Source organism: Aedes aegypti, chromosome 3, assembly GCF_002204515.2.
Source record: "Aedes aegypti strain LVP_AGWG chromosome 3, AaegL5.0 Primary Assembly, whole genome shotgun sequence".
Taxonomy (NCBI): Eukaryota; Metazoa; Arthropoda; class Insecta; order Diptera; family Culicidae; genus Aedes; species Aedes aegypti.
The window spans coordinates 103,532,374-103,587,743 of NC_035109.1; the positions used below are offsets into that span (position 1 = coordinate 103,532,374).

General features: G+C 37.4%; 1 protein-coding gene across 1 annotated transcript; it reads right to left on the bottom strand.

Annotated features, from left to right (window-relative positions):
• Nucleotides 1-9,925: 9,925 nt before the first annotated feature.
• Nucleotides 9,926-27,153, bottom strand: LOC5563637 (protein toll). The gene is made up of 3 exons (XM_021853296.1): nucleotides 26,071-27,153; nucleotides 10,474-11,920; nucleotides 9,926-10,418 (listed from the first exon to the last, which is right to left on the bottom strand). Exons 1-3 carry the CDS (start codon nucleotides 27,141-27,143, stop codon nucleotides 10,074-10,076), a joined length of 2,865 nt encoding a protein of 954 aa, XP_021708988.1. The 5' UTR covers nucleotides 27,144-27,153; the 3' UTR covers nucleotides 9,926-10,073.
• Nucleotides 27,154-55,370: the final 28,217 nt, after the last annotated feature.

Here is a 55,370-nt window from a genome sequence, read left to right on the forward strand (position 1 = left end):
ACATAAAGTATACATCGAAAACTTATTCAAACAGCGGTAAATCAGAAGAGTTAACAATCTTAGTTTGTTGGTCATACGCGTATCGCAGGCAAAATTCCTCACGTTTCGCGTTGTTTCCTTTTTTTTTAAATTGATGAACCCATCGTTTTGCGCTGAACAGTTTGCAAAATAGACTACTTTTTGATAAATCGTAGGTATTTCTTCGCGTGATATGTCTAATATTTCCCTTAAAACACATAGCATTCCTAATATCATCGTATAGAGGATAGAGGATTCGTTTGAAGCTAAAATTTTGACGGCCATTTCAAATTGGACCGCCATTTTTAATTTTGTCAGAAAGTTTTGAAATCCGAGATCACCATCAGAAAGCTGATAAAAACTGAGTAATATAAGTTACGAAAACTAGGTGAGCAATTGTGTTCACCCTATGAAATAAACGATTTTCTAAGTCATGTTATACGATTTTGACATATATGGTGAGTGCAATCAATGCAAACATAAATTTTTGTACAACAAAAAATCTTGTGTTTTCTTCGAGTCGAGCGAAGAATATAAGTGAAACAATCTGGCGGCAACCTGGGTTTTTAACGCTATCTTGATTTTATGTAGCATAATGAGTTTTTTTTACGAATGGGTATCAAAAGACCATTGGTAACGCTTGTAGATCTGAAGCTCTAAACTCAAAGCAATTTTTTTATAACTTTTAAACTACATAATTTATTATGTAGCTTACGATTCTTACAGTTAATTTTTTACACATAAAACTTAATCATGTTCAAGTGTTTTCAATTGTAAGACTAGAAATTGTTCCTTTATGCTTTCATAATCTTATCATCTTAATCTTGCAATTGTAAAAGAATAAGTTATTGATACAAAACCAATGCCAAGTACGCATTGAAGCATTCTCCCCTAGCCATCCACCGCCACCAAGTCTGAAAACATAAAAACCATGCTCGTGCCAAAGTTATACAGCAACATGCGCGACGCCACATAGTCAGTGGGGAAATTGGCCGGACAATGCGAACTATTGTGGACACATTACATCAATTAGCTTTCGTTTTTATGCTGCAAGTCTTACTGCGAATGAATAGACAAAAGTGTTTTTGCAATTTCTCATCGTAATAGGCTGTTTTTCATCACGCCAATCTGTCATGAAACGGCCTACTTTCCTGCACTGAAGTATGGAGTGCGGGAATAGTCATTACCTAACTGAAACCAGTGCTGTAATGATTCATTACGCAACGCTTTCTCATTACGCAACTGTTTTGAGTTGCGTAATGAATCATTACCCAACATTTTTTCAGAAATTGTAAAATAAAGGTGAATGCATTCTGATATAGATTCTGATACCCTCAAGTGGTCTTCTACGAAATTGCAAAAAATGTTGTACGTAACTCGTTGCAGAACTCGATTTTTGCAGCACTTGTCGTAATTATCCTACTCGGCAAGCCTCGTAGGATAAATTTACGACTCGTGCTGTAAAAATCATCGTTCTGCAACTTGTTCCGTAAACTACTATTGAAACATTGCTGCGAACGAAAGAAATGTGAAAAAAGAGTGTCTCGTGACAACGGGTGTTTTCTTTTTCTTTCGTTTCCATCGTGTAAGTTACACGATGCGTTACACCGATTGAACAATTGTGGCAACAGCAGAGAAATGGATCGCACCAAATTGTGCGAACGAACCATGGTTGTCGTTTGTGATTCGTAATTATGTAATTTGCAAATCTTGGAATAAATGGCTTTAATTAGGAATGACACACCGTTTAACGTGAACGGATTGTACTGCTTGCAAAAGTTATAAAGATTCATTCACTTCAGTTTACTTGTAGCAATCAGATCGCATGGTAGCTTCTATTTTTGGCTCCAAACAGCCATAGTAGTAAAAGCACCGTTATGCAGCCAGACCATGCTGAGGGAGACGGGTTCGAATCCCACCGGTCGATGACCTTTTCGGGTTGGAAATTATACCAATGACAAGGTATAGAGTACCTTCGTGCTTGCAACCTGATATGTATTCAAAAATGATGAGTTGGCAATGGGAGCTTGGAGTACCTTGTACCTTTTAATACCGCCCTAATTGCTTATCTTTGACAAATACGCGTCAAAGCCTTCGTAGCCTATTGTAGCCTTCTTCAGTGTCAGTTACTCTCTGGAGTGGATACGAGTACTTGCACTGAAAAATGCTACAAGTGATAGTCGAAATACGCGTTTCTGTCAAAGTCAGAGATAAGCAATTATCAGCTGAATCAACTGAGCGGAGATGATCTAGCATACCACATATGTTATATTCGTCGACAGACCCGTGCACAAGAAATGGTAATCATCAATCAAAGTTTTTCGCGACTACATTTGGTATTGGTCCACGTTGTTAGAAAACAATTATTGGCAACTAGTGATCCCGGCAAACTTCGTCTTACTATCAAGTAGGTTCTTGTAAAATATCATATAATTCCCCATACAAAATCACACGTTAGTATTCTCTTTTTTCCCCGATTATTCCGGAGACATTCCCAAACTTTTTCTTCACACGATCAAGTAGTATCCCTTGTTGAGTACCACAGTGAAAAACTTACGTCAATTCGTTCATTCACCACAAACACCAGAATTTTGTCTTTTTTTAATTATTGGCTGTTCTTTCGAGCTTCACAGCAAAAGTGGTTTGTTGAAATGATAACTACAATTACAGTCATTAGAGATTTATCTTTCTTTTAAGTATTGGATATTCTATAGAGCTATTTACCGGTTTAGTGAGTGCTAACATTTATATGATATGAAAGATTTTCATACAAGCTTTGGTTGTTCATTCTAGTAATGTTGTTTTTATGTCTAATGTTAAGCTTCAAAGTTGCTCATATTTTATGCGAATTTATTCCATTTATTGCTGTTCATTCAATTTGTATTGTAACAGTGAATATTGGCACGGGAATTTACTTCTTGCACCCTAAATTTGGCGTCAGTTCCTCAATTTAGCATTCTCCCCGGAACTGCAATCTGACGGTCATTGTAAAAAATGTATAATATGTTGATCGAAGGAAGATTTCGGCCTAACGAATCATTCGGCCTATCGTACTTCGGTCTAACGAACTTCGACATAATGATCCAGCACCTTGAAGAAGATGCCCAGCTGAAAGTAATCATAAACTAATGACCTTTTAAGTTTAAGTTTAAGACTAAAATAGTCTTCAGAACGAAAGGACCCTTAGACATAGACGTATGATTGGCTTAATAGGGTTCATCATAATCCCTGAAATATTTCCTTAATTCCTTAAATCCTTAAATCTATTCTCAAAGATCCTGACAAGAGCTCTTGTGTAGGTTTCCTGGGAATTCTCACAGAACTTTATCGAGGAAGACAATCAAGAACTCCATCAATAATTGCTCCTGTTTTTTCAGGTATTCTTTGACAGATCTCTTTAGTAATTCCACCAACAATGTCTCGTGTTATATGGCAGGGCTCAGGGCTTACATATCGCTCAATACAATCATACCTCGATATACCGTGACCGCGATATAACGTAACCTTTTTATAACGTAACTCGATACTACAGAACTTTTTTTTTTGGCTCCAGTTTATTCTTCCAATTTTTATTAAAAACATGAATTATACAATTTACTATCGCTGAATACAGTCATGAGTCGATATCGAGTGGGATATGAGCAATGAGACTATATACTGAGATGAGGAAGACAACATTTAGTGTGAGTGACATCCGTGTACGGTGCAAAATGTATTACAACAACAAGCGAGCGAGCTCCAATAAAAAGACGTGTAAAATAGTGACGTATCAAATTTTTGTTTACGTTTTTTCTTGTTACTAATACATAGCCTTTGTTTCTTCTTTCACACCTTAGTATATATTCTCATTGGGATATGAACTCAATATTAAAATTAACATTTTGTCCATGCTGTACATTTGTATACATCACTCTTTTTTATTTTTGTTGCATTTGGAGCGTAAGCCTGTTCACTTCAATTTTCTATGAAAACTTTGATAATTTTTAATTTAGACTTTGTATTTAAAAACTACTAAATCAAACTCATCAAACTTAGATCAAATACTAGATCAAACTTTTTTTTTTCTAAAAATACTTGAGAAAATATTTAGCTATTGCTTCATGAATTCCTGCAGATATTCTTTAAATGATTTCTCAAAGAATTTAATATTTCTCCTCGAATTTCGTCACGGATTTTAACTAGAATCATTTCGAGCATTCCTCCAATAATTCCTCCATGGCCTCATCTTAAACCCTCCAGATATTCATGTATAAAACTTAAAACATATTTTTTAATAATTCTGGCAGGGATCGCACAAAAAATTCACTAGTTAAGGTGAAGATGCATCGTAGCCAAATCTCGAATTTTCAAGAGCACAAATCTAGAGAACCTGACAACCGTTCGTGCTGAAAATCTAATCAATTGGTCACCACCAGCGAGTGACCAGTGAGTAGCATTTTCAGCACAAACGGTTGTCTGGTTCTCTAGATTTGTGCTTTTGAAATTTCGAAGTTTGGCTTCGATGCATCTTCACCTTAACCCTCCTGATATTAATGTATCAAGATTTTCTCCAGAAACGATTTCATCATATGTTTTTTTTTTCAAAGTGATTTCAGGGATTCCAAGAGTTTTTGAGAACATTTGATAAGTATTGACTTAACGGATTTCCGTCTTAAGGTTTCCTTGAGGAGTTTCATCAGAAAAATCTCATAGCATTCTACCAAGAAATGGTTCAAATATTCATCCAGGAATTTCTTCATAATTTATCCAAGAACTTTTTCCAAGGAATTGTGGGTTCTAGGAATTTTAATTCAAGGATTTTGAATTTCTCCAATAGTTAAAAAAAATATATTTATAAAATCTACTGTGCCTTTGATCAAGAATTTCACCAAGTATTCTCTTCAAGATATAAAGTGGATTCAACTATGAATTCTACAAACTATTTTGCCTACGATAATTCATTTTTTTCCGGGTCTAGAGATTTATAAATTTTTCCAGCATTTTTTCATGAATTCTTCCAGCGGCCCATATGAAAAGCAATTTATTAATAATTCCTGGAATGCTCTAGAAGTTACTCAAAAAAATCGTACAGATATTCGTAAAAAAAACTGACAACCAATTATCTCCTGCAATTTCACTATGAGTTTTTGCAGATTTCTCTCCAAATATTTTTGCAAGATCCATTCTATTACCGCTTAAGTTTCTTCAAACATTATATGTGGGACGAAATCCTTCATTGATTCCATCAGAAATTTCTTAAGAGAGTTCTCTATGATTTGTTGTAGTGGATTCTCCAAGTAGTTCTTAAAGCAGTGATCCTCAGCTTAACTGGTTATGCGGGCCACCAACTTGCTCTTGAAATACGTCGCGGGTCACGAATATCTATTTTATAAGTCTGATCAAAACAACTCGACTAGATTTATTGGATATTTTGCCCTTCAATAGATTCTATTGAATAGAGTCTAACCTAAATAATTTTGTCCACCATAATACCTGAGCCAAGTCCAACATCAAAAAGAAAGCAAGTTGAAAACATATTCTGTTTTCAGCATCAAGTCAATGATTATTTTTTCAAAGATTAGACAAGCTTTGACAAACTTCTAATATTTTCTACATTTTTACATAGGATAATTGAAACACTAGTATAATATCAACAATTAACCTGCATGTGAAATAATATTCTTCGCCACAGAAAAACTGAAAGTTCAGCATAAATTAGGAACTTAAATAGAAATACTTGAAAAAAAAAACATTTTTTTTTCTGTCTATAATCTGATATCAAGAGTTGAAGAAACTTTGGGTTAACTCTAGGAATAAGAAATTTTATCAATTTCCTTTAGTTTCTCAATAGCTATTCCACTGTTCAACACATGTGAAAGAAAAATATCTGAAGATTAACCCAGTGTGGCCCACTTTAAGAAAATCGTTTGCGAGATTTTACAGAAAATAAATTTTCAACGTTTGAAATTACAACTTGCGGGCCGCACTACTCCAATATTCAAAATTACTCCGCGGGCCGCACAAAATCGTGAGGGCCGCAGTTTGGTGACCACTGTCTTAAAGTATTTGTCTAGAGATTTTTTTACGGTTTTTTTATTACAAAAATATATTCAGGGATTCGTCTAAAAACTGACCCCAGATCACCCAGAAAGTTCTCCTAGTATACTGCCGATAATCCCACCACGTATTAGTTCAGAAACTTTTCCTTGGAAAATCCCTCAAAATAGTTCTGGTTTTGATGAAGTTTTCTAATGATTGCTTCATGTAATCTCTTATACATTTTTAAAACAATTCTTGGAAAGTTTATTCTAACATTCTGTCAAGAAATTTTAAAAGAATTTGTTTAAAAAATTTCATCACGAGTTCTTCATAATAACATTTTTGAAGTTTCATAATTGCTTGGTAGAAATGTTCATGTACTGCTTAACATTATCTTATTTAAAGAATTCAGAAAGATTTCATTTTTGAATTTCATTTAGAGTTACTAAGTGTTCAAGGATTCCTCCAAAGATTTTTCCGGAAAACATTTCTATAAGGATTATTGCAATCGAGACATAAACATAAAAAAATGAAAAGCATGATAAAAAGAAAAATACACACGGAGAAATATCGAAAAAATACGTAAGCAAGACTGAAAATACCTACTTGGTAAATAATATCAATTTTAGATCCATTTTCTCATCAAACAGTGCATGTTGAACGTTTTGGAAATTCGGAATAAAAAATATTTTGCTTCGATATAACGTAACGAAAACAAAACTCGAGCTACGTTATATCGAGGTATTATTGTAGTTTATTATTTACACTATATACCTGATTTGTGGAAATATAGGACTTCTTCTTTCTTCTGACATTTAAAAAAAATCATTACGTATGAATTCGTGAATGTTTCAAAAAGTCATAGATTTGCAAAAGAGATGGGCGTTGTTGTACAATGTACATCATTTCAAAAGATATACTTGAAAAGATTGTTTTGGCTTATTATAGTTTTTATTACACATGCGGTCATTGTCAACAAGTTCAGAGAAATTTATTTTAAAAGAGTGTGATAAAATAGAAGATTATTTTCATAATTTATCAGAAAAATCGTCGAAAATCAAGAATACAAATATATTCAATAGTAAATTATATATTGATATATTAATAGCAAATGTAACCCTCTTTCGCCTTGGTTGATGATCGCCTGCAGTCCAGGGCTGGCAGGAGGAGCCAGACGCGCGCAAAGTGTAAAGACACAAACACAATGAGGGCGCGCAGTAGGGAAGAGAGCGTAAGCGATTACACAAAGAATGACGGATTGTATGCAATTTGGCTCTTATTACCTTATAACATGGGTATTTTCAGAACGGGACCAACGAGTAGATGGCGGAAATCGATTCGATTTTCTTTTTCTTTTTGTTTTCCGCTCCAAATGCGGGCCGTGTTTACATTAAATGACATACGGACCAACATCCAGTGAAGCCGAATGTTCACCGAATGAACATAAAGTGGATGAATGTCTAGCGAAAACGTTCATTTTCTGTAAACATGGCCCGCAGTAAAGGTTTTCTTCCCGCTGGAAGTAGCAGCGTGACGTCATCGTAGATTAGTTCATAGAGCAATGTAGAGTAAGGTGTTGACATGAATGCACTAATGGTGTAAAGTGTCATCAATAAAAAAAATCAATAATGATGAATTAATTAACTCATTACGCGTGGTGGTAAAGATGGACAAATTATGGGTGAAATTATGAAAAAAATCCACGTGCTCGGCTGGGATTGGATTACCGAACAGCTCAATATAAGTGTCAATTTATATTATTAATGATGATAATGATGACATGATGGCAGAAGTAGCACACATTTATTTATTTATTTACATCAAGCCAATCGAGCATCCCAAATCTATGAATACGCGTGGTTATAGCTTGATTGGGCAGTAACATCACTATGGTTCGAAAAACCTAAAAAAATATCTTACGTTATAAATGCACAGCCCCTAAGTTGGCGACAATCGGACGGACATGTGAGTGAATGTCCTTTTGACAGAAATATGAATCTATCTCGATTTAGAAAATCGACCTCTTTGCAGAATGGTTATACTTAGAAGTGGTGCCAAGTTTGAATTCAATTGCTATGTCTATAGTTTTTGTATTTGCTGCCGAAAAAATTTCCATTTTTATCAAAATACTGCTATTACCTTCTCATCAAGATGTCCCTGTACGTCTTGGTTTGTGATACGCAACTTTTGCAGGAGTTGAGTGAAGCTAGGGTTTTCAAATTTCCCGGGATTTGATTTCCCGGGAAACGGGAAATAAATATGCCATTTCCCGGGAAATCCCGGGATCCCGGGAAATTTTCAAAGACGTGAAAATTAAGCAAATTTGATGATTTTTTTAATTATTCGTATTTTTGTTATATATTTTTTATACCAGTAAACTTGTATGGTACCTACATTCTCTTTTTTAAGTAATTTATTGATGTTTCTCAAAAAAATCTATCGATTTCGTTGTGTACGCTAGGTTTAAGAACAATACAAATTATGATATTGAGTCCATATGGAGATTATTCTTGACACATCGTATGAAGTTCAAATAATATGTACAGGACGGACTCGATTATCCGGAGTTTGTTCTTTGATATTCTCGTTTTTGAGATTTTATGCATACATTTAATTTGGTATTGCAATATACAATATGAATGGTTTTGCAGCTTTGAATGTAGGTAAAAAAAGGGGTTTGAAAAAGAGGTTATTTGTATGCCAGTCAAAATAATTTCTTCCCAAGACCCCTAATGTTCCTAAAAATAACTTCTGGCTACGCCACTGTATTATACAAACAAAACAACGAAAAAATATAATATTTAAGTTCTTTTAATGCAGATTTTTTTTCTTCTAGTGATTCGATTATCCGGAGTAAAAAGAAAATTGATACAACGGATAATCGAGTCCGACCTGTACCAAAATTAAATTAAACCTTCCAAACACTAGAATAAAAACCAACTAGAGTCTAACGATGGAAAATGTGACGATTAAATCCATGAAAACTTCATGAGCGTACTCAATGCATGGATGATCCCTCGAAAAATCCTGTATTTTGTATAGCATATAATCTATTTTGGAAAAAAAAAACATATCGTCAAAGAGCTATCAATTTTATCAACAACTATTTGATACAAAAATGAACAACCAAATCAATTTATCAAGTATAGCTAGTGATCTAGCAAGATAATTACATAAGACTGTAAGACTGATATGGAAAGTAAATTATACGATAGTTAAGGTTTGAAAATGGATGGTCAATCCAATGGTAGTTCTATTACCCGGAAATACAGAAATCCCGGGAAATACGGGAATCCCGGGAAACAGGAAATCATTTCCCCGGGAAACGGGAATCCCGGAAATCTCATTTCCGGGAAACGGGGAATCCCGGGAAAATCTCATTTCCCGGAAATGTTCCCGGATTGAAAATTCTAAGTGAAGCAAGATACTCCATTATCTTCGTATTTTTTTAAGTTCAAAAGGCATTGCAAACGTCAATGTTAAACTGTATACTGTGGCAGAAAAACTTATTGCCACAATTATCATGATTTATTCAGAAATTCATTTGTGTATATTGTTGATATTGGTTAACAAGTTCAAAAAACTTTTAAATGTGACAGGCAGTGTTGTTCAGACTCATTTCCCGAAAATAACATTTTCCGAACTACGAAGCCACGAAACTACTAATAACCATGCTCTATCCTCCTAAGATAGAAAAGCAGATGGTTAAGCTTGAGTACTGCACACAAAATCGATCAATTTTCGAATCATTTGATCAGAAGCACAATTCAGTTTCGGTGAAATAAATGAATCATTTCACCGAAACTTGAATTGCGGCCCACCGAGATCGAAACTGTCGGATCCCATGTGCAACACTCAAGCCCAACCACCTCCCCCTCCATCTCAGGAATACAACGCACAGTTATAACAGTTCATGGCTTCACAATTCGAATTTCGGGGAAATGAGTCTGGTCAACACTGGTGACCAGTATAACGACATATATTGTAAATATTTTCTATTTTGGCAGTTTGGATCTAACCACTCATGATCCACAGTATCAATTCACTTCCACGGTAGGTGCAATATCGACCCTATTCCTCTCTCTGTACCACCGAACTCCTTTCACTCGTGCAGGATGTGGCATGGCATATCGTAGCTTTTGCCAAAACCATGGATCCCCCCACTTAATGTAGGTATTCGTTTTAAGGTATGCCTTCATCTCCGAATCGATCCGATCTTCATCGCCCAGATCTCCGTAGATGATGATTATGACGCGCACTCGCTTCTCTGCCATGGAGCTTACGTGGGCCGTCCGGAACTCCAATTGGCCCCAACTGGATTCGAGGAAATCTCTGGACAGCACTACGATCGTTCGTCGGGAGTTTTCGATGGAATGCACGATCTGAAATATCAAATCCTGTTATTTCGATGGAACAAATTGAAAGTAAATTTGTTACCTGAGTAGTGATCACCTCCCCAGGATTCCAGTCCCGCATATGCCAGCAAACCTTCAAATTCATCGGAGCGGTTTCCAATCGAGGCACCAACGTTGAACTGACGAACTCTTCATCCTGATGGCAGTAGGATACAAATGCGTCGTAAAGTTTGTCCTTATCGATTTCCTCCTCGGTTACTAGTCGCAAGCATAGATTGTTGGTGAACAACCAAATCTTGATTTCAATCTGATATGCATACGCGACGAAAGTGATCAGTAATATCAGGATTATCACGAGACACATCGAAATGATGATCGTGGTGATTACATCCACGTGGCAAACGTCACTAACCGTGAGAAGATTCAGATCACGACCATCTGAGCATCGCATATACTTGCTGTCTTCAATGCGATCGGAGGTGGTTTGTATAACTCTTAAGTGGTCTATCGATGGGCAGTCACACTGCCATGGGTTTGACGAAAGCTTCACACTGCTCAGCTGACGACTATTGTTAAGCAGGTTGGTCAGTTCTATAAAACTGCTGAGATTATTGTTAGATATGTCAAGTATCTTCACTCCCAACAGCAGATCGGAAGACAAGTTTTGAAATTGATTGTAGCTTGCATCGAATTTCTTCACCTTCTCGTAGCCACAAGAAGTTGGCAAATCAAACGATTTTATACTGTTGTTTTTCAGATACAACTCCACGTCGTTGAAATTAAGACTAACGTTTGTCAGATTTGGCAGTTTTGTGAGATTCTTTTGTTCGCAGTTCACCAGCACGGATTCGTTACTTTTTCGCACAAAGCAACTACATCGTTCCGGGCAATGTTCATCTATTTTGCAGAGCAGATTTGCAACATTCACTTTAACCACATTGATACCCCGATTGAGATCTGGTTCAACGCATCGCAGATGATCAACAGTAAACCTCCATCTTCGATAGACGTGCCCGGTCATTTGTAGAAACTGAACAAACGAAGTTACCTGGCAGTCACAGTTCAGTGGATTGTGGTTCAGTTTGAACAGGTTAAATCCATCGCTGCCTTTTGTAGCGTCCATTGCCATCAGCGAAAGCATAGCTATTTGGTTGAACTCCAGATCGACGACCATTTCGTTGGACCTAAATTTGAAGTCATCATTGTCGAACTTGGACAGCTTGTTGTAGCTGAGATCCAGTTTTTTCAACTCTGGTGACTCGATCCAAGCGATGTCTACACGATCAATGCTGTTGTTTCGAAGGTTGAGTTCCCGAAGCTGCATTCTAATGGGCCAGAAGGGGGAAAATGAGCTCTCCTCCAGATCATGCTCGTTGCGGTACAGGGACCCAGCGAACCACAGATGGTTGTTTTGGAGGTACAGGAATATCACGTACGGGCTCTGCTCAAATATGTCCGGATCCAGCGAACTCAGTTGATTGTTGCTCAGGTCTAGCGAAATCAGCTTCTGCAACGTGTGAAATAGTTTACTGGAATGAATTGTGGGACGTTAATGGGGTTTATTTAACAAACGAATTATAAAGTAGTAGTATGACTAAGTAATCATTTAAGTTAGTAAGTTAACCATGAATGTTAACTTCTTTTCCTGATGAATGTAGATAGCTAAGTAGCTGTAGAGTTGGTAGCGATTGTTTCAATTGGCTTAGACCGTCTGTTTCGGTGATGAAAGCCCACCTCTCAGGTGTTTCATTATTCATGGCTTTTTTTTATTATCGTACGGTGGGACTCATGAGAAGCGTGCTTAAGCACTGAAAAAATTGGGGTGGGTAATGTCTGTTACATTACCGCGGGGTTGACGTAGAACTACTATGGACACAACTTCGATGAATTCTGGGTCAGACTCTTACAACAGTGCGGTGTAGCTTTTTGCAGGTGATAGGATGTTTGATGATAGATGATAGGTGCTGTGATTGTGAGTATTCAATAAGGGAGATCTGTCATTTGGTTTGGAAGCTTTTTCAGAGTTTCGGATTTCAAATTTCAAAGTGAATACTTTAAAAAGGATTTGATTTGATTATGATGTTTGAACAACAGTGAAGTTTGAGTATGAGTGTAATGAAAGATTATTAATAATTTGTCATGTGTATGAATTTGTAAGTATACTAGTTTTGTGTTGTTATTGATCGGAAGATGTTTTCAGAAATCTCTTTTTGAACTCATTTTGGTGGTCCTGAAAAGGACCATTTGTCGTTTCGAGAACCAGTGTTTGGTGTTCCAGGTATAATCCAGTTCCAGATGATTGAGTTTGTTTGTTTGGTCGTCGCTTTCTTGTGTTGTTTGGTTGTTTGACCGGTTTCAATTCTGGCTCCAGCTATAGTTCGCCAAACTCCTCCAGTAGATTAGATGTTTGATAGCTCGGGTGCTTTGATCGTGATAATCGGTCTATGGTACGAAAAGTATGAACAATATCGACTGCACTCTATACTTATATTTTTAATAAACATTAAAACGTACAAGAACCACCTAATGTAGCCGCTTCATTTGGACGATTTGCCAACTTCAAATTTATGAAATAGACAAATTTAATATTTTCTTGTTTGGAAACGTCAATATCAAAGTAACCGGTGACTACAATAGGAGTATCTTGTTTTACATAATTGAATAAATTACGGGTCATGAACATTTTCGTATTTTGCATAGTTTGTTGAAGGCCGTATCCTTCTGGCAAATCGCCACACCTCCAGCTCTCACGCTGGAGTGTTTGAACTGGTTATGCAGCTGGAGCCAGCAATGTCGACGGAGGAGATCGTCTAGCCAAATCTCACTCAGTGCAAGGAATTCTACACTGGTCAGAATTAGGTCTGTAGCAATATCCATTGCATGAGCATTTAGGCTCTGTACATTGATACTCATCAATGTGCAGGCAGGATCACTATGATCCAGTATGCCACGCAGTTCGTCTCCAAACATCCGTAATTGATGATTGCCCAAGCGCTGCAGCTCGTTCCTCAAGTCAACCATCTTGGGGACCGTCCATAAATGACGTTGCATTTTAAAGGGGAGGGGGAAGTCTACGATTTTGCTACGAACCTTGTATTAGGTATGGGGAAATAGGCTACGATGGGGGGTGTCAAAAATTGGCCAAAAACTGCAACGTCATTCATAGACGCTGCCTTGGGAGAATTGTTGCCTTTGACGTGATGGAACTTGAAAGAATTGGTAGAGTTTGTCAAAAATAGTCCATACAGTGAAGTAACCAGCGACAAACCAACATATGTCAATTGCTGATCCTTGCTTTTGTCATAGGCGTACACGACTTCGGGGAAATTTCCACCTTGGGACTTATGAACAATAAAAGCACAGGCACTAACCACCGGAAACTGAATGCGTTTGCATTTTGTAACGGGTGACTAGATTCGAACCCGAATCGGTTGGATTAACCCCTTCGCTTAAGCGCCAAGCAAGCTTCAAGTTCCACTTGCATGCGAAGAGGCGAGATTTGTGTACCCGGCGAGACTCTCAAGGCGAGTTCTTCAAAAAAAAAAAAAAAAAAATACAACCGAACCGACGATTCGCTCCACACCACTAGCTCCAAATCTTAAATTTAGACGGGATAATCAATTGGGAACCACTGTGAAATTTAATTTACGCAACGAACTCAAATTATCAAAATTTCTCTCCTCTTTCGACAGTCGTGAATTTTTTGCATAAATGTTTATTTCGGTATTAAAAGGGTCAAACTTGCACAACCTATTGTCGGTGTTCTGCTTTACCGACTCTCAGTGTCACTGAATTCTTCTACCGGTAGCTACCGTACTACTGTCCCTCTATTTAAACCATTCATTATTCTAGAATTGGATATTCCCGCTTGTTACACGGGTCGGGGTGGTGTACTAGTTATAATTTGTTAATTAGCCTAATGAGATATTCTGACCTGTTCGTTTTTCCGCTGCGATTGGCCGATGACTATCGACCTGTTGCTCATGTGCTGTCAGTGATTCGTGCCTCGGCTACGATGGCTTGCCGTCTAGAACCACACGTGTACATGGTTTTTGCTTGATGATGGCGGGCCCGCTGAATCCACTCGCGAGTGTCGCTTCGAGGCCAACAATGGAGTGGAACCGGCAATTGGCGACCGATTATCACCCCGGAAGTAGTGACAACTTCCGATGGCCCGTAGATGCGCTGGGGCTGGATCACTAACCCGCCACGAGACCAGCTACAAGCGGTCGGGTCTTCGGACCTGCCCAGAAGTCATGCGGCGTGCGTAACTTCCTACACCTACCCGGACGAAACACCTTCACTTGAAGGATAATTGGTCCTTCAAGTGAGAACAAATTAGCACAAATTAGGTCCTATTGGTTAACAAATTTTGTTCTGACTTCAATTACCTTGACCTCGAGCGATTTCCGCTTAAATATATTCCAAGAGGATATGGAATGAACGAGCTTGCTTTTTCAATCTAACAACGAACATGGAACAATTAGGGTACACAATGAGATTTTTACATTCACAACTCACTTGGTTTGCTTTAAAGACTTGACTCACTTGGGCCTACAATCACGATCTTACCCACTAGATATTCTCGATTTCTAAGGGAAATTACAATTAGCATTAAATTCTGGTTTCTAGACATTCACAGGTACAACTCACATTTTGACTAACGATTGGCTAACACTCAATACTCTAACTATTGACTTCCACTAACTTCGGGACTACGTCCGTTCACTATGCCGTTCGAATCGAGAAAGAACGATAATTTGACAAAATAAATTTTGGCCTTCCCGAACTCGCGGGGTTCCAAGGACACACATACAATCTAAAAATAACATACATCTAAAAATAGCAAATATTTTTTTCTCCAATCCATTGGCTATACTGCCTATTTTTAGGAACGGAGCGATGTGATCTGCTTCGCGATCCGTTAAAAATGGGTGTTTCCAATTCTCGCCACCCATGGCGTTGCGATCGGCTAAAAGTGCTCGAATACCAAATATCGTCTCTTATTGACTGTTTAACGAGAAACTTGCGATGATCGACGCGCCACCATATTTCATATAACGGCGGGTATTAGAACTAACTTGGAGGTGATGATTTCGCAATTTGGAGGTTAACATCACCTTCAAACACTAGCGATTTTGCGGTGGGATGTTGACGTTTGATCACGAATATACAATCTTTTTTTTTTTACTCTCAGCTCTTTCGTAGCCCGAGAAGTAGTCGATCCAACGCATTTAAAAATTTAATTCCTATACATATATTGGTATCTCTTGTAAAATTGTTACAATTTGATTATGCCGCTCAGTTTGATACTAAAATAATAATTCTCTATACAGGAGTGAAATTGGAATTTCGAAACCCAGAGCGTTACGTTGGCATGAAATATTTTGAACGCTTATAACTTTTTGCTGAATTAACGAAATTCCTTGCTTAGCACCTCAATCGAAGGACAAGACATCAAAGGTTCATGTCGTTCACTTACTGAATCCCACATACCTAAATTAATAAAGTATAATATCTGTTTTAATACAGCCCAGATAGCCGTAGCGGTAAACGCGCAGCTATTCAGCAAGACCAAGCTGAGGGTCGTGGGTTCGAATCCCACCGGTCGAGGATCTTTTCGGGTTGGAAATTTTCTCGACCTCCCAGGGCATAGAGTATCTTCGTACCTGCCACACGATATACGAATGCAAAAATGCTCATAAGAACACTAAGCTGAGAAGCAGGGGATGTAACGCCAGAAAGAAGAAGATCTGTTTTAAAAGAGAACGTTGATTTCAAGCAAATCTATAAATAGGGGTGCTTGAGAAAAGTTGACGTCATTTGCTTTTCACTCTCTGCTGATCGCATCTCAGCAGGCAAGAGATCGGCTTGCTCTACCAGGCGTGCTTCTCAGGCACAGGCATAGCAAAGGATCCCCCGTGTGTCACGCTTTGCTCAAATCAAACTGTCGTACGAGAGAGAGAAGATGCCGTCAGAAGCCAAAGCCATCACCGCTGCCGCAGCCAAGAAGAAGAAGAGGAAGCAATCCACAGGAGAATGAGATGGTTGTGGCCGCCATCGCAGTCCTAAACTGTGATTGTGGCTGACATCTGAGAAGAAGGAGGAGAAAAAGAAGGCAATTACTGAGCAAAACCGCTTCAAGTTTCAAACAAAGATCGCCGTGATGAAGAAGACCCCGAAAAAGTCGCCACCGCAAACCTCATCGGGCGAGGAGGATTTCAACCAGTGCGCCAATCAATATGTCCGTGTGACTCGAATTCAACAATTCAATCGGCCCTTTTCAGAGCCAACAAATGTGTTCTAAAGAGTTATTTGTGCAATATTTCCTAATATATTTACCAAAAGCTTGCTATAATCTCTTAATTCATCTCGTAGCATCATACAATATCTGATTTATTACGAATAATCGATAATACGATAATTTGAGGATGTTTCCGAGGACGCTGCTACAGTGCCGTCGGTATGCAATACCAGCATGATGCTATCTTGTAGATCCCTTGCCAAGACATGAATTTCATATAGCTTATTTCCTATTTAGGCGGCATCCATTTACAGGTATGTTCCGTTTTTATCACGTTCCGATTTTGTCACGTTCCGATTTCGTCAACAAATTATTCCGTTTTTATCACCACACAAAAATTGTTTTTTTTTTTTAATTTTCAAAATGTTTAGAATATAAACTAAATACTTATTTTGAAGCAACTGAAATGCTTTTTAATAGTATCAAAGTTGTATTTTCGACATTATGTTGATATTGAGCATCTACGATACATGGTAGGTGTCAAGTCATATACGATTCAATAAGGTTTGACTCCTTCATATGCACTAATCAATTGGAGTTTTCAAACTTAGCATGGTCTGATGGACAAGATTGGCCCATCCTTCAACAATCGAGAGTTGCTCTGGCCACGTCCTAGCAACAACTGGAATTCGTGATTAGTTGAATACGTACTTACGAGAGTTGCAGAGACCTCTCCTTTTTTATATAACATGACATAAAATAATTTTATATGTAAATTTGATAGACATATATACCCCTCTCCCCCTATGGTATGCTTTTTTTTTTGTATGAAAATAAAAAATAATTTATATGGCATAAGTGCCATTTGTATGGCATATCTTAAGAGATATCTCAAATCCCCCGCCTCCCCCATAACCGCTTACATGATTAATGGTCGATCCCATATATGTTCAGTTCTTTTTGATAAGGGATGCACTTGGGAATGAACTCAATAATGTTTGGGCAACGTCAAGAGACATGATCGAGTTTATTTTATTTTTGATAAGACTGTCGATCTTGTCATATTATCTTCTGTCTCTCAAACTCGAAAGCATTGCACAAATTATAGCAAACAGCAATTGATTAGATCCTATTCCAAGGGGTAGGACAAGAGGTCCAGCAAAACTAAGCAATCTGTAGAAAATTTTGTTGCCATCCCACATTAGCTGGAATCTTGATCTTTGAGCAGACATGAACCCCATCCCCACATGGAAACTTAAAGGTTAATTAGGAGTCTTAGGCGGCATCCACAAATTACGTAACGCTCTAGGGGGAGGGGGGAGTAGGCACTCGACACTGAAGAAGTCTGTAAGTCGCAGACGAAATAGGCCTATCTGTCAAGATAAGCAACACATATTAGAGATGAAAGGTATTTACTCGCCTTTTTAGTGTTTTTAGTATTTTGTTTTTTGAAAAAAAAAAAAAGAGAAGTGTTAAAGTTCGATGAGTAGTTTTAAACAAACTCTAATAATCCCTCCCCTAAATTTAATAAAAAAGTGTTGTTTAATCTTTCTTGAAAAAAAAAAGAATCAACTTGCCCCACTTCCTTGTAGTTATTTGAACAAATATGACGTACCTTATGATGCAAAGGACATTTATGTGATTATCGTTTTAATATTCTATATTACATTTATTGAAATTCTAATCAAGAGAACTATAACTATTAATGATTTATTACAAAATAGTATTGATTGATAGGAGTTTGCAATCAACTTTCATTACGAACCTATAAGAATTAACATTCTAAATGCTTATCACAGCTCCTAAATACTGTGCATTTATATGATGAAAATTTGTATTATCCTGACAAAACTACAATTTTGTCTTAAAAATGTAAAATATTTTGTCTAAAAAAATTATTCCGTTTTTTGTCACGGTTCCGTTTTTGTCAACTGAAAATCGCCGATCGTGTTGATAAAAACGGAACATACCTGTATTATGTAACGCTAAAATTGATAATTTTTGACCCCCTCTCTCCCCTCCGTAACGGTTTTTGTGTGAAAATTTTTAAATTTTTGTATGAGCCGCTTCCCCCACCCCCTTCCCTCAAGAGCGTTACGTAATTTGTGGACGGTACCTTAGTCTATTTCTTCAATTTCTGATCTGGGAAATAGACTATATGACAACAACAAAGATTAAGTCGAAATCTGGAAACGTAGCTCAGTCTTGAGCAATTGCACATACCCGAAGATTGGCAGCTTTTCAGATCAGCCGATCATGAGGCTTCTTGTAGTGGTGTCTAACGGGATTGTATCTTAACTGTACCGATGCTGCAACTTCCACGAGGAGCTCTTACTAGCTCGAAAGTTAAAATGAAATGAACCGAATCAGCCGAAAGTAGTATGATTTACACAATTTGAATGGCAGACGATGTTCCTCCCTTCCTTATCAAATCAGGGACGGATGTCAACCAAAGTAACGGCCAAAGTGTTGCCCCAAAACGGTTTTTTTTTTTGACTAGGTGGAAATCTGCAATCAGACTCCTGAGAAGGTAACTCAGGGAGTGAGGGGACTAAAAGCACTAAAAGCAGTTTATGCACTGTAGGTGAACAATTCTCGCTGAATTGTTCAAGAAGTGTACAGCATGTAGAGACATTACCCTTGGCCTCAGACCCTTATCTCCCCGGAACCACTTTATGGTATTTCTGTGGAATATGATGTACGATAGTGCGCTAACATTGACACTGCCGAATGGAGTCGAGAATGGCGGGTTCGCAGATGACGTCGTTCTTGCGATAACTGGCTATACTTTGGAAGAGGTGAAGATGCTGACAACGGAATCGTTAGACATCATTAAATCGTGTATGACCGAAGTCAAGCTGCAGTTGGCTCATCATAAAACAGAGGTGGCGCAGGTTTCAGTAATTGCAAGGCAGTCCAGCAGTTAGAGTTCAACGTCGGAGAACACGTAATCTCATCGAAGTGCTCTTTGAAGCACCTTGAGGTAATGGTCAACGACAGGCTATGGCAGCAAATGCAGCTAACACTATTATTAGAATCATGCCCAACATTGGAGGACCAAGAAGCAGTACGAGGCGTCTTTTGGAGACCGTATCATCGTCCGTATTGAGATACGGAGTTCCAGCGCGGGTTGCAGCGTTGAGAAACAAGCGCAATCGAGAGAAGCTAGCAGGTATCTTCCGGCTCATGGCTATACGGGTGGCGAGCGTCTACTACACTATATCGTCGCAATGATCTCCACCTGCATCAATGTGGCTTAGGACATAGCATGCTACTAGCGAAAGTATACAAGAAATTTGAGGAATATTATTAGATTGGATGCAATGGCTAAGTGGCAGCACAAGTGGAATACATAACACGGAGAAAGTGTTGACGATTAGAAAACCTTCTACCTGACACAGTTTGTGTCAGGCCATGGATGTTTCCAAAAATATCTGCGCAGATTCGGATACACAGAGCTTCCCCATTCTTCCAAATATCGAGGAGGAACTGGAGCATGTTATATTCATACAGAGTGATAACGCAGATTATGTCGTTGCTGCAAGCAAACGAGATTGTGTGAAGACCAGAGAGCTTTGGGCCGCTATCGGAGTAGGCTAGATCATCCATCGTGGACTAGACCGAGTCACGGTGTATTATATTGGAGAGGTGATATGTTGCGAAAACTGACAGCTACGGAATGGACCTATGCACGGGTTCACTATTTGACGTTTTAGCGGTGCCGTGTTATTTATGTGACCATGGAAACCAGTGAATTCGGCACCGCTCAAACGTCAAATTAGTGAACTCGTGCATAAGTCCATAGAGCAAGCGTAGCATAGTAGTAAGTCCGGGCGCCTGCAAACCGGAAGTCATCCTCCCACCGAAATTGCAGCACCTGGCACAAAACTACAGTATTGAGACCTTCCTACGCTACTTTTTCCGAGTTAATGCATAGCAAAACATAAATTGCAATATCATGTCGTTTTAGTTGTAAGGTACCGCGGGGCAAGTGGGTAAATGGGGTAAGTGAAAATAATTTGTATATCTTACTGAATATGTGAATTAACATTTTAAACTCATGCGTAAAACTTTGAGGCCATTAAGAACATCACGATAGGTAAGAGATTTCTGAGATTGTTCAACCATTATTGCATATTAGAGCGAAAGATTGTTAACCAATCAATTACTACTCCGTACCAAGTTGGCGGCGTGCAATCTTATTTTAATATTTTCATCGGAAAAAAATTGCGGTAAATAATTTTCTGTACCACTTCTAAGTTGTCCCTTCTGACAGTATTAAACTGCAATAAAAACAGTTTTAGAATTAATTCGACATAGACCAAAAAATAACTAAATTGAAACATCGTCAATTTTCTGCTCACGTGGGGCAAGTGAAAAGTTTCTCATTAGTGATTGAATTTGTGTTTTCTCTTTAGGTAGCTATAAGTATTCAAGGTTTGCAATTATCATAGAACAACAGAAAGTGCTGATAATTCAAGAAACACTATACTCAAAGCGTTAGAAACAATTTTCATCGCCAAATCATGAAACTTCTCTAAAAAAAGGTTGCCAAATATTACGATAAGGTACCGCGGGGCAAGTGGGTAAATTGGGTAAGTGAAAATAATTAAAAAAATAAATAATTACGATAGGTATCAGATTCCAGAGATTTTTCAACCATTATTGCATAATAGAGCGAAAGATTGTTAATCTGTCAAATATAACTCCGTAACAAGTTAGCGGCGTGCAATCTGCGGAAGTGTATAGATGTCATACGCGAATAAAAACGATGCGATCGCTGCTGGTGGTAGATTGACCTCCTACCACATATTTGAATCGACTGTTAAAAGATGGTCGATGGACAATGGCGAGAGTGTCTGACGTCTGTTTGTCTGTGCTCTTACTTCGTTTGTTTTAGAAAAAAAATCATAATAAGCGTAGTTCATACTTTTTGAAAAAATGTAATAGTTTAAAAATATAACAAATTTTATTTGTGTTTTAAATACGTGAATAATGATAAAAAATGCTAGGTCATTCTATCAAAAATAGATTTGTAGCCTTCTTTTATTGGATTTAGAATTAGATTTGGAAAATAAAACTAAACATCTTTCCTTGATTTCCAAGGAAATGTTTTCAACATCGGCAGATATATAATAGCCAACATAACGTGTATTTGTGGTGGGACTTGAACCCATGGAATCGATCCTAGAGGTATACGCGGGAAATTCCTGTCATATTTCAAGCTTAGTCCTTTGTAAATTTTGGCAAAATTCCTTGTAGGTTTTTTAGCAAAACTTTTTGCGAATTGAAAAAGTATGCAATTCAATTGGCGGAACTCTCTCGAATCAACCAGCAGGATTGTTTTATACGGTTTTCAACTGTTATCTGTAGTAGTGATGATTAACATTGTTCTCAAAGATTCTTCTGAGAAGATTCCTGGCAAAATTTTCATCACTTTTATTCTCCAACGAAACCGTAAATTGGATCCTTAATCTCAAATAGCAAGTTTCTCAAAATATTCAAAAGAGCTTTTAGAACTTGGTGCGCACAAACCGATCTTTGGAAAAAGTCTTGAAGAGACTCCTATATATATTTTTAGTGGACTTAGTGAACTGCAAAGAATCAAAGCAGAACTCCTACATTATCTGTGATGGATTACGGACCTGCCTTTTGAAAAGTATTAGAAAATTGAAGAAAAAAAAAACATTTACATTACGTTTCTTAAACAGTGTACTCTATGTTTTTTTGTCTTTGGCGTTCAGAATCCTTCAAAAATATGTAGTTGATAAGTTTAGGATAGCTTAGATCAATTATGCTTAAAAGAAGAAGAGCGACGACCAATTCTGGCAGTCACTCGGTTAGACACATCACTTCGCTTTAGAAGAATCAGGTTTTTAATTTCTAATCGTAATCAGAATTGGTGTGTTTCAGAAATATGTGAGTCATCCTCATCTGATCACAGTTACATCTTTTTTTTTGCAAATTTGAATATATTTTCGCAGATGGTCTACATGTTAAAATGGTTTATATTGAAACCTAGGTAATAGATACTCTCCGTTTATTGGATTTCCAAGGAACGATAATGCCGTTGATAGGTACTACAATTTTCTATTTTATGAAAGCTTCTGAAGTAACTTATCCTTGGCTTGCTAACTTGACTGTAAATACAAACGAAATGTTGAAAATTCTTGACCAGATTTTTATTACAGGTTGTAACTTCCATAACAAAAGGAAGATTGTCATTATTTCAACATCTTCGTAGAAGCATTCAGAGTGAAACCATTTGAAGAATAGATATGAATAACACATATGAATATGAATGGTACACAATGGAATATTATAGCGAACGCAATGATCATGCAGTATCATGTTTTAGAGCATTAAGCTTTCATGTCACAATATTAGGGTGACCAGAATTCAGAATAATCAATGCTGATACAATTAGACAAGGCAGGATTGGTGGTATAATGTCTACCACCTCATAAGCAGATGGTCATGAGTTAAATCCGAGACCCGTCCCTTTCCTCGTACTTTGATGTTGTATCTTTCACTTGCTTTTATCTTCCACTCTTAGACTTTTCATTCATAGCCATCGCTAGAACCAGGGACGGACAAGAAACCGTTTCGCTACGCTTCCATTCTTTCATCATAATAGCACGCCTCCCTTTACGCCTGTTACATAGACATTCTGCTAATCAGAAGCAATCCTCTCTGTCATTAAATTACCTTAACCCTATATGAAAAAGCGCAGATGCAGGGTTATATCCGGTCTGCAGGATTATATTGGTCTGCATTCTGATGTGTCAGACGCTATTGCTGCATAAAAATAGAAGATCACATGCACTTATACATTGAGGGTGTCTATTAATCCCAAACATTCATCCGATTTGTTCCTTGTGTAAGTGCAAGTGCAATGTTTAACATTAACCCCTCTACCAGCAGCTTCATTTTTTTCCGCAAAAAATATAAAAATTCGCTATATCTTTTTTGTTTCTCGATATTTTTGCGTCATTTATTCACAAGTATTTATAAAACTCTTCTAGTTTGAGAATCCATTGCGATATAAATGATTGGTGATCAACATTATCCATAAAAAAATGTATTTGGCGGCCATTTTGTTTTACGTCAGTTAATAAAAAAAAATATGTGCTATACAATGCCAGGTAATAAGTTTTCTTGATGAAATCTGAAAATCATAAGCGGACTTTGGGACAAGTGTGCCACCCCTGCTTTTTATAAAAACTACAATATATATGTTCTCTTTGAGCTCAACAATATGTTCCCTTATAGTTCACAATAAAATGATCAAAATATGATGAAAATTGCCCTATTTTTCACGTATTTACATCGACTTGTGCAAAGACAACCAAATTTGAGTGGATTTTCATAAGATTTCGGTGTTTCTAAATAGCATGGTGAAAGTTAAATTATTACTAAATTTTTCTAACGTACTGTACATCGTGAAACAGTAGTTTACATACGAAATCCAGTTTGGTTGAAATATATACTTATTGGGGCAAGTGTGCCCCTAATTGGTAAACAAAAATTGTTGGAGTGAAATTTATAAAACATAAATATCATCAACAAAATCATAATAATAAACCAAAATGATGCACCAGTAGTAGTTTGTAATATAGTAGGGGAATAACTGACATTTTGCCCCCAAAAGTGATTTTTTCTCAAAATATTTAACATTCAATATGTTTTTCGGCTTATTAAGTACCGTTTTACATATCTACATCAATATTTTACCGTTATTTAGTGCTGATCTAGTTTAATATTACACATATTCGCCGTAATATAAGGGTAATAGAAATATTGTATTGAATGGAGACAAAAATAACCATAGTAGTTATTCGAATTGAGTAATAGGGAGTTAAGCATGTTTTGAACCTTGTTATAAAGCATCCCCTTATTACGGTAAACTTAAAATTATTTTTTAAATTATCGATTAGGGTTGCTTTGTAAGTAGGTAATATTAATAGAAAATAAAGAAAATTTCATTACAAGTAGAATTACATGCGATGTTCATTCGGTGGCCGTATTTGAGAAGCTCCAAAACTAATACTTTTTGAAATTATTTTCTTTTGAAATGGCACAGTGGTTATGAAAAGATGTAAAACTAACATCATGAGGCTAAATTGGTTTTATAAACTTGATTTTTTCACAACATACTCTCATTAATGTGTTGTTCCAAATAGTGTTTATTTGAATAAGATAAAATTTCTGTAGCCCGAGATATTCACGTGGGTTATGACATGGGTTTAAAATTAATGCGAAAATTCTCCACAGTTCCAGTTCCAATTCCTTCAAGAATGCTTCGATTTTTTTTCCCTGAGAATCCTCTGGGGATTTAAATTGATATTTCATTTTAAAATTATTGCATGAATGTCTCATTTTTTTTCTTGGGATGTCTACAGAAAATAATCCAGGAACGCATTCAAGGATTCTTATAGTTATTTATTCTAAGTTTCCCTCCGGCATTCTTCATCCGTGCATTCGTATATTTTTTAAGAAATACGATTTAAAAAGCGACATACAATGTCAAACTTTAATTAACTATTAATTCATTCCAGAAAACAAGCGAAATAAGACATCCATAAATCAAAACTTCAAATATCATATGGCTTCGTTCCATAAATCAAGGAAAACTATAAAAAACCGTTGACCCTTTGGGAAGTCGCCACTGCCCTCAAGGGCCCGCGGACTACTGGTTGGGAAACACTGTACTAAACTGAAGCTGAGTCGCCTGAAAAGCATATACATTCAAATTAAGTAATATTAATAAGAATGAATTCTACTTAAAAAAAGGTTACATAAAATGAGGTTTGGTAACTTCACCAATTCTTCATGATACTCCTTTGAAAATTATTCCAAAGATTCTATCTGTGATTCCTCCAGAACTCCTCAAAAAATTACTCGAGAAAATCTCTAGGATTTCCATCTTTAGTTCCTCATTCTTTCCTAGGATACCAAAATAGTTATGTTATGGTTGCAGGCATGTCTCAAAAAATTCTCCGTGCATTCCTACAAGTATTTATCCTGGGCTTTTTGCAATAGGGATTCCTTCAGGTATTGTGAATATCGCAGGGCTTCTTGAGTGGTTCTCTTCAACGTTCCCACGGATATTTCTTAAAGTATTCATACAAAGATTGATGAGGAAATCCTCTAGGAATTTCTCTGTGTACTTTTTCAAGATTTTTTCAAGTTTTTCTACAAAAAATATTACAGGAATTTCTCACGATTTTTTTTAGATCAACGAAAATAATTTACTTGAGGTAGCTACCATTTAAGAACCTTGAAATTAACCCAAAACTACATGTTAAATTTGAAGCAAATTTGAACCCTTATCAAATGAACTGTAAATTTGATTAAACATTGTTATTACTATAAGAATCCACAAAACCGATTGCGGGATATTCTCCCATGAGTTTTAATACGTCGACTACTCACCTAGGCAGTGTTATCAAACTGTTGTGGCTGATGTTTACATACTGCAGTGCGGCATTGGTTTCGAACAGCATTTCTGGCAGTGTTTCGATGTCATTTTTGGACAAATCTGACCGGAACAGCTGGGTATGATTTCGAAGTAGATCCGGTGGGAGAAGTCGCAACTGGTTGGCGGAAAGGTCCAGATTAGCCAGCAGGGTTAATCCTTTTAGTAGTGTTGGTGGAACATGCGTAAGTTCATTGCTTTTCAAACTGAGGTATTTCAACTTCTGCATGTTGTGGAAGGCATTCGCATGTACGGATTGTATGGCGTTATGACTCATGTCTAGGTGTATCAGCGAAGTGAGGTTTGCGAATGTGATTTCAGCTATGGATTGCAATCGATTTGCGCTTAGATCCAAGTGGATTAGGTTGTTTTGATGACGAAAGAAATCGAAAGGAATTTCCTCGATGCGATTGTTTTTCAAAATAAGCTCTACGAGTTGATTTTGATTTATAAGTAGATCATTTGGAAGTTTTTTGAGCTGCGCTGTCAGTGTTAATCGTTCGAGCATCGTCAACTCTTTAAACAAACTTGTTGGTAAATTTTCTATTCCAAAATCCAGTCGAAGCGTTGTTAAATCTCGGAAACCTTGAAAATAATTGTCAGACAGATCCATAATCGTGTATTTGTCAAACTTAATGTCGATGCTTCTTTCATTGCTGGAGCCAAATATATCCAGCATCTGACGCAGAGACTTAGGTTTGGAGAAGTATTCACAATTTCGCAGTTGTACCGAGCTACGCATTCCTATATTCAACGTTCCATTCTCCATCGGCTTTCCGCTACATTCTATTGATGCTGACTTGTTTCTGGTGAATCGTCCTTCGAAAATTGAGTCCGATACATTACACTTTACGAACAACGAAGTAATCCCAATTGAACAATTGCACTTTTCGTAATCCATTACATCTGCACACGTCGAATTTTCATTTATCGTTAGCATTGCATTAGCACAGATAACAATTCTTAGGAGTAACGCATTCCATAGCAAGAGCAAACCAATATGATCAGACAGTTGAACATTTACGTTCATTCTTCACGAAGCAAACTTTCGACTGATAGCAGACAGCGAACATTTCAGAAATATTGCACACACAGATTGTTAATCTGGACAGCTGATTCCGAGCGTTGTCTGTCGGCGTCGGGTCTAAGAATATGTAGGTATTTGCTGCCGGCTTTCAATTAAAGTCGACGTTTACAGAACATGCTGTTTCTAATTGCATCCCTACTGGAACCATTCCTTAGTTGAGGTTCTTCGATACTATGATCGGTAGGGATGTGGGACATATCACATACGGACGTTTTGTATGATAAGAACTTAATGCCTATTTTAATATGCCACATTTAAGATGCTAACGTCCATTATGCTTAACGTCCGTAAGCGAAAAAGACTACCCTCGGTCATTAGTTCCATGAACACTTCATCAGATATTCAATGATAGCTTCTATCTTTGGTCATGACCAGGATTAGAACCCAACGTGGCATCACTTCATAGCTGCTGCTCGACCGCCTGCGCTAAAAAAGACCCCTTACTACTCAAGATCGTGTAATCTGATTGGTGATGCCTCGGCAGATTGTCGCTTCTAACGCATAGTGAACCGGTTTCCCATGCAGTAGGAATTCTATATGCAATTTGATGAGTCCATCTGGATAGAATAGCACACGTTTAAAACGGTCATCGGTCAGATGATTATCAATTGATAGAAAATTATCACACCGGTTTCTGCTGGGGGCTGGTCAACTTCCGTCGTCTATAAATATGTAGAAATTATCAACGAACGGCATAAATCGAATGTGGGGATAGAAATTTACAGCGGAATTCCAGAGATTGAGTTCTTCTTCTTGGCCTTTCGACCTCACGGAGACAGAGCCTGTTTCTGTGTTCGATGAGCACATCCATGTAAGGCTGATACAAATATTAAATTTCTTTTATGTCCGAGACCACTTGGAAGGCACGAAGGGGGGGTGGCATAAAATAAATAGGGAACAAAAAATAAAAATTTAATTTTTATTTTTAATGATAGTTGTTAAACTGTTTTTAATCGTCCTCTGGTTCATTATTTTACTTGTTTTTTACTTTGTAAATTGAAAAAACCTAACTGATGTCGAAAAATGATGAACCTTTTTTTTCTCCCCTTCAAAATTTTCGGATTTTCGAAGGGGGGGGGGGGGTGACATAAAAGAAAATTAATATTTGTATCCGCCTTTCTTTGCCTTTGTTGCCATTTTCGCATTATATCGTGTGGCTGGTACGATGATACTCTATGCCCAGGGAAGTCAAGGAAATTTCCATTACGAAAAGATCCTGGACCGACCGAGAATCGAATCCAGACATCTTCAGCATGGCTTTGGAAGGTCTCCTAGACTGAGTTCTCTTCATAAATTAAATTACACTATGCAATATGATGTACGATTAAAATTATCTGCAAGGTTATGTTTCCGATTACTGATAGAATATTAGCAACCGAAAACATACCCTTGCCATGTTATCAACCCAAGCCCGGTTGAACCGTGTTCTGAATAGATGCAGCCTCAATAAAACACGTTAGTTATATTGGGCCTTGTTGTTACGATCTACATTTAGGAGTTGACGGTCATCTTTTTAGTTGAGAACTTGGCCGGTAGGGGCGCCTTTACTGACATGCTCTATATGAACATTGAGTCTTATCCCTCATTATACAAACTCCTTATACAAACTTTGTAACATATACTATCTTTAAATCCTTGGTCTTGTAGTTGTTTAGTAGCTTAAGGACTGACATGCGGTGGTCATTTTGATACGGAATTACGCCACCAGGCGGCGCTAGTGAGCATGGAACTGTTGTTTTGTGCGGATAGCTTAGTAGTCTCACCACGTCTTTGCGTCTTCGGCAAAGTTGTTCAGTAGTTCAAAGGCTAACATTATAGGCCATATTTTAAAAGTCGAGTCGATCAAAAACGACTCGACTGGAGTCACTGTCGAGAAAACACGGTTCCAGACACGCTCCTAATTTGCCACTTTCCCCAGGGCACCTGGAACCTACTATACAGTGGTCCATGCTGCTGACGAAAGAATAATTTTGAAGTTGGATGCCCACTTGGATATAGCTCCGGATAATATTTACATGATTGGAAATACAAATATGACAGACCATATTTTCCGGAACCAATTTTACGGAAATGGTCACATATCTGAGGATCTGAAGATTGACGAATCTTAATGCATTCACCTTCCAATTATTTCTAGTGTCAAGAAAAATTGTTAACATCTATACAATTTCACACTGCACAAAAAATACAAGCGACAGAAAAAATGTCATTTGGACATAATCTCGGAATATTCCGAACATTTCCGGTGTCCGAAGGCCAATGAAGCTAGACCAAATTGCCGTCGACTGCTTCTAGATGCATCCAATTTCAACCATTTTTCATAAAGTTATAAGCATTTGAGTTTAGGCAAAATTTTGTCTATCCCCTGTATTACCGCATCTCTGAAGGTGTTTTTCAAAATAGCTAAAGCATTCGCAGCTTTCGAGAATTATTGGCCATTGCACACTGCTTCAATGCTTTTTCTTAAATCATTAGCGTTATATTTCAGCTTCATACTTTCATATTTATTGGCTAAAACGTGATGAAATATGTTAATATTTTGCACTGTACGGATTAAGATTCAATTTGGAATTATGAATCAAAATCCCAACAGCACAATAATCCTCCCAAACAGTTATTGTACTGTTCATAAATAGCATTTACTCCTTCGTAATTACAAATACTCACTATAAGAAGTCATCATAATCAACAGTTGGTTCAGAAAAGTGCGAATTTGACTATTAGGGTTTTGTTCTACTTCGTCGTAAGCGCTATTTTTCGTCGTATCAAACTTTAAATGTTCCACTACGGCGGATATTCAATCTTACCTGCAATATAGATTCATTATCCAAGTGTAATTTTGTGAAAGTTGTTATGGTTTGTACACTTGTACACCAAAAATGCAAAAAAAAACTACTGTATTTCGGTAAAAAACTTCAGTTCAACCACAGACAAACAGACGTAACACTTAGAACAAATCTCGATCAAAATCAAAGTCACAAGGACATGTGCGCCCAATGCTAAAATTATTGTATTTGGCCGACGGGCCAACAGATGACGGTAGTGTGCAAACGTCAAACGCGAACAAAAACGATGTGAGCGCTGCGGGTGGCGGATTGGCCACCTACCATATTTTTGAATCGACCGTTAAAAAGGTGGTCGATGAACAATGATGAGAGTGTGACGTCTGTTTGTCTGTGGTTCAACTATCCACTTTGCACAGTAGAAGCATTAACCTAAGAATGCTAATGTCGCTGCTGTTTGTGTTACCAACATCTAGTTTGCTACGCGCTGACAGCTTGAGTACCGGTCCTCAAAGTGTCAAATAAATTTTAAAATCATCCACTACAATATGGCATCGAACAAACAATGAAAAGATACAGTTAAAGGTAATAATAAACTAATTCATTTTTGTGAGAACAGCGCTATTAGCGTTCTACTACTAATATTTCTATTCTTTGCACCTTTTCACCGAAATCGCATGGACGAACACAATTTGAGAGAAATGCTTAGCGATCGACTGAGAGTGAGCCACACCACTATCCAACACAAGTTTCTTCCCGCCCTCGTGGGTGACTTACTTCGCCGGGCACTTATTTTCACTATGGAAAACCTTCGTACTTCTTCACTGAAGGATTTCATTCCAATCACAAGCCGTAAAACTTAACAAATCACCAAATTTTACGAAACTTCCTCAACCGCCGCATATAATTGAGAATGTAAACAAAGTTCAATCCGTCGTACTTAGAAAAAAGAAGCATGTGCGCATCAATGTGTGCGCGACGCTCGACGTATAAATACGGTTCCTTTGATTGTGTTGTTTTCGCTGTACTGTGAGCAAATGCCATAATTGGGTTGTTTAGTGATGGAAAATTTACAGTTTTTTTTGGCTTTATCGAAAGAACACATTTTTCTAAGTGTAACACGATTTTATTGCGCTTCAATATCTTAATTTTGATATAGTAAATGACTGAAACAGATTTCAATCCATTGACTCAATGACATTTCAATTTACATAATGACAGTTCGTCCCGAAGTAAAATTTGCCGAGGGGTGAATCAAACGCGATTTCCATACTAAATTCATGCGTGTTTTAACATAGTTCCAGGGTACGGAAAATGATGAAACTTTGGATTCTGGCTCAGTTTTTAAAGTAAAATCAGAATACACTACCCGTCATAAATACGGACTCACTAAAATAAGTATTGCAACACTCAGCTGAATATTGAATCACCCTGAAAAGTTTAGCATCACCTCAAAACAGGTAATTTCACATTGCTATATCTCGAGATCCATACGACTTGCAAAGAAGCGATCTTCAGCAAAGTTGCTCAGGGGTTCAAGGACATCCGGAAAGCGATCAGTTTAGTTCGCGATTTTGCCGCTAGGTGGCGCAAGTGAGCATGTAAAATTGAGCATTTTGAACTAGTTCTAGCTTGTGATCCATAAGAGATAGAAAGTTCAGGTCTTCGGCAAAGTTGCTCAGGGGTTCAAGGACATCCGGAAAGCGATCAGTTTAGTTCGCGATTTTGCCGCTAGGTGGCGCTAGTGAGCATGCAAAATTGAGCATTTTGAACTAGTTCTAGCTTGTGATCCATAAGAGATAGAAAGTTCAGGTCTTCGGCAAAGTTGCTCAGGGGTTCAAGGACATCCGAAAAGGGAACAGTTTAGTTCGCGATTTTGCCGCTAGTGAGCATGCATTCAGATATGAAGTGTCACATGACATGAATCATTTGGATATAAATCATATCTGAAAAAATTGAACAAGAATGTAATCGGTCCTGAATTACTTGTGCATGAAGTGAATATTACCTTAAACACTTGACTATGAAGTGAATCAGACATGAATCACATGAAGTGATTCTCACCTGAAACACTTGAATATGAAGTGAATTGGACATGAGTCTCTTGGATATGGAGCTAGTCAAATCTGAAACACTTGAATATAAAGTGAATGAGACCTGAATGCCTTAAATTTGCTTCAACAATCAAACATCAATCACTTGGATATTGAACTTATCAAATCTGAAAAACGTACAGAAAGCGATTCAAATCACTTCAACTTCCAAATGTCAAAGGATTTCTGAACAGCATTCTGGAAATTCCATCTTATCAAATTCATAATGTTTAGGTACAGTCATCCCTCCAGAGTTTCCTGGATGCCCCTGACTTTCCGAACAACTTTGCCGAAGACTTAAACTTTCTATCTCATCTGGCTCGAAATATAGTATTTGTTTCATATATTTAATTAAATATGCGTACTAGTGTAACCTAGTGACAAATTAGGAACCAAACAATTTGATATTTGGATGTCCTTTACTTTATTTCTGTTCTTTACTTACTGGAGACTCGAATTTCCTATCTCTTGTGGATCGCAAGCTAGAACTAGTTCAAAATGCTCAGTTTTACATGCTCATTAGCGCCGCCTAGCGACAAAATCTCGAACCAAACTATCTGTCTCCCGGATGTCCTTGACTTTCTGAACAACTTTGCCGAAGACTCGAACTTTCTATCTCATGTGGATCAAAAGTTAGAACTAGTTTAAAATGCTCAATTTTGCATGCTCACTAGCGCCACCTAGCGGCGAAATCTACAACCTAACTGTTTGTCTTCCGGATCTACTTGGCCTTCTTAACAACTTCGCCGAAGACTCGAACTTTCTATCTCTTATGGATCACAAGCTAGAACTAGTTTGAAATGCTCAATTTTGCATGCTCACTAGCGCCACCTAGCGGCAAAATCGCGAACTAATCTGATCGCTTTCCGGATTTCCTTGAACCCTTGAGCAACTTTGCCGAAGACCCGAACTTTCTACCTCTTATGGACACAAGCTAGAACTAGTTCAAAATGCTCAATTTCACATGCTCACTAGCGCCACCTAGCGGCAAAATCGCGAACTAAACTGATCGCTTTCCGGATGTCCTTGAACCCCTGCGCAACTTTTCCGAAGACCCGAACTTTCTATCTCTTATGGATCACAAGCTAGAACTAGTTCAAAATGCTCAATTTTACATGCTCACTAGCGCCACCTAGTGGCAAAATCGCGAACTAAACTGTTCGCTTTTCGGATGTCCTTGATCCCCTGAGCAACTTTGCCGAAGACCCGAACTTTCTATCTCCTATGGATCACAAGCTAGAACTAGTTTGAAATGCTCAATTTTGCATGCTCACTAGCGCCACCTAGCGGCAAAATCGCGAACTAATCTGATCGCTTTCCGGATTTCCTTGAACCCTTGAGCAACTTTGCCGAAGACCCGAACTTTCTACCTCTTATGGACACAAGCTAGAACTAGTTCAAAATGCTAAATTTTACATGCTTACTAGCGCCACCTAGCGACAAAATCGCGAACTAATCTGTTCGCTTTCCGGATGTCCTTGAAACCCTGAGCAACATTGCCGAAGATCCGAACTTTCTATCTCTTATGGATCACAAGCTAGAACTAGTTTGAAATGCTCAATTTTGCATGCTCACTAGCGCCACCTAGCGGCGAGTAGTGTGTGATCCTTTGACCGTGACGCTTTCTCCTGCGGGGGCGGGTGAAGCGGTCAGACAGGATAAAACTTGTTACGCGCGCAGTGCAGTGGTGGGGGGAGAAAAGTGGCGTGATCCGCGATCTAATTTAGTAGTGTGTGATCCTTTGACCGTGACGCTTGCTCCTGCGGGAGCGGGTGAAGCGATCATGTTATGCGCGTAGTGCAGTGAAAAAGTGTATAGTATTTTGCGGTGAGCTCGGTGTGGCGACGGAAAAAAACAGCCTTACATCCAGGTAAAATCGTTCTTTATTATTATTTACTTACCAATTACCACTTGCAACTAAATACGTGCCAGGATCGAAAATTTAATTTTCGATTCGGGAAGTGTAAAAACATTTCATATATCCATTTGATATCTGGGTGTTTTTATGCGGGGCTTACTGTAAATGAAAATGACCTCAGAATGTGTGTGTATTTACTGCCATTCTTGAAATGGGTCGTTGGAATTTCAGTAGAGCTATCACCTTTCATCTCCCGGGCTAAAATTGTCTGCAGATATAAAGATATCGAAGGGTATCAATAAATACATGCATACAATTTTCTTCCATAAAAGCACTGCCGGTCAGTGGGAGGTGGATTGTATACACACACACACACACACACACACACACACTCACTAGCGCCACCTAGCGGCAAAATCGCGAACTAAACTGTTCGCTTTCCGGATGTCCTTGAACCCCTGAGCAACTTTGCCGAAGACCCGAACTTTCTATCTTTTATGGATCAGAAGCTAGAACTAGTTTGAAATGCTCAATTTTGCATGCTCACTTGCGCCACCTAGCGGCAAAATCGCGAACTAAACTGTTCGCTTTGCGGATGTCCTTGAACCCCTGAGCAACTTTGCTGAAGATCGCTCCTTTGCAAGTCGTAAGGATCTCGAGATATAGCAATGTGAATTACCTGTTTTGAGGTGATGCTAAACTTTTTGGGGGTGATTCATTATTCAGCTGAGTGTTGCAATACTTATTTTAGTGAGTCCGTATTTATGACGGGTAGTGTATATGTGAAACAGAATACCCCTAAACTAGCCAATTGTACGGTCAAAAGGAATTGTGTCCATATGTTTGAGCTGAATTTTGATGACGAATAATTCATTTTGATTTTTTTTTCGGTTCAGTAGCCATGTTCGCCACTTTCCATTATTGCCAGCAATCTCATTTATAGTCGGGTGATTTGCTAGTATCCATCGTATTAAGCATTGATCAGTGAGAACTGCAATATTCCCAGTATTGCAGTGAATGCTGCTGATACAACCCGATGCCAAACAGTTCTTTCTAAAAACGGCTTTAGCATTGTACAATAACATTTTGATAAATCTTGATCCCTTTTTGGAAATAATGCAAAGAAAATGCATCTTACCGTATTCTCAATCCGTCGTACCGTTTCCAACTCCGTCGCAATCAGTTTCTAGATTCGTCTCACAACTTACGGATCACTGTGATGTATTGAGTGATTAAAACACAACATATCAACGCTATAATAAAATGTTTTTTTCTAGAATATATAGATCTACGAACATCTCCCTTTATTCCTTCAGCATGATGGGATATACTAATTTCCTTTAAAATTCTTTGATCGTCATCAAAATTCAGCCCAAACATATGAACACAATTCCTTTTGACCGTGCAATTATGGCATTTGCTCACAGTGCAGCAAAAACAACACAATCAAAGCAACCGTATGTTTATGTCGAGCATCGCGCACACATTGATGCGCACAAACTTTTTTTTTCTCAGTACGACGGATTGAACTTTGTTTACATTCTCAATTATACGCAGTCGTTGAGGAAATTTCATAAAATTTCGTGAATTATAGAACTTTTACGGTGTGTGATTGGAATAAAATCCTCCAGTGAAGAAGTACGACAGTTTTCCATAGGGAAAATAAGTGCCCGGCGAAGTAAGTCACACAAGGAGGCGGGAAGAAATTTATATCATAGAGTGGTGTGACTGGTGTCGATCGTTAAGCATTTCCCTCAAATCTTGTTCGTCCATGCGATTTCGGTGAAAAAGTGGAAAGTGGATAATTAAACTGAAGTTATTTAACGAAATACAGTAGTTTTTTTTTGCATTTTTGGTGTACAAGTGTACAAACCATGACAGCTTTCACAAAATTACACTTGGAAAATGAATCTATGTTGCAGGTAAGTTGGAATATCTGCCGTAGTGGAACATTTTAGGTTTGATACGACGAGTAATAGCGCTTACGACGAAGTAGAAGGAAACCCTACCTGTCTTCTAGTTTAACATCTCAGATAAATAAGTTTAAAGAAAATTTGTTACTAGCGTCATCTTGCGAATAAATGGTCCATTAGTTTTGTAATTTGGCGAGTAATCCTGCCAAATAATCCTTGATCTTCTAAACAATTTTGTCGAAAACCCGAACATACTAGTACATACTAAAATGTGTAATAAGCATACACAATGCAATGCCTAGCCGAGAGCGCATTATTTATTAGGTATTCTCACCGAGAAGACGTGTAACTTTTTGGTTAGTCGTAAAACTGATAAATGATAATCAAAAAGTATAACTTTCAGTCAATTGGGAAGTCATTCCGTTGGAACCTATTGGCTATGCAATAAATCTTTGTTTTTATTCAGTAATAATTGTTATTGTTTATCGCACTCAGTCAAATATTAAATCCACCCACGAGCACCCTTGACATTGAAATAACCCAACTTAATCATTTAATTCTTGCATTCTCTCACCACTATAGCTAACAAGCCAACCGGAATGAAACGGAACCACAAAGAGCCGACCCAACTTTTAAGTAAAACTTCTATAGTCGGACAGGTCAACAGTAATTTGGTGCTTTAAAATCCATTGTCTTGATCTGTTAATGTCCGCTTCGTCGCTGGGCATCTTCCCATAACATTGACATACCCGAAAACAAGTCATAGATCATTCACCAGGTGCTGTTGATCCCATGTTGCTTCCATTATCACGTCTTTTAGTGACCTTCACCCGACCATCCGGCGGTCCAAAACTGACGGAATAGAAATTATCAATTCTGTCCACACGCTCTGGGTGAGATATGAAAAATGTGACCCTATTGACCATGGCGTTAGAAATATTTTACTTTTATCGTTGCAGTCAGAATGGACAATTTGAACGTTACTCAGCTGGCGGTCATTATAACGTAGAAGTTCAGAAGTCAAGATCAGTGTGAATCATACCTTTGTTTGAAATTGTTACATTTTATTATAAGGTATGATGTTTTCTCATATAAATGTCCACAAAGGTACGAAAGATGATCCAAAACAATGGAATTTTTCTGTGGACATACATGTAAGTAAAGACGATTGATTGATCATCGATCGATCTTTTACGGGTACAAATATGACGCTGTACCATAAGCGAAATGGAAACCCTTAATTACTGTCCAATTAAGAAATGACCTCTCTTTCCGTTCGTTCGGTAATGGACGCGATGGTCAAGTGACGCTCTCCATCCAGGGTAAAGGCGGTTTCGTTTTCTGTTTGTTTTTCTAATTATTGGCACAATTGTACGGAAAATGTGTATTGAACTCACGTACGCATGGACAAATTTGGTAATTGAAAATTGTGAGACAAAATTGATGAGTTGTGTTGTGCGAATTTGTGGTCTCTTCAAAAGTTATGTACCAAAAATCTAAAATAACAATTTTAGCGCTAAAAACCTCTATTTGTGTTCTGTGCTAGGCAACACATTATCCTTTTTTGGTAAAACTAAATTAAGTTGTTATTAACATTTTGTTATCACTATATTAAATTTAATTTGCCGTGCAATTCAGAAATTAACAGGTGATTTGAGTTCACCTGCTCATAAGATAAACAAACTGATTTTATAATGAACTTAACCACACCTTACCTAAATGTAAAGCATGAATCGTAGCAAAATAAGATTGCAACGATTTTTGTCTTAAATTATTATTTTGTTCGACATTTGTTCCAATAAATTCAATTACGGTATCCGAAATCGATCCGTTTCCCGCGCGCGCAAACAGTTGGTGTCTTCAGCAAAGTTCTTCAATAATTTGGCGATTGATCTGATAAGCGATCAATCCGATAGATGGCACTACAGTCATCTCTCCATCACTTGAAATTTAGACTCTTATCTAGGTGGTTGGTGTCTTTGGGAACGTTGTTCAGGTGGACAATTTCTATCTGATAGTGATTACATTCAAACATTTGTGACATTTTAAAGAAATTACTCTAATTCAAAATCCTGGTTGTATGCTTTGACGGCTCTATGGTAATGCGGCTTGTGTCGTTAGACACTTAAGCGCAACGTGTCATGGTTTTATTCCTGCTTCAGCCTTCGAAGCTTTTCGTGAAGTATGTTTCTCGGATGTGCCTGCCCGTTGTCTAATGTTGCTAAACTGCTGAAGACAATGTCCGTGTCTTTTTTGTTGAAATAGATATAGTGTGACACCTATAGTCATACAATAGTGGTCGGTAAGTAAAGCATGCGTCATCGTCATCAGTAGATATGTGCATTGATAGTTTAAAAGGTGGGTATGATAGTTTAAAAGGTGACATATAGAATTCTGGAACAAATTGTCATTGAAGCAACTTAACAGATGAATTTTAATTTCAATTTATCCCTGAGGGATTCCACGGAGGCATGCAAGTCGATTCTGATCGACCATTTCAAAAATATCTGAAACTTTGCACAGTTTTTCAGTTCCATCTAAATCGTCATTTTCCGATATCAAATCTTCAAGTTGAGTCACGACTAACTTTTCAAAAGGGTGTATGTGAAAATGGTTCAAAAATATTCAAAAAGCTGCACAGCAAAAACGGTTCGTTCGATTGTTAGACAACTAAAGAAACAAAGTTAGACAACTAAATAAAGATTCCAAAAAAAAAATACACACAGTAAAAAAAAAATTTTTTGCATTAAAAAACATCATATTTGTCACAAAAACTCAAATATCTCAAAACCCTATCGGAATACCAACGTAATTTTTTGAGGGAAAACGGTCCATTATATTAGCTATCTACCATAAAAATTTGGTGATGGTAAACCAATAAACAAAAAAGTTATGACATTTGAAATATTTCACAAATTTGACACTTAGTGAAAAATTATTTTTTTTTTTCATTGTTATTTTTTTTTTAGGACCGCAGTTTGTTGCTGAATTTTTTGTCAAGGGTACCACATGAGGTTAACAAGTTGTTTTCATGATATTTTATTTAATTATTCATAACTATTATAGCATCTATTAGAAAGTTAGACGCGATCCAGTGTTGTGATCTAAAGTCTTGATAGTGTCATATTTTTTATTGTACGTAACTGAAGAAAAATTCTCTCAATAGTGTTGAAACCTTTTGATAAAAGAAACCTATAAGAAATCTAATATTGAAGACAAAAGCTACAAAAAAAGTTTTCTATACAGGTATACGACTAGTTTACCTGCAAAAAGTTTACCTCGTAGAGCAAGGCGGGTCTATACCCAGGTGATCTAGTATACGTAAAGCAGGTCGGTTTTCTCGGCGCTGGTTTTCTCCACAAAGTTAAAATCTGATTACACCTGGGTATAGACCCGCCTTGGTAGAGAATAGACCTTGTTGATCATATTTGGAAAGTAACTTTAAGTAACTTCAACAACATCAAAAACATGATAGGTACATACCATGAACATACTCACGAAAAAGCTAAAAATATACTACCACTATGGTTATAAAAGATTTAATTGTAAAATTTTTCTTCAGTCAAGCAAACGACACCAAACTAGTCAGTAAAAACTTAAAAGTGATTTTGTTTATTAAAATCTAACGAGCAACATGAGTAGTCGCTTTCTCAACTGTTGCAGGCCGTTTGCAGAAAAAAAGTGTTCGAAAGAGCTACGAAATCTCTCCGAAAGCACCATAGATAAACTGAAAGCGGCTGGTTATGCTCCAATGTCTACATTGAATACAAATTTACGCATTTGTACGTCCTGCCGTTTAAACGTTGACAAACGGGCAATCTGTACATCATCGGTAGATCAGGTTGCAGGAAGTTCGAAAACAACAACAACTGAGGATGCACCGACAACAACTGAGGAGTTACCAGAAGTACCAAGTGCAGATAGTCTTGCCACGGTACCATCAGCGACATCTGTTTCAACAAATCAATCAGAAGATGAGTGCATCCAGAAGGTCAACATCGAACGCTTCAACGAAGGGATAGCTGGAATAAAAGTGACTCCGATTAAATGGACGAAGATGGGTTACGTCAATTATCCCGAGAAAAAATACCGTGAAATCAACGAAGCTGTACGAAGAAACCTCTTCAAATTAGGACCTGAGGATGTGGAAAATACAGACTACAATGAGGTAATTATGAATATGAAGGAAAGGTTCTCGAATCTAGCCACGACAAGGAAAGAAAAATTATTGATTTTGTCGATGATGCCAAGCTCGTGGTCTATTCAAGACGCCATTGATGAAATCAAAACCAATAGAAATACAGCAAAAGAGGCAAAACAATTCAAAAATAACTGTCTTGCAACCAAAAATGCTAGGTCGAGTACTTCATTAACAGATGAGACAAAAGAAAAAATAATTCAATATTTTGAAGACGATGAAGTAAGTAGAGCTATGCCTGGCCAAAAAGATTATGTATCTGTAAAAAAAGATGGAAAGCGTCAAGCAATCCAAAAACGATTAATGATGACTACTTTGAAAGAAGCGTATACACGCTTCAAGGAAATTAACGAAAATATTAAGGTAGGTTTTTCCTCATTTGCAAGCCTTCGTCCAAGACAATGCAAGCTTCTATCCAATTCAGGAACACATAATGTTTGTGTGTGCACAACACACGAAAATATTAACCTAATCTTACATAGTTTGAAAAGAATCAATTGAAAATACCTGGAGGTCGTAGACACAAAAGTCAATTGACTTTTGTGTCTACGACCTCCAGGTATTTTCAAAAACACCGTCGGCTGGTTAAGCCGTAATAGACATGACAACCCTAGTTGAAGAATCAATTTATCAAAGGATATTAAAATGTTAACTGGTAGTCTTTTGTGTGAAAATACAACATCAAATTGCTATCTACGATCTTGTTCGGATTGTCCAGATTCTTCATCATTGGAAAATACTTTATTCGCTGAGTTTGAAGAAAATTATATTGATCAGTTATCATTTGACCACGGATAGGTGTGACCTAGAAACTATTGTAAAACCTGTAGATGAGTTTGTGTCATTTTTTTGCTTGAAATTAGAAAGTTTAATTCCTCACGACTTTATTAAAACAGAGCAATCCCGCTTTTTAAAAAATACGAAAAACACATTACAAGATGGTGAATTTTTAGTCATTTGTGATTTTTCTGAAAACTATAGCTTTGTATTGCAAGATGAAGTGCAGTCCCACCGGTAGTTGTTCCGTTTCCGAGATTCTGACTATCAGCCGATGCAGACAAGTGGCCAACCTGTCCGGGCCCATCTTGATGAGTTTGGCTCCGATACCATCCTTGCCAGCGGCCTTGTTGTTCTTGAGCTGTTGAATGGCATCCTTAACTTCCCCCATCGTGGGAGCTGGTTGATTTCCGCTGTCCGCTGTGCTGACGTAGCCATCGCCTTCGCTGTCTTGACCTTCTGTGCCTGAGTTCTCTGCGCCATTCAGGTGTCCATCGTAGTGCTGCTTCCACCTTTCGATCACCTCGCGTCCGTCCGTCAAGATGCTCCCATCCTTGTCCCGGCACATCTCAGCTCGCGGCACGAAGCCTTTGCGGGATGTGTTGAGCTTCTGATAGAACTTCCGCGTTTCTTGAGAACGGTACAGCAACTCCATCTCTTGGCATCCACCTCTTCCAGGCGGCGCTTTTTGTCCCGGAATAGGCGGGTTTGCTGTTGCCAACCCTCTATATTCAATTCAATTCAATTCAATTCAATTTATTTCCGAATGTATACAATTAATGGTTACATCTACAAACCCTAATGAACTAATGTTCTTCTAAAGGGTTGTTGGAGATATTATCTTATCGATCTATAGTACAATATTAGACTAGCTATATAAACCAAGAAAAAAAGAAAACATCACAACACTAACGCACAATAAATCTATAAATATTGTTTTCGATGTACCTTATTAAATTGTGTTTGAAGCTACTGATTGTCTGAGTATTTTTAATATCTTCTGGCAGTTGATTAAACAAATGAGGTCCTATATTCGAAAATCTTCTCCTTCCTATCTCTGTCCTGAAGCTACTGCGTTGTAACAGGTGGGCGTTTCGGGTTCGATGTTGGTGTACAGCTGCGTTGAAGGACCAATTGTGGTGAAGATTGAAGTTATTCAGTATTTTAAACATAGTCATGCATATTCTGTAGGTGAAGAGCCCTCCGATTGGCAAAATATTATGGTCCATGGTATTATACAGCTCGCTGGTAGGATACAGGAACGGTAGACTGAAAACTGTTTTAAGACATCGGTTTTGTTGAACCTGTAACTCCTTCAAAAATGTATTGTACGACACACCCCAGGTCGCAATGCCGTATTGATACCGACTGTGCACAAATGCAAAATATATTTTGAGTAGCACTTGCTTCGGTACAAATCGTGAAAGTTTCCATAGAACTCCACATAACGATGAACAGTTTGTTACCAGTTCTCGTATGTGTACGTCCCAGTGTAGTTTTTCGTCTATATGTACGCATAGATATTTAAAGCTAGACACCTTCTCGATAATTTCTCCATTTATAGTCAGAATCGGGTACGGCAAAGCTTGTTCATCCTTGGCTCCAAATAGCATTATCTTTGTTTTTTTCAAATTCAACGAGAGAAGATTTTGTTCAAGATAGCTCGTCATAAGATGCAGGTCTTCTGACATAGTTTGATAGAGATCGGATACAGTATGGCATTTGTATGATATTGCAGTGTCATCAGCAAATAATCTAGGTTGACCTACGATTTGCAGGTTTGCGACGTCATTTACATAGATAAGGAACAACAAGGGACCGAGATTGCTGCCCTGCGGTACGCCACAATTGATAGTACAATATTGACTTCTTATTCCTGCAATTATAACTTGTTGTTGTCTATCAAGCAAGTGGCTACCCAATAGGTCATTGGCAATACCCCGGATTCCATACGCGTCTAGCTTTTTCAACAGATTTTTGTGATTGATAGTGTCGAAAGCTTTTGATAGGTCTAAGAACATAACTCCAGCAATCATCTCCTGATCCACCGATTGTGCCAGGTCATCACCAAGATCCAAAACAGCCACTTCAGTAGATGATCCTTGTCGAAAACCAAATTGGCGCTGATTGAGTAGTTTAGTGCTCTCCAAAAAGCAAAATAGACGTGTGTATAACAGTTTTTCGAATACCTTGTTGACCGCTGGTAGTACTGATATGGGTCTATAATTAGTTGGATTTGCAGGATCTCCTCCTTTAAAGATCGGATGAACAAGCGCTATTTTCAAACATTCAAGATAATTCTTTCACTGATGTTGTCATTGAAACAGGAACAAATTATGTGCGAAAGGACCAAACTATGTTGTTTGAGTGCAGTTATTGGGAAACCGTCAAATCCAATGGCTTTTGAGCCATCTAGCCTATTGATGACGTTCAACACTTCCGATTGAACAGCAGGTCTGATAAAAATTGATCTGCCCGATGTCTCCATGGTACGGAATTTATTTATATTGCCATCCGAATGTAGGTTGCTGGCGATGTTTGCTCCAATCGACGAAAAAAAGTTATTAAAGGCGTTTCCAACTGCATCGGATCTGCTTACTAATGTCCCATCTACTTCAAGTTTATATTGTTTTTGTTCACCAGCTCCTTTTCCCATCATGTCATTAATTCTACTCCATAATTGCTTAGGGTACGCGAGGAGAATAATTGTTGGTAATAGACAGATTTAGCACGTCGCTTGGCTTCAAACAGCTTTTGTTCCAAGTTTGAAAAATACTGTTTGAAATTTTTCCTAGCTTCCAGATATCGAAGTTAAACCAAGGACAATAATTCGCCTTCACTTTAACTTGGACCGTGTACGTCTTCGATAAAACCTGCTTGAGTCGCGCATAGCAGTCAGTAATGGCTACCAGTCTTTCATTAGGTTGCAGCGATGCGAAATCGTGAGAATCCAGAAACGATCGAAAATGTGCGTTCAACTGACTTATCTTATCAAGATCATGAGTTACAGAATGATCAAAATAACTATTAGCATCACCTAATGGATGGATTCTTAATTTACCATCGGACATCAACTTTTTAGCTGAGATACAAAGATTAAAGGAATTTTATCACTAGTGCCATCTAGTGGACTAATTTTCAATTATAGTTTAAACTGCCAAAGAGCCCTTCTTCTATTCTTCCAAAGTCCGCTGAATGGAACATGAGCTCAATTTTGGTACTACCAATTTTTTAGCTTATCAATAGCTTGAGATACAAAATGGTAGAAAATACAAGCGTCACCCAGCGTACTGATTCCCAATTAGATTCGCCGTCAGATAGCTCTTGATCTGCTGAACAGAGCCAGAGACACCAACCTTTTAGCAGCTAAGGTTCTTTGAGAACAAACTGGTGGTCCACATCAAAATTCAATTTTTGCCAATGAACAGTTCGGATTCCGACATGACCATTCGACCACTCATCACCTTTAACTTATAACAAATTTGATTCGTTCCAACAAATCTGATGGCTATTCTATTGGTCTTCCTCTTCTATACATAGAAAAAACATTTGACAGTGTTAGGCATGAAGGCTTAGTAGCATAATTTGTATTACTATAATTTTTCAACATACATTGTTAGAAAAATCCAAAGTAATCTGTCAAATCGTACACTTCAGGGTAAATATCAAAATTCCAGGTCTGAAAGACTTCCTGTAAGAACTGGTGTTATCAATATTATTCAATATTTTCACATGTGACTTACCTGAGTAACCTCCTTGTAAATCCTTATTTCTGGATGACACAGGCTTCTCCGCCAATGAACGAAGCCTGCGGGTCATCTGTAGTTGATTGCAAAATAGTTTGAACTTTTTTTTATACTTGCAAAAATGGAAGATTATGCGCGATGATTAATTATCGCAATAATTATGCGCATATGAAAAAACAAGACTATAAGAAAACATTGAAATGTTCAAACTGTACAATAGTATGTAAAATATGCATTACCTTTTTTGCCCTACCTCTTATACTAGAATCGGAACTGTAATTCGTCTCTGCATTTTCCTCTTATGGTATTAGAAAATGATATAACAGAACCTCCTGTTGCACAATTTTTAACACTATTGCTCCCTTTCTTTTCCCATCAATTTTCCCGGCTACCCGATTGATGTGGAACCTTCACAGTGCTTTCCAATACTGCTTAATGCCAATTACCCCTCCGGAACGCATTCCCTACTCTAAAATTACAAATCACGCCCTTCTTGGGTGCTCCATTCAGAATTGCGAGACAATGCGAAAGACATATTTCGCACGATCACGTTTAATCAACTGAGCTCAAGCCTGTGCCAAGACTGTCTGGATTCCAATTAACTATATCAATCAATCCGAGCGAAACATTATAACCGTTCACGCAAACCAGATATGAATCTAATCGCCGCTGCACTTTCTTGTAGTGCTTCCTCGATAGGCTTGTTACCATCTCTTCAGTTGAATTTGTTGAGTACTGGTTTTATGGATGGTTCAGCTGATCTGAATTGATTTGATATAAACTTCAACTGCAAGATAGAAGAAGAAATAATCAATACGTGGGTTACATAAAATCAAGATCGTACCTGCTGCCTTCACAATGAAAGAAAGTATAACACTTTGCAATATGACTACTAGAATATAAATATGAATATGAATATGAAATAAGTCGAGTCTAGTACACGACTCTGAAGACGGACTTACAGTTGAGGTCGAAATACGCGTATCTGTCAAAGGATACAAACTCTAGTGAAATCAAATTGTATAGTACAGGTCGGACTCGATTATCCGGAGTATCGATTTTTTTTTCACTCCGTATAATCGAATCACAAAGAAAAAAAAATTAAATCTTCGATAAAAGAACTTAAATAACATCTTTTTTTTCTTGTTTTATTTATATGATGCGGTGACGTAGCCAGAAATTATTTCTAGGAACAGTAGGAGTCTTTACAAGAAAAAAAAATTGTTTGACCAGCATACACAAAAAAACACTTTTTCAAACCCCCCTTTTCTTAAAAACGTTTAAAACTGCAAAACCATTCATATTGTATATTGCAATACCAATTATTTCAGATTTATGCATAAAAATTGAAAAACAAGAACATCAAAAACAAATTCCGGATAATCGAGTCTAAAGTTCCGGATAATCGAATCCCAGATAATCGAGTCCCCGGATAATCGAGTCTCCGGATAATCGAGTCAGACCTATACTTAGTTCGGGTTTTCATCGTCTTATGAAATACATGAAAGTCCCTGGCGAAGATGGAATTTTCTACATCCTGTTCAAGAGATTGTCAGAAACAAACTTATTGATCTTGGTTGATATATTTAACAAATGTTTTCAGAAGGCATATATTACTGACAAATGAAGGTTGTACCAATTTCAAAAAGAATCGAAAATTCTTCCGAAGCTTCTAGGTATCGTCTAATCAACTTGCTTTCCTCCATCAGTAAACTTTTTGGAATGGTCATTTTGAACAGAATAATGGTCCACATCAACGAAAATTCAATTTTGGCCAATGAACAGTTTGGACTCCGACATGGACATTCAACCATCCATCAACTTTTACGTGTAACAAATCGGAAGTCCATTCTACTGGACTTGCTCTTCTAGACATAGAAAAAACATTAGACGTGTTTGGCATGAATGCTTGATTGAAAAAAAAAACTTTAATTTTCCAACATACCTTGCTGCCACAATACAAAACTATTCGTCAAATGGTAGAATTTAGGTTAATTATTAGAGCTTCAAATATGAAAGCCTTCTTGTAAGAGCTGGTGTTCCTGAAGGCAGCATTTTAGAACCAATATTGTACAATATTTTCACATCTGGCTTACCTGACTTACCTCAGGGATGTCAAAAATCTTTGTTTGTGGATGGTACAGGCCCAGAAATTGTGTATGTTTGGTAAATGTCAATCAACTGCTGACACAAAAGATAATCGCATCAAATTACCCAATTTTTCAGAAATTCAACCTTGAGGTGAAATAATGTCATTTCTCAATCCTCCATCGGATTAATTACTTGACATCAACCGAAAGCGCATAAATAATCATGTGAGCATGTCTAAACTGCTTCGATGCACCGCTGTTCACACTCTAACGAACAGCTTAGCTTTGCTCCTCAGCAGCACACACGTGTTTAAAGTCGACCAATAGAAACAACAGCCCAATCTGCATGGTTTAATAGGCATAAAAAATCATTGACACTATCATCACCATCTGATCGCGAAAGATCGCGAATGTAGCCATGCATGGAAAACCGAAAACGTTTCATAACATTACACGCCTTTGATCTAACTAGTGGCACTTTAGCACATTCCAAAGCTAAGCTTGAGATAAGCAACGAATCGGAGAAGTACAAAGTACCTACTGATCAGTTTTTGTTTTGTTTCGGACGCCCCCTCAGCAGTACGTCAAGTGCGCGAGAAAATTTCGGTGAAATGTAGATCAATTGTATGCAGCAAAAAGTGGTCATTTTAACAAACAAAAAACATTCAACGCAAAACCGGTCATTATGAAAAATGAAATGCACGATGAATTCGACTACCAGAGCAATCGACACCAACAAATCGGAACTAAATGCCACCGCCGTCCGGCGCACGTAGGAGTAACTGGAACAAATTCGTGGGCATAATTTCAAATTGTAAAAGTGAGATTTTTGATCCCGTCATGTTTTTGAGAATAGTTATTTCAGGACACCACAGAATCAAGGATCGATATTTTTAAGACAATAGTTTAACTCCTTAAGATTTAATACAACATAGAATTAAATAAAATGAAATAATCTCCAAATTACATAACGCTTCTGGAAGAAGAAGGTGATATGTTTGGCTGTGAAGGTCGGTAAAAATATAGTGCAGTTACAAAACTCTAAACATTTTACAATTTTCCACTCTTTCGCAATACTTATTCTGTAAAATGTAACTTCCTGATTACACCTTAACTCTAGTCCATATCTCTATACGTGGTACTATGCGTTTTCCCTAGTGAAAGCTTAAAAAACTAATCTTGCCATAATCTCGAGGATTGTTTCTTCAGTGACTGAAAATTAATTCTTTCTGATTATAAGATTCTGACAATTTACGCCGTCTTCAGCCAAGAAGCACAAAATAAACATGCATTACATTAGATAATGGGTACACGTAACAACCAGTGGAGCAGTGAAATTTTTTTCTTTCGATTGGAGCGGAAATCGAACAATGCGCCTAAATGACTGATGACATTAGCCGAATGACCACGAATCCTTAGTAAAGCCGGTTGAAAACCATTTGTAACACCATCGTAACCTTCCATATTAAAAAAAGGAAAATAATTTGAAATAAAAATATTATGCTGAAATATGTCTACAATAATGTCCTTGCTGGCAACGCTACTGGTATATATCCCATTATATTTTAAAATTCTATACATATCTTCTTCTTCTTCGCATTAACGTCCTCGCTGGGACATAGGCTGCTTCTCAGCTTAGTTTTCTTATGAGCACTTCCATAGTTATTAAGTGAGAGATTTCTTTGCCAAAGTTGCTTTTTCTTGCATTCGTACCTCGTGTGGCAGGTACGATGATACTCTCAGAAGTCAAGGAAATTTTCATTATGAAAAAATCCTGGATTGACCGGGAATCGAACCCAGACACCTTCAGCATGGCTTTGCTTTGTATCCGTGGACTCTAACCACTCGGCCAATGAAGGACCCCCATTCTATACCTAAATGCAGTATGGAAAACAAATCAATTAATAATCTTGGAGGTGTTCCTTGTCATATATTCTTGTCCCTTCGATTTGTATCTTCATATCTTCGACATTGTTCATTTAGCCCCTTCACAAGCCCTTTCCTACTAAAAAAACATTAGTTTTATCTCGGGTTCTCTATCATTGACATTAAAAAACCACGGAATTTTGTCATCAAAACAAATATGGTTTTATTAAAAAAAGTATGTAAAGAAGAACCCATCCTAGATACGTCTATGTCATAAAAATACATAATACATAAAAAATACATAATGATGTATTAATGTAAATTCTGTTCGTTACAACCACAATAGAAACTGTAAAAAAATGTCTTTCCATTTTTTAATCAACTCAACTTATATTATACACATACTAAATTCGCCTTTTCAGAGCCCCTCCTGGCTACACTACTTGTCCGTCAATCGAAAGGCATTGTTTTTTTTTTTTTGATATTTCGACATGTAGAATCTAACAAAAATAGTCCGGTTGAAAACCCCGGGCAAAACTATCGTGAATTGACGCTTATATTGAGCTGTTCGGTAATCCAATCCGCATGGTTATTAAATTAATTAACTCATTACGCGTGGTAAAGATGGACAAATTATGGGTGAAATTATGAAAAAAAATCCACGTGCCAGCCGAGCACGTAGATTTTTTTCATAATTTCACCCATAATTTGTCCATCTTTACCACGCGTAATGAGTTGATTAATTTAACACTATCGTGACCTTCCCTTGTAAGAATTTATCCGAGAATTTATTATGAAATTCTTTCAAGAAATGTCCAGTTTATTTTTTCAAGAGTTTTACTATGCAGTTTTGTAATAGTTCTTCATATTGCTAATACGGCTTTAGGACATTTCGTCGAATGACATTTGGTCGAATGACATTTGATCGAATGACATTTGGTCGAAAGGACATTTGGTCGAATGGACATTTGGTCGAATTGTTTTGGAACATATATTTTGGTCGAATGAAGCTTAGTTGAACGGAAATTTGGATGAAATCTTATTTTGAAATAGTTTATTGAAAGATCATTTGGTAAAATTGGATATTGTTTTCTGAATATTCATAAGATGGATAACACAAAGTTGGTAAGATAACGTATTCTTTTGAATGGTCTGAATCATTAGCTGTTGTTGAATAAAACATGGGACATTTTATGTAGTTTTATTTTTAAATTTTTCAAATGAACTTTCCAGAAGTAGTTTTTGTTTTGTACATTGACTGAAATATTAAGCTCTAGTGGATTTATTATTCTTTGAGAATATCATCATTCTTTGAAAAACTGCTCAACAAGTTTTTTATTTTATTACTCAACGATGTGAGCTTCATGTTTTCATTATTTATTATTCTTTTGATATGTCATCGTTCTTCGTAATGAACTGCTGATCTTCATCTGATGGAAGCATTCGAAGAGAGTGCTCCGGATCTTTCTTTGAATTCTGGGTCTTGCAGCTTACGGACGTGGGTAAGATTTTTGAATGCGGGAATTGAAGCGGGCAGAAATTTTTTTTTGTAGAAAACCTTCATGGCGAAGTGAATGTTAGGTGTCTGTAATTCTGCTTATGGTAATTTAGCGTATTGTGAATTCCAGCTTAAGAACATTCCTCAGGCAAATATATGGCTTGTTTTTAATTATGAATCGTGGTTTACGGCTAACCAGCCGAGTGGAAGTTTAACAACTACCGAAAAGCTAAACATTACAAATAATTTGCAATTGGATTAGATCTAATCCAATTGCAAATTATATGTAATGTTTAGCTTTTCGGTAGTTGTTAAATATATGGCTCTTCTGACAGTGTTGATGATCTCGAGTGAATAACAGAGTGTGTAGTAGAAGCTTTGAATTATTAAAAATGAAAATTGTGCTAATTCCATGTGTCCGGTAAGGGAAGACAAGTTGACTGAGATGACAAAAGTTGGCTTGCTTACATTTTAGTTCAGCTTATCTGGAATCGCAGACCATGTCTGAACGAATAATTACTATCTTCTCCACGAAATGTCGGTTCGAAAAAATATCATATGCTTTCTGTTGCAACTAAACCTTTTCGACCAAATGTCCATTCGACGAAATTTCCGTTCGACGAAATGTACTTTCGACCAAACGTCATTCGACTAAATGTCATTCGACCAAATGTCTTTCGACCAAATGTCATAGATTCTGCTTATACATATCTAATTGTTTAAATTTTTTCCATAGATTCTATTATTAAACTTGGTCAAAACTGATCACAATGGAGTCGATTTTCACGGACCTTTCCACATTTTTTTTTAAGTATTTCTTCCCCAAGGATTTTTTCGGGAATATTTCAATACATTTTTTAACCAATACTCCAATTATTTCTAGCTCTATGCGTTCCTCCAGAAATTCTGTAAGAAGATGTTGCAGCGATTCCACCAAGAAATTTTCTATAGCATAATAGAATTCACATCTGAACTTCTTAAATCATGCTTACAATACAATAATGAACACATGAGAGTTCCTTGAAATTGTTCTGGAACATAACTAAGGATTTCTCCAGAGGTTCATTCCAAACATTTCTCCTAGATTTTTTCCGGGTTTTTCTCCGTCGAATATTCCAGAAAGTAATTTTCAAGATTTCCTTCAGCGCAAATTTTCAAAAAAAAAGAAACATATTTTCACCAGTTATTCCTTGAAAAAATCTGCAGTTAACCTGCCACCTGGGACTAAGTGCGCTTCCCAGCTTATTGTTTTACTACAATTCCACAGTTATTTACAGAGAGCTTTTGTCAAAGTTACATTGTATATTCGCATTGCTGGTTCTATGCTGTTAAGGCAAAGGAAATTCCTGAACTATTCCCTGGACTATAAATACATCTCTCAACTATAAAAATGCTTATACAGTCATCTCTCCCTTACTCGATATTGAAGGGACCATCGAGTTAGGGAGGTATCGAGTTACAGAACACAAAAGCAGTGCAACTGCGTTCCGTCGAGTTAGCCATGAAAACTAACTTTTACTATGGTACTCTAACTCGATATCGAGATACGGAATATCGAGTAAGAGAGAGATAAGCCGAAGAATAGGCTTTGTTCTAATAGGGAAGTAAAGCTAAAAAAATCGGTCTTTTATCACGGTCTATTAGAATTCACGCCAAAAACAGAAGTAGGACCAAGCAGTTTTGTTTCAAATTTGACAGGATTCCTTTGAAAGGCAAGCTGCCGTGAATCGCAAGTCAGTCCCATCTGTAAAAAGTAGGCATTGAGAAAATGGACTGAGAAGTTTTCCATACGAATAATCAAAACATTCCAGATGACTGAAGTATGTTTGAATCCTAATGAAACTTTCACAATTTGCTTTTCAATTCAATATACCTTTCCGAGTAAAATATAAAAATGACCAAAACTTGATTCATATTTGTGTGGTGTACGGTGTGGAAATCTGTAGTGGGGCTGATATGCGATTACATTTCAAGATGGGACAATTCGACTTGGTATTTTTTCCTATTTTTTATAGAACAAAATGTGTTGTCCTCGTTAGCCCAGTTGAAAGGCCATTGATTAAAATGTTGAAAATTTGATATCAATCTATTTTGATGAAAATGCAGATGGGACTGACTTGCGATTCACGGCAGCAAGGGTCTCACAAATTTATATGATTTAAAAATGTTTACCTATAACGGCATATTTTACGACACATTACTCACTGGGTAGAGGAAAGGGTGCCAGCAACGATTAATTTATAATAAATAGGCTAGAATTGTTCACGCATAACTTATGATATCGCCCCAAAAACCATCAGTAACCGAGTGTGTAGCTCTTTGTTTTAAGCAAAATAATAAATCAAGATAAAAAATTATCGCCCATCGAACGATAGAGGTGAATCTGCTTCTTCACAGTAGCAATTGGTTCAACCTAATCTGTAAATCCACTCGTTTTGTCAATAAAAACAAGCTACACACCATGGTTACCAAATGTTTTAGGGCGAAATCAATAAACTAAACCACAGAGTTTTGCAAACAAGCACACAGTTCGACGAAAAGTGTAAATTTCTGAGACATATAATGCACATAATTGGAAGCGTGGAATATCATGGATATTTACAGATATGTCCATGTAACTTCATTTATATGTCATTAATCCAGCAAGAATTCTTGTTTGCAAATAAGCACACAGTTCGACCGAAACGTGTAAATTTCTGAGACATATAATGCACATAATTGGAGCGTGGAATATCATGGATATTTACATGATATGTCATGTAAACTTCAATTATATGTCATGTAATCCAGCAAGATTCTGTGTGGTTACATGACATATAACACATTTTTACATGATTTCAGGCTTAAATTTACATGACGTCATGTTTACATCGCATAAATGAAGTTTACATGACGTGTAATCTTCATTATTTTTAACTGTGCATAAGCGCAAAGAATAATGTTGGCTAAGTTTGACTCAAATTACTGCTGTGTGCACCGTGCCGTCTAGTAATGTGATGCAATATGCGATGTGACTGGACCGGATCAAACCAGCAGCACTCTAGCGCCGTGAAGTCAACGCGAACATGCTTCCTGTACAGAAGGGGCCCGTTTGGTAGAAATGGTCGGTTACCGAATTTTCGCGCTGTCACTTACGACCAGACAGCAACAGCGCGGGGTAAAATGCGATTATGGTCAGAAGAAATAATAGCCAAAACTCAGCCGTCATAAAGCGACGACGAAAGGTAAAATATATACGCTTATTTGTGGGCACGACTGACACTACTTAAGTATGCAATCGGTGCACTGTATCAGCGTTTTGTACAACACAAATCGGCAGTCAAAACAGAGCACATGAAATTCATAGGCTGGACGGTTGATTTATGGTTCAGTGGATGGATTTGTGAGTCATTTACATTACGGGATGGAACCAAAAAATGATGGATGTGTCAGTTGTTTTCAAGATTGAGAGATACTGTTATAATAACATTATTAGGTGGTGAAAGATAACTCGTTATGTTTGATTTGGGTAAATGGGAAATTCTTCTCCACTAGATTACATCTTTGGGTTATTTACGCATTCGTTCAATGAGTTCCAGATAAAGCTAATCTTTGAAGGGCTGATCATTTACAGAAATATCGAGAGGAAACATTATCATTGGTCTGATTCTTTTCCAATGAGAAGCATGGGACGAGACCATGATGCCTGATTTGTGAAAGGCTGCTGAAGATGACACTTACGCTAAGAGGCAATTGCAATATAGCCATTTTTTTTCTGTAAAGTGTTTCTGCAATTTGGTGATAGCGTAGAGCAATTGAAGACCCCTGATGTCATCATATCTTATCTACATTGACTTTTGCATTTTAAGACCATTAATGTCAACATATTGACCTTTGCGAAAAGAAGTCGAAGCTGTGTATCAATTATAAACTAACATGTGAATGGAAAGAACATCCTTCGCAAATCGATGCTCCTCTCATTCAGCCCTGGCATATTTAGAATAATTTCCATAAATTTCAATCATTGACAGGTATACTTCAACTGAGTTTTAAGACAGTTTATTTTATGATAGCTCCATTAAGTATAAATTTTAACAGAATTAAAGGAAGATTTTTGCAAACGACCTTTTTTTTTGTTTGGTAAGGTTGTGTGGCGTACTTAATGATTGAGCCCCAGAATTTGAACTCAATCACTTTAGCATGATTTTCTTTATAGCAGATCTTATCGAAGATCCGTCATGTCCAAGTATCCATATCCTAATTAAGTATTGTTTTGATATTTCTAATCGTGGAATCGATCACATATTCTACAATGATAAACTTCTTAAACTTATCCCATTCCATTTTACCTCATTCGTAATTTTTTTTTATTGCGATCTCTTTGCATGAATAATCTTTTCCATCTGGTGCCTCCACGTTACTCTTCTCATATGCAATTGATCCGAAAAGTGCACCAATTATCGCCATTGGTTCAATTACTGCTCTGTATGCCACATTCCATAAAAGTCCTCACCATACTGCAATGCAGCGGTCCTTCGGTGGAATCTATAAATGACCATCACGACCAGAGGTGTGGTGCGATCATTGGCGTAGGAACAGGGGGGGGCCAGGGGGGCCTGGCCCCCTCCAGAATCATCCAGGCCCCCCCCCAGAAAATTTTGATGATAATAAAAATGAAAATTTTAACAAAAACTATTTAACATGAAGCGAAATCTTCTGATTCAATGTACATGACTCTTGTTATTGACAAAAATCTCTTCTATAGTAACGTTATTTTATGTTGAACATCTATAGTGATGAAACCTCGCTTGTCTTATACAACATCAGCGTGGCGGTCTGACTTCGGTGAATCGCGCGACAACCGAAATCTTAACCGTCCGGCCGTCGATTGAATGGTTATTTGTTAGAAATAGCTTCTTGTTGTTTGCGATAAGCGACATTTTTCGACATTTCCGTTGCAAAAAATATCGTGGTACAAAAAAAGGCAATATCCGGGAAATTGGTTTCCCAAAATTCGTTTTTTTTTCTGAATAATCCAAATAAATGCTGTTTCAGCATAAAGCAGCACATTCACTGCATTATAATTTCTAATGTTTTTGGGGGATACCCTGCTCAAGGTAATGTCCGAAAAAAAAATGAGAAAATTTACAAAATTACTAAAGGAATTTCTCAGACAGTACATAGCGGGAATTTTTGTCGAAAAATAAGCCTTGACTTTCAAAAAATTTCGGCATGGCCAAGTTTTCTAAAATTTTCCAAAAAACTTTTCGACAGTCTTTATGAAATTTAAGTATGATAAAACTCTTAAAGAAATATTGAAAGGTGGCTTCAGAAATTTTGAAAATCTCTTGAAAATTAGTCGAGTAATA

Coding starts and splice junctions, on each gene's coding strand:
- LOC5563637 (XM_021853296.1), bottom strand. CDS start 27,143: ATGAACGTAAATGTTCAACTGTCTGATCATATTGGTTTGCTCTTGCTA. Junction 11,921..26,070: donor AGTTTGATAACACTGCCTAG/GTGAGTAGTCGA, acceptor AATTCATTCCAG/TAAACTATTTCACACGTTGC. Junction 10,419..10,473: donor GGGAGGTGATCACTACTCAG/GTAACAAATTTA, acceptor TTGATATTTCAG/ATCGTGCATTCCATCGAAAA.